The following is a 62,900-nucleotide window of genomic DNA, read 5'->3' as shown; positions in this document are numbered from 1 at the left end:
TGGTTCGTTCAGAAATTATACTTTAGCGTGAGCTGTGTTTTTAAATCCCTAACTGTGACCGGAACGCTCATTCTCACGTTAAGTTTAATAATAGCTCCACTGGTCTGGCCCGTGCATTAGCCGCTTATGATAAAGATATTTCTGCCACGTGTCGCTATGTCGCCTCTGTGTTCATCGGCAGCGGTGAGGCTATCCAGATCTTAATTAAATCACTCACTGCTGGGTGTTCATCTCTCAACCTGCAGATTAACATACGCCCATAAGTCTGTGGTGCGTCATTAAGTTATTACATTTTGTTTATATATAGAAAACAATACAGCATTCCGCTTCGGCTGTGATGTACTCTGAAATGTTGGCAACCTCCTAAAGCCATCACTGTTTCTGTAAACCTTATTTAAATATACTTTATGTAACACAATGATAAGGAGCGTGTATTTTAAAATGCAATTACCAAAGCCTGCTGGACACCGTTAAAAGCTAGATAATCCATCTGAAGGGATGATTCAGTAACAATATTCAAATAAGTAAATTTCACTAGAAAAACCTTGTTTTAAATTGCAGAGTGAACTTTAAAACCCAAGTTACATAATTGGCAAGAGTAAGATGTCAGCATGTGCTGGTTTTATATGCCAAAAAATACATCTCATTATCTTATCTGCAAATAATTTGCTGAGATTAAACATATTTGTTTCATTAACAGCACCCGTGCATCGACTGTTGCAACGAGAAGTAGCGAACATTCATGGCCCCCTCATCATGGAAATGCCAATCATGAATGCAGGATGAGGTGCTAGGGCTAGTGATGAGGGTTCAGGGGCAATTACTTGCGTGCGTTTCCATGCTAAAAATGGGAGGTTTACATCTGGCCTAAGAGCTACGGTTTACAAAAAGATAGATTTCTCCATGAGAACGAGTGTAAGCGTTAGGCGTCAATGCAGAAATACAATTACACCTGGGATGTTATTAAGGGGTTGGAGATGGTGAGGCAGGGTGCTTTGTGATATGCTGCAAGCATAACCTGCGGGTTTGGCGAATAATACAGAGTATAGTACCTGCCAACAAAAACAAACATCCACCTTATAGCCATAACAGAATTTTGGGGCAAGTGCTGTTAGCAAGCAACTATGAAGGCCGGGCGATACACGAAGTAGGTGGGTAGACAGCACCACTCACGACCGCCTTTGTCTCCCGCGTAACGATGTTTATACACCTCACCAGGTACTCACTTAAGGCCGAGTCGACCTAGGGGAGGCCAAGTACCGGTTCAAACAATCGCCACTGGTGTTGGCCGTGAGCGGGAGTCGAACTGGGGCCGCCGGGTTCATAGCGCAGCGAAGCGCTAACAACGACACTACCGCTCCCCCCCAGCGCTAACACAGACACACTCGCAAACACGTACGTCCACATTCATCACGACGTAAGGATATATCGATTCAACTAATAGCAATTCTTCAGCTCACATTAGATGTATAAAATCGTGCGTATGACGAATTTACAATTTAAACAAATTCTACGCTGATGCATGATGGGACACTCTGCGGTGGAGTGGTTTGCATGCTGGACTCGCATTTCAGAGGTTGCTGGTTCTATGAGAGACGGACGCTTCTTAAATCCCACACCTCTGTCCACTCAGCAGTATAAATGGGTAGACCACAATTACTAAATCCGTAGATCATGCGTGGCGGGGTAAGGTGTGAGAACTCCTCCCTGTTCCGAGGTGTGTGGAAGATTCGACCAAATGCCCTCTCCAGGGCTCTCGATCTTCCACCGTGAGAGCCCCCCCCCACCTGCAGTTTTGAGTGGGCCTCGATGTCATGAACTCGATTTTTCAAATTCACTCTTTCGCAGCTCGTCCCATCTACTCTCGGGTGAATTTGATATTCCACTTGACCAAATGTATTCAAATCTGTAAGCGATGAGAAGAGGATTATGACCGTGCAGGCTGGAAACCAAACGCATGCTTAGTTTGAGAGCCACACAGACGATACGTGATGTGTCTGCTGCCATCTTGTGGCACATTTTTGAAAATAAAAAAATATTTCACAGCACCAGGGTAATTTCTGAAACTTTGAACCAAAAATCAAGCTGGCCAAGTTTACACAATTAATAAAAAAATAAAGTGGCTAGCTGCAAGGGCATGTACTGTTGAAAAACACCTGGCTGTGAAAGGGCTAGAGGCGTATCTGATACTCAGTAGACGCTTGTAGATTAACGTGCTTATAATCCAAACCGACAACTGTAACGAGACATTGATTAATGGATTCAAGTACATTTCACACACGCGCAACAATAAAACAGCGTGTGAGTCCAGGCACGTGCTGTGGGTGGATGACTTTTGAACTCTCACAGCTTGCATGTTCTCAACTGTACATCACCCTGCATGCAGCAAGACACCATTTTATTTGTTAATTTTGTAAACTTGATCAGTTTTATTTTCTGTAAAAATAAACCCGAATACGTGTCTCTAATATTTTTATTTTCTACATTTTGCCACGAGATAGCACTAAACACCAGCAGACATATCACGTGTATGGCCTGCAATGGCCACTGTGTGTGTAACTATTCAATGCCTATTTAAGCTGATCTTCAGAGATAAAAGAAAACTTAATTCCCATCAGGCCGCGTTGTCTAAAGACCCGAAAGAGTGGTTTACAGTCCTCTTTAATTAGTCAGCAAGACATCAAAGCAGGTGTGCTAATTACATAACAGTGACGCAACGGCCTCGTGACGTCACAAAGTAAAGACGTGCCCCGTGAGGACATGACGTAACAATCCAGACGGACGGAGCTTGATGCCGCTCGATGACGTCACCGCGCACGCCTCGCGCGCCGCTCCGCTGCACAAGACGCAAACACTCGCCGATGACGTCATCGCGCACGCGCGGCCGTAAATGCGAGTGGATGCAAAATGTGTCGGTGGGGAGCGGTAGCGCCACGAACCTGGCCACCCGAGTTCGATTCCCGCTCACAGGCCCACACCAGTGACCGTTATCTGAACCGGTCACATGGGCCTCCCAATATCAATACAACCGTCATTAGCCACCGAGTGACGGTGACGTCACCACGTCGCCAGTGCCAGGCCAGGTGGACTTGAGGCCTCAAACGAGCACCTGGCGCGCGGTGCGTGAACATCCTCACTGGGGGGGGAGGGGGGGACAAAGGCGGCCGGGCGTGGTGTTGCTCACCCACCCCTCGTGTGCCGTGCCGGCATTCACAGGCGCTGCTCTCTGTCACAGGCGACACGGGGGTGGGGGGGGGGCATCTTTGTTGTGTCGCTATGCAAATGCGGCGTGCCGGTGACGTCAGCACGCGATGACGTCACCACGCGATGACGTGGCGCCGCGGGGCTTGTTTACGCCATGTTGTTTTGCCGTGCCCCAACTCACGAGCAGCAGCAGCAGCAGGAGGCGGCGCCGCCTCGCGACCCCAGCCACGACACTCGCCCGTTGTGCCACAACGACGACGACGACGACAGCCGCAGCAGCAGCAGCCGCAGCCGCAGCAGCAGCAGTTTGTCAATGCCATTGCCCCCCCGCCCCCGGCTGGAGTAACGAGGTGGGTTCGCATTGGCCGAGGCCTAGCGGTTTATAATGAACTCTTTGCCCACGTCCATCAAGTTTCAATTCCATTTACAGTTTCCTGTAGTCATGTCGGTGTGTGTTGACAGTTTTGTTCGGTTTGTAAATCATCATCATCATCGTCGTCGTCATTATTTCAGCCGTTTGAGTCCGTGTAGGCCGGCCCGCTCCTGCGCGCCCACTGCGTGCCGTGACCCGGGGCCCGGCTCCTCACGGCGGCGGCAGCCAAACAGACAGCGAATGGCGATACTGATTAAGAGACTGACTGCCTGTACATGTTGAGCCAAATCCTGCTGATAAGATTCGCTCCCCAGCAGTGACGTGTGGGCGGTGTGGCTGATGGAATGTGTACACGATATTGTTATTACGTGGATATACAACTATGTGAAATATGCATTATGCCTGCATTTATAGCGTTATTGTAGTTACATATAGGAATTCCTTGCAGAGTTAAGGAGCATAACGCGAGTTTTCCGGCTTTATTCTCTGGCAGTGACGAGCTGTTGTCTGCTACACAGTGCATCACTGTGCCGACTGGGTCACGTGATGTGTATTATAACACCTCGCTGATTACGCAATGTGATTACGGGGACGATGTAAAGGCGCAGCCCTGCAAGGGCTCGCTCGCCTCTCGTGGTGGAAGGGCTCCACAAGAGGGGGGGCTCTAGGCGGTGGTTTGGCCGACTCTCACGCTGACCAAACGTCTTGCAGCAAAGGTGATTTTGATTAAATGACATCAACGTTACTGCAATTAACTTATTCTAATCAATTGTTTATGGTGTTATTTGTTCTAAACATTCTTGCAGTTCACTGTTATTACAGTGTTATGGTTATTAAATAGTGTAGTTCACTTGTACCAAATTGCAATTCTATTTAGTCAAAGTTTTCACTTATTGGTGATATTACTGGGTTAAATATTACAATTCACTGTAGGGTAATCTAACGAGTTATTTAGTTATTAAATTTTGGTTGAAGTTAGATGGTACTTTAGGAGACACGCTATTGTTGAGTGTTTACGCTATGGTTCATCACGTGATGAACCACAGGATGTAGAATCTTTTTAAACGGCAAAGGTTTGATTTTAAATGCATTGTTTCAAACTTATAAACCACAAGTATATAATTAAACGTTGCTGCAACCGGATTGAGTTATTTCTATTTTACGATACTTCACCACACTGAGCAGTTTGGGTTAGTTAAGCAGGGGAGCATAGAAGTGGGAGCATAGGAGGTCGGTACAACATTGACATTTTGCTGCACTACCCTCTGCTGCTAATCGCGTCAACATCCAGTGTATACAATTATGACGGCAGTATTAGTCATTGCCCTATGTGTGTGTACGTTTTCCAGCAGCAACTGTCAAAGCAGGACAACTACGGGCCGGTTTTAACTTTCAGATCCTCATCAGCAATCACGTGTGCCTTTCAAGGAGGTTTTTTTGTCTCATAATATTGACTCCGTGGTAAACGCTCTACACGTTAACCTTCGGTAGGTGTTTCTCTACATGAGTGTTTTGACAACGCACCGTCGTTAAAAATGTAAGTTGGTACCCTTAAAAATGACAGTCTGTCCCTTTAACGGTGCTAAATGGAGGTCATTTAAAAAGCTCTCTGCCTGGGTGATTTAAACGGATTACTTGTGGGTCTTAACTGAGTTGTAGCATTTAAAGAGGACATGCATTAGGCGTTTAAGGTAACTGCTTGGCGTTTAGACGGGGTATGTTTTGTTCACTTTAATCTCCGAATTTATGGTCATTTAGCATGTGTGTCCATTTAAACAAAACTCATGTCATTTGAAAGAAAGGCATTCCAAGTAATCGTGACAAGTCTAGGTAAGATATGTGTTGTGTTTGTGGTTTATAACTGGAGTTTCTTCACGTGCTGGGAACATCTTTCGCACGTGGAGTGAGCCGTCAGACACCATGCCGACCAATACGTGGTACAACCTAAAAACACATTGGAGGGCCATATGCACAACCGCAAAAACACCTATGCACCGGTGCTTGTTATTGTTGATCACAGGCACTGGATAAAGTACAACACATAAGATTTACCAGCCGTCGCGGACGGGCACGGCAATAACATCGCTCTCCGCTTTCCCGTTACGTGCAGGGCGCCGGCGGGGCACGCAGGCGCTTAACTCGCAGCCCGCCGGAGCGTGAAGTGTCGCCGCTGCGGTTTTGATGTGCGTGGCGTGGTGCTCGAGGCCGGCAGTGCACACCGGTTTGGAGGCGTTTATCGTCGTCCCAACGCCGCCACCGCGAGCCGGAACACGATCCGGTGCCCTTGCGCCGGGCGTGCCACCGCGACTAGTGCCGGTCGCCCGGGACACCGGCCCATGCTCCCGGGCGGCGCATGGCGGCGTAGAGCGCGATGTGCCGGGGGGGGGCGGCGCCGGGGGCCATGTCGGGCACGGGGAGCACGCGCAGGGAAGTGCTGCTGGAGCCCTTCGTGCACCAGGTGGGCGGCCACTCAAGCATGATGAAGTTTGACGACGACACCATCTGCAAGCCGCTGATCGCGCGCGAGCAACGCTTCTACGAGTCGCTGCCGCAGGAGATGAATGAGTTCACGCCGCTATACAAAGGTAACGGGGCTCCTCGTCATCGCAGATGTGGGAAGCTCAGCGGGTTTGAGCCTGTGGATAGTGCTTGGACGGTGCGGCCGCCATGCAGCTGTTACGGGTTGCGGGGCTACGTGGTGAATGGCTGAGGGTAGTGCAGCGCAATCCACTGTTGTGCTGTACTTTGCTCCCCCGCCTATATTCCACGTACACTACCTTCTGGATCAAATTTTGTATCTAAAGGAATGCTCACATTTTATAGATCACCAGTCCCACATTTACAATATACTTATCAATTGTGGGGAAACACCGTAATTTAGTTTACCACATGGGGTTTCGCGACCAATATTATTCATAATGAAGGTTTTTGGGTTAGATCACGTAATTATCAATGTCATTAAGGTGGATTTACTCTCCAACACACTGGTGGGCTGAAGTAGTAACTAACTTGCACGTTTTGTTTACGTGACGAACCTGACTGGCTGTGTGGGGTGGTGGAGGGTTACGACTGAATCATTTACTTCGCTGCACCGGCTGCTCATGCTGTGAACCGTGAAGAGAACCAGGCAGTGAAATGTTTCTCTTCGTACAATGGTCGACTGAGCCATTGTTAAATTCACCGTCATTCTGCGTGTATATATGTTTATAAGTATACTTGTATGTTTGCTATGCTTAATTATCATCCTATGTGATGCACATTGCCAAGTTGTTTGATTAAAAAACTACTTTGGCTTGAATAAAAATGGCTTTGCTGACTGTGTTGCATTTCAGGTCACAGGCTAACAAATCAGCACACTTTTAAACATCATCTGTTTATTGAAGAGAATCACAGATTTCGTTTAACCAGGATTAAGCTATGCTTTGTGTAATGCAGTTACAGTGTGGCATATTTTTAGAAACGTTAATCTTTTCATTTGCTGAGGGCCAGCAATTCCCAGTTAGTGCCATAGCACGCAATCCAGTGGAGACTCGCTAATCCAGATAAATTGCGGTGGGACACTTTGTAAAAAAAAATCATATCGGCGAGAACTTCGATTCACTCCCTTTATGAATACCCAGCAATCATTACTGTACACAACATGAAAAAATAAATCTAAATTGCTTTGTATAAAATATTTAGTACCAAAACAAAACTTCAACATTTGACAGGTATGTGCAGTATGTGCTTTTCCATAAGCTAATTGGGGGAAAAAATAAATGTTTTTAATTTATCGTAAGATTTATTATGCGTTTGAATGCTACTCCGATTAAAGTGAAATTTGATGCAGTAAATTCTACTGCATTTGATTTCCAGCTGTATGCAATATGGTATTAGGCCGCGAATAATGTGTCCTATGTGCATTTTGTATGTTTACTATTAAAATGACATGCCGTGTTTGTGGGAATATTTGTGGGGTAATATAACCTGCCGTTCGTAAATGTTTGATACAGTTACTCTTGGAGGAGGACTTGAATGTCAACATGAATATTTGAAATTCACGTTGAGTTATGTTCTCTCGAGGTTGATTTCTGTTAAATGATGCTTGTGATTTCACTGAGACGCCAGGCCATGGTGCTTGTCTACAGCACCAAATAATGGGGGGGGGGGGACCAATCCATTTAGCAAAATACCGCATGGTTAGTGTATTTTGCTCCATCAATTGTTACGAGTGGAATGCGGTTCATTAACGGGGCTTTGTAAAATCGTTGCCGACTCAAAAAACACATTTTGTAGTTTAAATGGTCCCCGATTTCCTCTCAATGGTTACACGAGCTGAGAACAACAGAATCGCAAGCTTTTCATTTTCTTCGGTTTTTAAATACAGTGTATAGGCTTTTGGTACATACCTGAGATGGACACTTGAGCTGCTGTGTCTTGTGATTTATTTTCTATGCGCATTGCAAAATATGTGCTACCAACGAGTGAAACATGCTCTGGATGCGCGAACCAAACTTTGAATTTGTTCCCAATTATTTCTTTGAACTACAGGAAACAGAAGGTTTTTCGTTTTTCAAATTCAGTTCTGAATGTTCAGGTAATAGTTGTCTTTTAAATACAACACCTACTGCCCCCAGGGAACAGTGTCGAAAGGGTGAAGCTGAACAGCATGTACGTGATTAAATCGCACATAGCACTGCGCGTACTGATTAAGAGCGAGTCAAATTATTTTACGAGCTCAGTGTGGCTTGTGCACTAAGCGTGTTGGACAGACTTTTGAGGGGAGCAGTTATAAGAATGTGAAGGTGGTCCTTATTTTAAGTGATGCCTTCAACAGTTTTGGTCATTGGTTGATAACCTGAGGTCCTTTATTTAACAAATGGAGTCCTGCTGGAATGTGGTTAGTCCTTCGAAGGCTGTGTTCCTTCACGCAAGAAACGCAAAACCAAAAATAAAAATCTCGAACATACTTTGGCTGGATTTGTTAATGGAAAAAAATGACTTTTAATTTAGAGTTTAGAGTGTCATTATGGCACTTGTGTCACACATTGCAAGCTTTTAATTCTCTTCAGTTTACATGAATTGTTGCGCACATGAATGATGTCACCGATGAGTCTAAATACATCGTGAATGCAGAGGCTTCGCCAGAGCGATATAGCACTGAACTTGACCCTGATATTCATGTCCTTTGTCTCATGAAGTTTGAAGCTTGTGTTTGTCTGGGACACACAGCCTCGGGATTCATCAATCACCACTGTTTGCTTTCGGGTTGCGTCTTCCATTATGCAGGTAGAAATATAGTGCCTCAGTCATCGGGCATTGTCCTTCACAGGTCATTCGCTTTCAAGACTTTTATTCTGTAAATATTTGGCATTTTGACAATTGTTCTGGTGACGTTGAAGGAACAAGAAGTCTCTTGAACGATTGTTATTTTTCAGAGCGAGTGGATATTGACTGTCACAGTACAGAATACTTCATAAAGTATGTATCAGCAATGTTACTCCCTACCTGCTTGGATAGTCATTCAAATACATTTGTGAGCAAGAGGAGAGGCTGATGAATCATTCTTTGTTTTCCACACATCTTGCAATTTCAATGTTCATTATAAACGTGAGAATGAAGCACACGAATGCAGCTGTTTTGCCTGATATCTACTCCTGCACTTTAAATGTTAAAATGTTTGCCTCTGATGTGCACGAGACACTTAGTCAATTCCATGGATTGTACCCTTATGTTCTAATGAGGGAATATTAGATGGAGTAATGAACTTTCAATGGGATAATTGAGGTGTTGGGTTTTAGTATTATTGAGATTGGCAGTGCAGAGAAAGCATCAAAGGAAGTAAAATAATGCAAATAACACAAACTAATAATTTTAATATGCAAGTCACCATTACAGTTCTGCAAGCCAAAAAAGTAAAACAAATTAACATTCATAACGCCTGTCCACGATGCCTTACTCCTGAGAAATAGGAGCGATGCAGGTGGGACCCAAATTGCCAAACCTAAGCAGGTTGCCGACCCGTTTGCTCAGCACCGCTAAACATCTCCTCCCCCCGCCATCTCGCGTTCCCGCAGGCGTGGTGTCGGTGCACTTTGAGGAGGACAGCGACGGCTACTTCACGCTCGTCGCCCACCTGTGTGCCGAGTCGGAGCCCGCGGGCGAGGCCGACGCCGGCGCCACCAGCGAGCAGCCGCGCCGCAAGCACTCGCGCCGTAGCTTGCGGCGCTCGACCAGCGGCAGCGAGCACGGCTCCGACAGGGCCTCGTCGGCGCCCGACGGCAGCGACACGAGCGAATGCTCCGTGTTCACCACTAGCGGGTGAGTCTTCTTCTTGTCGTACGGCTGATGTCGATGCAGAGCAAACAACTACAATTTCACATTCAGGCAGTAGGACGACCGCGTCGAGAGCAGCGGGAGGAGTGTGTCGCTGTGATGTCTCCTTCGAACCTTGCGCCGTTATACGTTGTGTGGTCTCTTCTGGATCACCACAGGCGCGCACTACTGGAGAGTTTTACATTTTTGGGCAGGCGAGTGCACCGGGATCTTATCCCTCGCGTGTCAGATTCAACCCTGTAACTTTATTTCGAAATGGTCTACAAACGATATCTGTTTTTGCAAGCTTCTTCTTGGACAACATTTTATTTTGATTGGGCAATGCAATGCTTTGTCTGTGGGGTCCTTAAGCCCTCTGGATTACACACAGATGTTCTTATTAAGCAGAACGTAACTTGCAAATCCCTTGTTTTTTTATTGAACAGTTCCGATATTGTGGTAGTTAGATTTTGGTTATTATATTCCATTGTGTGTCTATATATAAGTATAGATATATAAAAACAGTTATGGTGAATTGAGCAACCTGTTGACGCTTAAACAAATACATTCAATGCACCGTTTCACGTCCATGGAGCTCTATTGGAATTCCACTTTCGAGCTGTGTGCCTTCACAAATACATTTACATGTTCAGCGATGAAGGAAATACTGCTTACAAGTGTGCCCCTGTATCTCATTGGTATTCATGGCATGTGTTTGTGTGCGTTTAATTTGTGTTCACGTACGGTTTTACATATTTAAGGATTAAAATTAGTGCTGTGGCAATATTTACTCAGTCTTTGTAATGCCTTGTCGAGATATTTATAAAAATAGGCTGCTATTATTTCCCCAGGAGTTGCACTGTTGGTTAAAGGTGGCTTCTTCACTATGCATTTCAGTGTGAGATGTCACTTAATGGGATATCAGCTACTTTTGTAGCAAATCTACTGTAGCAAGTTACTGTGCATAGATTTGTTCTTTAAAACGAATACAGTAAAACCTTGGATTGCGAGCATAATTCGTTCCAGAAACGTGCTTGTAATCCAAAGCACTCGTATATCAAAGCGAATTTCCCCGTAAGAAATAGTGGAAATTCAGATTATTCGTTCCACAACCCAAAAATATTCATGTAAAAATGTTTAATACAAAATACCTTTTTATATTTTTATTATTTCAATTTAATATAAAGTAATCAAATTTATAAATACATTTAATCGTGGCTGATGTGAGGGAGACGAGAGAGAGGAGAGGAGGAGGGGGCCATTGTTCCAGTACAGTTACTAAAGAACAGTCACTCCACTTGGACACAAAATAAAAACAATGCTTTACGCACACACACGTGGTCACAACACTATAGTAAACAGTCTACGCTCGCACGGATGTTGACTATACGAGCGAGGCACGCCGACTGAGATTGAGCATGGGGGACGATTACCCACAATCCCGCAGCGAGAGAGAGAGAAGAACAATCGGCTCAGTTGTGATCACGTGACGCTCGGCAGACAAAGCGTATACTGTACGTACTACTCGTAATTCAAGACCTCGCTCGTTTATCAAGTAAAAATGTATTAAAAAAATTAGCTCGTCTTGCAAAACACTCGCAGACCAAGTTACGTGCAATCCAAGGTTTTACTGTACTTTTGTTTGCAATACATGCATTGACTCATTTATGTATAAAATGTATATTCAAATGATATGCTAATGTGTTAATTACCACCGTGCAAATATAAAACAAATGAGCCGGACATTACAAATCAGACGCAGTGCAAGCTGTTTAGATATCACAAGTGAGCCTAAACATGACAGACATTCACTGCAAGCAAGACCCGACAATGGAGATTGACAATTTAAACAAGGCAAGCAATGTAAAATAGACAACGCAAGGGAGACAGACAAAACAAATGAGACCGAACAAATGAGCCAGCATCAGATGAGAAACAACAAACTTTACAGATGAAAGAGACGGCAAAAATTAGATGGAACGAATTAAATAAAACTAGTTTTTACCATTACCCTGGACCATGATAACAATTGAATCGCTGGGATGTGAATCGTTTCCCACCGAGTCCCGCAGGTACACCACCCACATTTGTAGGCTTCAGAACATTCAAGAAAATTCTTGCCAATGAATCAAATGAAACGGAGGGGGTGCCATTCCACACATCGCGAGCATGCCAACTTGTTTCCAGAATACTTGCATCATTTCAGCAGCCCTGTAAGTTAAACCAGTCGACTGAGTTTATTTTAAGCGTCGTTTATTGTTAACATTGTTTTGACCTTCCTGAGAATGTGTTATTAATAGGGTCCACGTCTCTCCTGTACAATATCTTGCTTCGTCAGCCACGCTGTGTGTGGGTGGCTTGCGTTGATCCAGTGCATAGTTGTCTCATGGAAACGTAACCCGATTTTTTTGTATCGCCCTTTTCCTGCCATATCTAATGTGCATTGTGGAGTTCTTTACCATATCCAGGTGATGGCATTGCCTTTATATTTAATACTAATGCAGCAATTCGTTTTTTTACCAATTCAATAAATTTTGCTGCATTGGAAAAGTAACTGCGTTGCTCTGCATTTTCTAAGTTTTAGATTGTTTTGGCTCAATACTGAGTTGGCTGCAAATTAATTGCAGTTTTTTTACTTGGCCATATTAACGTTGATCAGCAGTCCCCTTCTGTTATCGTTCCCAAAAAATTGGACCCTAGTGCGATTGAATTAGGGAGCCAAGTTTGTGGTGGCAGTATACATATTGCAGTTTGCAGCAGCAATACTGCATGCATCATTACTGGCATTTTTATCCGAGTTTGAGTCAGAAATTGTCAACAATTACTAATTATTACCAATAGGATTCTTGTAGGGCTTCATGTGCGTAATAACTATGGTGCTTTGTCACTCCACTGCTGGATGAAGGCCTCTTCATGGCTATCAGCCGTCTGTTTTTTTTACGATACTTCATCATGCTGGCGAGTGCAGGGTTGTGGAGGCCCTAGGAGCTGTTCACACATCACTCATCACTGATATCAGCCATGGCTGAGAATTGAACTCAGTTCACCGGGTTTAGAATGCAGTACACTAACCACTGTGTCAGTTCCCTTTCTTCCTGCCACTTACAAATGAATTGAAATAAATGATCCCAAGTTCATGCCGTGTTTGTATATGCGCGTATATACAGAATGCAAGACCTCAAGAGCCCAAAGGTTGAGCTGCACATCCAGTCGGAGGCTCCCTTCCAAATGCTCGATGGAGGGTGCAGCTCCTCTTCCGAGAAGATCAGCTTCAACCCGTGGAGCCTGCGCTGCCACAAGAAGCAGCTGAACCGCATGCGCTCCGAGTCCAAGGACCGCAAGATGTTCAGTATCCTCCCCTATGCAGCCGTGCAGAATGTGTCATCGGTGTTCATTTTATGAACGTCCCAATTGGATCCCCGTTATGCTTTCATGAGACGGAGTATCCATTGGGGGGTCTCTCTCGTAGAGCAGTGCAAACCTGAGCATTCGCGAATGGCTTATGGACGCGGATATTGCAGAGTTACCTCTTAAGTTCTCCTCAAGTGACCTATGAACCGTATAGTAGGGGCAGCACTTTCTCCGCTGCTCGGCCATATGAGATCATTTTCATCGTAGGGCAGTCAAACTGATATTTTCATTATCAGAGCTGGAATTTAGCCAAATGAGTCCGGAACAAAATGTTAGGTGATGTTTTTCTTGTGCAGATCCCAGTTAAATCACAAGCAGCTATCTATGGGACCTCCTTTGCCAGTACTAACATATGAGAATAGATTTTCCCCTTTTTTTCTGTCAACAACACAGGTGTTAAGATGTTAAAACACCAAACTTAAACCTTTTTACAAGGAATCATGTCTGCATTAACCACAATACTTGCGGTCAGAATGCAAATAAAAAACTTATTCTGATAATATATGCATTGTATTTGGTTCTTTCGGTAAAGTCACATATTTATAAAATAAAATAAATCGCAACACAATCGGTCGTCCTTGGGTAGACGCTTGTGCTGCTCCCGAAACGTCGTGATTTATTTTATTTTCTACCCACGTGACTTTACCGGAAGAACCAAAGAGTACGCATTCCTGCAGTCACGAAAGCTTCAAAGCAATATATGCATTGGCTTTGAAACTGATTGGTCCACACCAGAGACAGCTTTCTTTTGAGCCTGGTGTGATTTTTTAAGTCGTTTTGATTCAGTGGATGTAGAGGTTTAAGGTTTTAAAGGTATTGCAATAAGCAAACAAATATAAAAAGCACTTAATATTGGAATGAAACTTACGAATGAAACCCTTGTTTCCTAAAAAGCGATTGGCACAGTGACTTAAAAATTGGGCGCAAACGGTTTTTCCACCAACATGAGACTTGAGACGGTGCGAGGAATAACCGTCCCGTGTAAATTGCGCTGAAGGCGGCTGGTTCCTTTGACGGCGGCACTCGCAGAGTTCCTGCTGCTGGAGAACGTCGTGTCCCAGTTCAAGCTGCCCTGCATCCTGGACCTCAAGATGGGCACGCGGCAGCACGGCGATGACGCGTCCGAGGAGAAGGCGGCCCGGCAGACACGCAAGTGCCAGCAGAGCACGTCCGCCCAGCTGGGCGTGCGTGTGTGCGGCATGCAGGCAGGTGGTCTCACGTGCGCTCCCGCCGCAGAGGCAGAAGCAACGGTGCCTGTAGAATCGTCACGTCGTTTGTACATTTGAACCTTATGGCGGGGGAGACCCCGGGGTCCCATAAGCCACCAGCACTCGCATAAACATATTATAATGTGAACAAAAACTTAGCTCTTTTTCACCAACGGGTTTGAATGATGGTGGCAAGTGTTGTCTTGTTAAACTATGCCTTTAAAACTGAAAACTACTTACCTGTAGTACATGTATTTAAATCCACTATCGAAAAAATTATTTACACCCCTCTGTTAATCATCGTGTTTCTTATAGTGTGGATTTGTGAACACACTTTGTAAACAGTACATAAAATAGTATGCGTTTTCAATGCGCTGTTTTTATTGCAACAAGCGTTTATACCAAGGTTACATGACAGAGTAGTCGGTCGCCGCTGCTCTTATCCACATTGATACGAGCGGTATGTGGGGACTATGGCTTAACCGCAAAAAAAGCCTATCTACACAGATGCATACGGACAAGAGAAGTATTATCAAACAGGAGGAATTAGCGGTGCAACGCATCTCATCTCTTAAATATCTGCAGGTAATAGGATTGTCATCGATTGATCCTGGCTGCAGACATTGGTAGGTCACAATAATGAAGATAAGAGCAGTTTCACTGCATTGTGCATACTGTTATGACAAATTAAGGACTTAAGTCATGTAGGCAGGTTGAGCAGCTTTGGATAAGACTTATGATCCTGCCCATATCCGGACATGGAGTGCATTCGCTTGTTGAGCTCTTCTGCTCATTCGTCCTCGCTGCGCTTGAACGACATGACAACAGAATGATCCGCGCCAGGTGGATCGTGGCGTTTATGTGCGCGGTGGGACAGAGTCGCCAAAAATAATGTACATGATGCACTATTTAAAGTTGAATTTTTTGATAACGGATTTTTTTATGCTGATTTTTGGTGTTTCAACATCGCGGAGTAGCACTGATTTCGGATTGATTGGTACCCCAGTCGCGGAATGAAGTACACTCCTGGAAAAAATAGTGTTCCAGAAATAAAGTATTTAATTGCCTCAGCCATTTTGTATTATTTGGTACCCCGGGGTAACACTATAAGGATCATATGCCACGATTTGTGTGATTAATAATTGCCCTCATGCCAAATGTCCTCTTGATATGCTCATGCAATATTTAGGAAAATGGAGTGAACAAGAATGTACTATTCAGACAAAAAACAAGTCACGAGACAAGAATTGTGACACTGAATCGTGGCGATTCAACAAATCATTTGGCCAGTGGCTGTCTACGTTTGTACATGTCAATGAATTATCCTGTAGGCATTATTTGCCTTTCAGCTGCACGTGTCACGCAATTCTCATCAGTAGATGAGCCACTAGCAGCACCTCCAAGTAGCTGGATTGCAGTTGTGCGTCACGTCGCTTGGCATTAAACTGTTAGTGGCAACGTCCTTCTCGTTGGCTTTGTTTAAGTTCATCCTCTGGTGGTGGCCAATGTGCAGAATAAACATAAGCTATTGGTGTGTCATTTTTGTCTTGCAGTAGTCAATTGTGAAATTGATCAAATAAGGAGAATCTGAAACCTCATATCGTCATTCTTCCAGGGTCAGCTATTTGGTGTCACAATTGTATATAGATATGTTTAATGACTCAAACTTGTGAGCCTAACCTTGTTTGAAAAACTACAGAGGGTGATTGTTGTAGGGATGATGTGTTACACTGGCAGGGCTTCTGGATCGTCATTTGCACATTGCTTTGGTGGTTTGCGAGTGGAACGATTCAGACTTCTTACGTCCCCACTGCTGAATTTTGTAATTCTGGTCCATGGTTTGAGAATAGATTATTTTTTATTAACATTGTGGTGATTGTATCGGTGGGGGTGACCTGAACCCATTACATACACCGTCTACATATACCAATTGAAAAACATGACTTATTACACTCAACACATGTATCATGAGCCTGAGGGTTCAAGATTAATCGATGAGCAGACGCATTGGTAGCAGTTGTTACACTAGTGTGTGATTTCAGAGGTCTTGGTTTTGATATCAACAGCATAACAGCGTTGTAACTCGTGGCACATTCAGGGCTAGTGTTATGAGAGCCAGATTTTGATACTTTAGTTACAATTATTTTTAAATATATATTTAAAGTGAAATGATTATTTTGTACAAAGTTGTAAACATTTTATAATAGAATTGAAGGTGATATTTATCATGCAGTAGAAATGCACTTATGACTCTATTTTATAATGGCATCAGCGAGTCACTCGCATTATCCTTGGAGAACACTTTCACGCTGGGCACCTTCAGGAATCAAATCGCTGCGTGCGGACTGGCTGTGTTGCGAACGCAGGAACAGTTTGGTCTTTGCGTGAATCTCTCCCGCTGCGTACGCTGCAGGTGTACCACACGGACACGGGGCACTTTCTGTGCCGGAACAAGTACTACGGACGGGGGCTGTCCGAGGAGGGCTTCCGCGAAACCCTCTTCCAGTTCCTGTTTAACGGGCGCCACCTCCGTCGCGACCTCCTTGATCCCATAATCGGCAAGCTGCGCACGCTCAAGGCCGTGCTGGAGCGGCAGGTGTCCTACCGCTTCTACTCCAGTTCGCTGCTCATCATCTACGACGGAAAGGAGCGCAAGGTCGAGTTGCGGCGCCAGCTTTTGGAGGCGACAGGGCAGGGCAACCAGCAGGACGTCGCCGTCGCGACCACCGCCGCGGGCGGAGGCGGCGCCGGCGGGAACGGAGGCGGCCTCAACACCAAGGTGGACGTTCGCATGATCGACTTTGCGCACTCCACCTTCAAGGGTTTCCGCGACGACCAGACCATCCACGACGGGCACGACCGCGGCTACGTGTTTGGCCTGGAGAGCCTGCTCAAGATCCTGACGGAGATCCGGGATGAGAACGCCTGATGGGCCGAGAACCTCGACTCCCCCCCTCCCCTTGTCCGCTGGGGCGGGGGACAGCGCTTCGTCTGTCGTCTTGGCAGAGCCAACGGCAGTCGTCTTGAGCACGCGAAGCAATTGTACGTTTTGTCAGTCTGCGCCACGGCCCTGTCTGCCGAACGCTGTCTTTGTCAAGCAGGCGGGCGCACAGTAGCTCTGTAATCGTCACCCTCGACCACCCTGAGTGAGTGTTTGCACGTTGAGCACTTGTGCGATGGCAGCGTAAGGACTCCCGTGGGGGATGGTTATTTTCTTTCCGCAAGATGTCTTCAGTTGAAATTTTAGCACGTTGAGTTTGTCATTAGGTATCAACAGGGTTTCAATAGCTACAGACAGGTGACTAAAAAAGAGAAAAATGAAACAAAATGTTAAAATATTAAAAATATTCCATCTATTCACGTCATAAAAAAATATCTTTGATTTGCTGTTTGTAATGCCTAGATGTTTATTGTGATGCCCACATCTTTGATTTTATGTGTGCCCAGACACTTGAAATGCTGGCATTTATGGATTCCAAGTTGACAATTTTTTCACTTTGTCTCACTGAAGCAAATGTGTTTCAGGAAATTTTCACTCAGGACCTCCGATTAGCACGGTTGGCTACGTACGGTGCGAAAGAAGTTCAACATACATATATAGCTGAATGCGTGTGAAAGTATTTTTGACATGTTTGAAAGGCCAGAAACAATGTGTGTTAGAAGGCTGTAACAATCCTTGCAGGCCAGCAAGCAGGGGACTTCATCACCAACTTTATTACCCAATTAATTGTGTAATAGAAATTGGCAGAATTACAATACCAACTTTGTTTTTTTAAAGTTAGGTTTGGATATAAAATGTTAATTCACTTGGTCATTTTTCAATGTGGAACATCCTTGGATATATGCTGCAAGAATGCTGGATAGGTACGAACTACTATTTTGGAGACAGGAACAAATCACTTCACTAGCCATGCATTTTAATACTACAACATTTTGCTAAAGATTATTTGCCAGCGTACCAATATTAAACGGCAAGTACAAGGGTAAGGACTGGTGGAGCTTTCTGGAATTGACTGGAATCGTTACCAAGAGAACTTACATCATCAAAAGCCCCAATGGGTTTTCTGAAAAGAATTAGGAGGCAAAATATAACGACATAATAACTATAACATTGGCACAGCAAAGTGTTAATATTGTAAAATTGGTCGGTCTGCAATAAAAATACCTTTAAATTGCCAAATGTTTTCAAAATTATTGCGTACCTAGACATGATTACAAGGAATTTAATAACAAGCCTATTTTAATCAAGTCATTCACAGGACCTTTTATTGATCTGTGTACATGTTTGTGTAATTTACAAGAAAGTATGAACCATCCAAAAATGTCCTCAATACAAGGCTAAGTATAAACAAAATTCATGCATTTGTGATCTCTGAAGATACACACATTCAATGCTGTGAGAATTGTGAACCGTACAAAATGGAAATTACAACACAGTCCTAATTGGATACAATAGGGCAAAGTATTGCTATGCAGCTATTGGTCTGTGCTTTGTTCCCACAAAGGTCAGCGCTGCAGTATTGCTTGTGATTCGTGCTGCCCCCCCGCTGTCCTTTGCATGTAATGATTCTCGTGGACCCACTCGTTTTTGTGATCTGCCTGTTCTTGGTTATTTTGTTATCCTAAAATTATATGAGCATTAGATTTGCATACATATCAATCTTGATTTTACATTCATTATTGAAATCATTAGTATAAGATGTATTTCATTATTTTTGATGTCGAGTCTGCACAACTTTGGCTGAAATGCTACACGATATTTGGGTAAGCAGGCAACAGGATTTTCTGTAGTTCTTGACCAGCTTTCCCATTGAATTACATTTTTGTGAACATGCCGGCCATATGCATTCGGGATGCGTTTAGGATATAAATGTCTGGATTTTTAAGGACATTCTCTGATCTCTTTGGCTTTTCTGGATCATATACCTTGTTTTGTATGTGTATCTTCACAGCCACACAAAGTGATTTCACTCAACGCTGGTGGCAGTTGGCAGAAGTGGCACCTTGGTGTCATCACTTTACGTTTTGGAATCAGAATAAAAACTCAATCACCTGACATTTGCTATGTATGCCCCTAAAAATCTCGGGTTTTTTCATATTCTAAAATGGTAAGCACATCCTCAATATGCATATCCATAATAACTACCATGGACAACACTCGCAAAAATGTTTTTCCATGTGAGTACCTTTCCACTTGGCATAAAAACAATATTTGTTGCATTTCCCCCCAATATTTGCAGCACGGATGGGAATGACCTTCGAATTCTCGGTTGTGTTATCTGCCAAGCAATTTAAAGTAATAAACTTTACTTTAAATTAACTGAAGAGTTTCAGTAACCTTTACCCAAAAGGTTATTTCTATTTGAAGGCATGTCTTCTTTTTTACTGCCAAATAATTATTCAGCTGCAAAAATGGCAGTGTTTTAGCCCTGGCCAATTTCATAAAATACATCTTATAAACTATTCTTTGGGTCTTTCGGTAAAGCCACGTAGATATAATCTTTTTTCTAAATAATAACAATATCACTACGTTTCGTTCGCAACACAAGCAAACTGTATTGAAACTCATCTGTAAACATTTACCTCCCTGTTATCAATCAAAGCACTAGAAGAAGGTGTCTGATGTCAAAACGTGTTGATCGTCACTACAGATGAGGTTTACCAAACATTGTTTCCTTTGTACCAGCTATGGACATAACAGAAGTTTTTATACATTGGGATTGACGAGCTTTGCGCACTGGTTAAGTCACATTGTGAAGATGGGCTGTGTGGCTCAAAACGTATTTAGCTGACATATCTGGCTTGTGTAAATGTAATGGTTCCCAAAAGAACATCTGCTTTGGCAATGCATGACTTCTCCAAGACATTTTTTATAGCAGTTGTCAACCGCAGCCCAAGTGTTATTCTGGCAGATTGCTTCAAACATTAGTTTCGCTTTACAGATTAGAACGTTGATAGGCGTTTAAAACAATTAATCTCACCATTGTCATAAACACTGCTTTTTAATTGTAAAGTTTCTGGCATTGTTCCTTCTTGAGGGCTGTTGCCCGAATTATGAGCTGTGTGTTTTTACTTTCAGTTGCAAGGCAGTGTTAATTGTGTGTGCTCTCTGCGTGTACGTATACACCACTGCCATCATAGTCAAGTTTATTTTAATGCAATTATTGACACCGTTTCTAAATGTATGCAGCCAACCCCTCATTAACTGTTTCGCATATTTGTTTTAGGCAACAGATGCTCTTTTCTGATTGTTATGGAAGTCTCAACCCACTGGTAAAAGTGTTGAGCATCTTCACGGAGCGTCATGTCACCGCACACATTTTGCGTTGTCTAGTACTGTACTTGGCAAGTATAAGAGTATGCACCGGTGTGGGTGATGTGGTTATTGTAAGCAATATCATATTAGCTGTTCTTGTGAACTAGCAGTGCAACACAATTGTCATGCTCAGGAATAACAAGTCATAATAAGTGTATCTGAATGACAGCTTTAAGCACCTGCCCATTGGTGGTAGGTAGATGGAGGTTCAGGTATTAATTTACTTTTTATGACATTGCTGGACCTTAGTTAAAATCTGAAGGTACCTTGATCATTGTCCACCTTGATCATTGCAAATTCACAATTTCACTCTGGATGGGTGTTGTTTGAATAAAAAATAGGCATCTGTATAAATACAGATTGTGCTATGGCCATATGTTGTAAATGTTCTGGTTCATATGCACTTTTTCACTGAAATGCTAATATGCAGATGTTGGAGTGGCTGTACAATGTGTGGGGTAGTTCATATTGAAGTGGTTTATTTTGATGTAGGAATGATGCAAGCATTTGAATACCCAGTCTGTTATTCGAAGTGAGGAGTGATTAGTTCCTGTGTGTGTTCAGAACTGCGATGCTTGAGAGTATTTGCAAGGCACTTTGCACGTGCCAATGCACAAGCTCTCGTTCACCTGCACTCGTATAGTATTTCACAATTGTTTAAACGTTTTACTTTGATCATGCACCTATTAGAAAAGCATTTAGACAATCGGAATACAAATGAGAATGTCTGCATGACAATGTTAATGTTTAAGTGTGCAGTGTTTGTGAAAAGCAAGTGCATAGCTGTTTTTTTATACTTCAAGCTCACCTGTAGGGAGTGCATTTCATGATGACATCACGGGTTTAGTGTGTAGGGTCGTTATGTTCTCTAAACCATTGAGTTCTAAATGATCCAGTGGCACACGGATTGTGTCTGACGGTTCACCCAGAGACTGGCACACAAACAATTATTGCTTTGGAGCCACCAATAAGATGACACACGTTCTTTGAAATGCCTAAATAATGGCATTAGAACGTGGTGCCTGGGTTAGCCCATTCTGCTTCCCTTTAACAGAGATATTACCGTATATAGATCTCAATTAACCCTGAGTGTAAAGTTCAATAGCTGAGTTGCAAGCATCTCACACTTCAACCTAGAACGGAATGTCCTTGGTGTACTACACCCCCCTCTTATGGTTTGACTGCCACTCCCGGCCAAAAATTTACAATTTTTTCGGTCAATGAATAAGCTGATTTGAAATTTGGCTGTTAACTTTTCCTCTTGGGGACTTTTCCACGTCATGCTGTATGCCACAATGTGTTGATTAATGAAACATCACGATTGTAGTCAAGATTCCCCTGCATTCTCATTAACCCAGTTAGTTTGTGCGATTATTAAACTATATTATTGGCACGTACTCTACTGTAATTGACCCAACATGTATTGCGCCTGGTAAATATGAAATGTATTATCTCCGATTTGCTCGGTTGCCTACGTACGGTGCGAAATAAGTTCAACATCCATACATCCTAACTGGCCATAAGGATAACGCGTCCATTGTGTTTAGAATATCTTCTGCGGTGCTGACGAATCTAAAACGCGTATAAGTCAATTTCAGCTCGCATTGAAGGCGTTTGTGTAAGTCGGCGAATGGTTGACACAATGGTGACCTGGTAATTTGATTGGCAAAGTTTTCGTGGAGTGCATTGTACATGTGGCCAATAGCAGGTGGGCCACGTGTCCTCTTGCAGGCTTGTTAATTGATTGACTAGTTTCGTTCAAGTGCTTCACTGGATTATTTTCTTATAACACGCACTGTCATGTAGTTTTGCTTTAGCTACGTGTGACATCACTTGTAAGTTTCTAAAAATAATTATGTATTAAGATTAAGCTGAACTTTTTGCTAAAAAAATTCCCCGTTTACAAGGGATTTTTTTCTTTACGGTCCAAAGTATGGAAATGTTTTGTGTGCCACATTTCCTGGTAAATCAATCATTTTTATATCATCGTTGAAAAGGTGAAATGTTCATTGGATTAAATATATAAACTGCTAAGCGTTAACTGTTGGGTTTTATTAAGAGGTCTTTTAAGTAGTTTTTATGCTTTTTTTCCAGGCCAATATGTGCTGTTGAGCTTTACGTTAAAATGTTATGCACTATTAAATGCCTACTCTTGAGTTTCAAAATATTCAAGAACATCAGTGTAGAAGGAACCTGTTTATCCTGTAATGGGTAATTTATATATTTTGATCATAATTCAAAGGGCATTTGAATCATTGTACTGCCAGACACCATTGAGTTGATTTAATTTTAAAACGCGAGAAGAATGACGACAATGCTTTGAATATTTTTTTGGCGGACGTCTTCAACTGAAGTGAAACGTATGCAGTGTTGCAACTTAAGAATACAGTAACTGTAAGTGTTTAGTGGTTATGTATATTTCCAACGCGCTTCTTGGCACCACTCAGAGCCTACATCATCGTACGGAATGCGCAATATTTATATCACTCAGAGGACAAGTTGGGTGGGGAAAAATGTAATGGACCAAGGAAACTACATCCGTATATATATCTAACGTGTTCTACAATGGTGCAGCTTTCTTCACGACCTGGAGAAAACGCTCAAAGTCTGTCGGGAGACTAAGGAGAGTACACTTATTCATATTCTACATTTTATTGAATGACTTGAGAATGCTGGAAGATGAGCGTCTGTCTCATGGGCGTGTCAACATGGAGGCACAGCATTCATTTCACCAAACGGTCCTGTCTCTTGAGTCTGAGTTGTTACGCTTACATTTTGCAATTGATTACTTTTGTGCGTGTAATTTCTTCACTCTCCCTTTCGAAATAGATGCGTTCACTTGAATTCGTGGCTTCGTTGGACATTTCATTCTCTAGAAATAGCCCCGAAAGTCGAAACGGATCTGTCGCATTCAAAGTATCAGCAGACGTGGATGTTGTCTTAGCTGCTGGGGTGTACTATACAAATGCAATTCATTCTAAGGAGCATTTCTCGAATGATTATTGAATGACGGAAATTAAGAAAGTATATACGTGTTTTTTTATGCTTTTGGTAAAAACAATTTTAGATGTGTATGATTTATGAAATAGTGTTACTTTGATATGTTTCGCTCGATGTATATTGGTTGTAGAAATTGATTGTCAATTACTGTTGAAGCGATTGTGAATCGTAAATCGAGGCCAATCCAGCCGGACGTCACGTGGCGTAGTGTCCGAGCCCTCCGTGTTGAGACTCTTCTCGTGAGCGTGCCGCGTCGTCTTGGCTTCATGTCAGAGCCCCTCAGAGGGGGGCCACGCAAGGACCAATCTACAAATATCGAGCTGTGGAATGCTTTTATTCTCTTCTCTTCCCGTTGACTCGTTACTCTTAATGGCTCTCGTTTTGACTGGTGTGGTTTATATACATGATCATTTTGCACTCGTGTTACGAAACAAGTGTTGCCTACAACATACTTTACGATCTAAAAACATTAAGTGCATTGTTACATATTGTTACACTTCCTGTAAGACGAAAGCAAATTATCAGCATTTTCAACCCTAAGAAGTGTATCACATTATTGGGGTTAACCTTGCAATTAATTGTAACACTTGTAAAATATCTGCATAGTTTAAAACATGCAGTAGCTAATTTCACTTCCTTTAGCTATAGGTACATACAGCATATGTAGCCCTTGATTAATCTGATAATAAATCTTCCTTAATTTCTCTCGTCTATTTACACACTGATGGTAAACCCCAGAATATTTTACTGCACATTTGTGGCCTATACAAGCGTGTTGTTTATGCAGAACATATCTTGTGTATTTCAGTGTGCTGGCATTGATTTGAATATATAAAATATGTAATCGCTGATGTGTGTGTTTTGTGTTTTATATGTATATGTGTGTATATACATATAAATATATTTGCAGTAATGTATTTTTATCCCACTGAACCATTGCTGGTCTATGGATGTGTGCTTAGATATCAGACATGCCACTGACAACAACAATGCACAAAGTTTCTTGGAATTTTGCACTGCAGTCAGCTCTGGTGACAACAACATTGTCACATGCAGCCACTAACTACCGGATCCCAAAGTTCAAATCCACTAGTTCACTTCAAGCTTTGTGCACTTAAAACACAAGTTATCACGTTTGTTATTTATTAAATACAATTTATCAAGTGTTTTATCGGTTGGTGTAGTGAGCACTGAACACAGTTTAAAAGCTTAAAAAATCACAAGTCTTGTGTTGTAAGTTTGCAATATTTAAGCAATTGGTTCCTCAACCGCAAGCCATTAACAAGTGTTGGACTCTACGGAGGGATTTAAGGAATGGACATCGAGTAACTGGTTGGAGTATCAATTACGATCTGTATAATGCACAAATGATTGCCTGTTTACTTCCTGCCTTGTCACTCGAGATTGTGAATGTGGGAAACTGGCATGCAAGCTAATTTTCCAGTGAAAACATCACTTACATAAATAGTATAACTCGTGTTATACACTGGAGTTAAAATTCAAATGTGTCACCATTTCAACAAATTCAGCAAACTTGTGAACATTTCAATTTGTTGATAAATTAGACGGCCCCATTTAAATATAGTTCAAAATATCCGTCACCATTGTACATATTGAGAAAAACAATAATCGTATACTGTGATGGAGTAGCATTTAAATTCCCAAAGGCACCGAGCTGAATGGGCAAGTCTGATGTGATTGTATCATATGTAAAAATGCAGATTCTAATGTATACTTTTGAACGTGTATGTAGAAAAAGAAAACATGGTATTTTATGAATTTCATTAGCACAAAGTGGTCATCAATTCCATTTGCAATGCATTTGATGGGACAAAGTTTAAAAATAATGCAATGTATTGTCTATTGCAGTATAATTAATGCAATGTATTGTCTATTTTTAGAAGTTTTATTTCACATGTACGTTGCTGTGTTTGCTGTAGCCATTACTGTTTGCCTATTATCTAACACATTTAGCACTAGCGCTGGTGATGTTCTGTAAGCATATCCAAATCCATTAATAAATGCATTTAATTCAGACTGTATATCGTGATTTTTAAACTGCGTGACATAGCACCAGGGGTCTTTTAAATGTGCATTTTGTATATTCTATTAAGCTACGGTTACTTTGTACTGCAGCTCAAGTTATGTTCATTGAAGTTTTAAATTACTCTCTGGTGCTGGAAAATATAACATCGGTGGTAATATAACATGGTTGACGATTTAATCGCTGGCTTTCAGGTAAAGTTTCAAAGAAAACACTGCAGTGGATGCACCATGAACATTTATTTCAGCTCAAACATGCTTACGTGTTACATTGTAAAAGCTAGGTAAAGGTGGAGCCTTGCAATTGCTTGCTCACGCCACTGCTGGCAGAAGGGCCTCCACTGTATGTTGACTTTCTTTCGCACCGTACGTAGCCAAGCGTGTAATCGGATGTGCAAAGGGATCTGTAGAGAGTTGCTCTATCGGGTACGTTGCCCTACCTCACACTGGCCTGGTGTCTCAGAAGAGATGAGTGGACCCAACATACAACCACTGGACTCATGGGCCTATTTATAGTGCTCGGTGGATCGAGGCGGGAGGATTTAAGAAACGTATTCATTGTTTTAAATGCTCTGCCAGGATATTGAAGGAGCAACCTCTGTAATGCAATTCAGCGTGCTAACCATTACATTGTGGCAGCATCCCATGTATTTATATAGTTACCATGTATATTTTAGGCACCTAACGATGCGTCAATTATGGGATTAATATCGATTCTTGTCCATAATTCATCGTATATAAGTACTTTGTAAACTTATTTATGGTTGGTGTGTTAAGCTTGTCGAAGCATTTCGTATTTAAATTTGTTATAGAATCGTCTTAACCGTTTGCCTGTTGCTAAAAGGGAACACGTGCCACTATTAGCGTGCCGGTCTCGTCGACAGTAATCACCATGGGTGGAGACGTGGGTGCGTGGGTGAGTGAAGGTCGTGGGAACACAAACCACGGCATTGCCTTGGGGAGCTCGTTTTGGAACGCAAAGAGGTTGGTGTAGCCCACTGGGTTGGTGTGTGGAGACATCATCAGCTCGACATGCAGCCTGAGGCAGGCACTGGGGGTCGGCATGCTTTGCACTGCCCATGGAAAGCAGGCAACAGTCATGAACGTGAAATCGGCAAATGACAACATGTATGATGCTTGACACATCCAACCGATATGTCAGGACAAGTTCGCAAATGTGAAAAGGCGACGTCGACTAATGATGCCAGTGTTCTTGGTTTAAATATTTGTCTCTTAAAACCCCAAAATAGGTTTCAAGTTCTAGCGGAAGGCAAACATGTAAAAATGCAACATTGAGCACGATATTTACACAGATGATACAATCTACAGGGAGTGTGCACATATCGAGTGGTGTATAATATCAAATGATAAAATTCCCAATGTACCAGTAAGAGCACAGTGCTGCATTCTTTTTGGTTTCGTTGAAATCCCCAGCAGGAGCCACTTTCACACTCCGAATATTGCGCAAATAGAATCGCAAGTTCAGAGGTCGCCGGTTCTGTTCAGGGCCATGGAAACGTTTTCTGAGAATGATCGGAAAGCTCCTTGTCCACACAGCATCGTGAACGGCGTGTAACTCCACCTTCGATCGGCAGGTGGCGTGTGTGGTGGGGGTAGAGCGCGGCTTCAAGCCATCTGGCCCGCGTGCGAGAAGAGTCAACGCGTCCTCTAGGAGTCTGGGGGGTCTCCAGAGCGCCCTCCAGTGGTGGCCCTTCCGCCAGCAGTGGTGGGAGCAACACATTGCATGGCCGCGCCTTTGGCCGCCTTTCGCCCAGCAGGGCTCACGTTTCACACTGTTGTGGCACCAATACAATGATTTACTGTCCTGTATTCTCAACCCCAAGCCAGCAACCGAGGGTTCAAACCCTTTGTTGATAGAGAGGGTAGCCGTGCCATCTCTGTAAACTGCAGAGACCCTCAATGAGTAATACATTATCCATGATTAAAAGTGCTTTCTATGTGCAAAGCGATAAAGCAAATAGCACCATGAACCGGGGCGACCTCAGTTCGATTTCTGGTTCACCATTAACCCAACTGAAAAAAAAATAAAAAAAATTGAGTTCCCTGACCGGGAATCGAACCCGGGCCGCGGCGGTGAGAGCGCCGAATCCTAACCACTAGACCACCAGGGAGCCACGTGCGCAGTCGCCACACAACAGCTGCTATCGTCGACGCTGATGATGGTGAAGTATGGTGAAATATGGGGAAGTATGGTGAAATATGGTGAAGTATGGTGAAGTATGGTCAAAGGGCTTCCGTGACGGGCATGATGTGGGGAAGCCTCCGTCAGCAGAACGAGTGGACGTGCTTCATTCATACTGTCAACGTACACACATTAATCGTGGAGCTAAACATGTTTGCACATCTGTGATAAAGCAACTTGGCAGAGGTGTTGGTTGGGTATCAGATCACGCAAGAGAATCACCTCCACACGCAGGGCCAGCAGAGGGCTGCCCGCATGGAGGCAGTACAGCAAGAAGGTGGCTGTTCTATTTAAAAGTTTGATTTTTGTCCCCCTCTTCTTTGGTTCGCTACTTTTCTCCTGGAAGTGGAAATACTGAACTCTGAGTAAAGATGATGAACAGGTCTAGTTCATAAAACATCTTCCTTATGAACTATAGACACAATCTACCGTCTAACAATGCTTCGGTGAGGAGACGGCAGGGCCTCGTTTTAACCGGAAAATATTCAATGGAAAACGAAGCCATCTGCGTCACGAGTCACCCAATCTTCCCGCAAGTTCACAAATGTCAAGTTTTTATTAAAATGTTACAAAAAACGACTACAGTATAGTACTGTCAATACAATATCGTAAAAATAGCGGCCTCTAATGCCTGCAATTATCATTACGAAGCTAAACCCCCAGTGAAATGAAAATAAACTAATCGCATTCATCAATAAGACTGTCCCTTAAATGAAAACAGTATATGCAATAGGCGACGTTTCGTTCAAGTGGACCTTCTTCATAACACTTGGGTAAAAAAAATGAATAACCCAACTAAAACGAACACGCGAGCAATAACATCAAAGCACGTTTTCCCTCAATGAGTAATACATTACCATGCATACAAAGTGGTTTCTATGCGCCAAAGCGATTACGCAAATAGCACCATGAACCGGGGCAACCTCAGTGCGACTCCTGGTTCATCTAGTAGTAGGTTTTTACCCTTTTAAACTGGTACAAAACTGATAGTGTAAATGCTTACCCTGAGCTCTCAATACTCTGATATTGCACTGTGTTTGAGTTGTACGCCTTCTGGTGTCATCTGGTCCAACACCAATGGGGACTAGGCTCTAAAGAAAGCCGTCTCGGGTGTGGACCAATCAACTTCAAGGACAGTGCATATTATTATCATTATCAGAGTTGCTTCTTTTTGTTTGCTTTTTTGACTACTTGTGTTGTGGTTATTGCAAACATGATGCCTTGAATAAAGGTGTCAGTTTTGTCCTGGTTCATCATTATCCAAACTGAAATTTATAAAAAAAAAAACCGAGTTCCCTGACCGGGAATCGAACCCGGGCCGCGGCGGTGAGAGCGCCGAATCCTAACCACTAGACCACCAGGGAGCCACGTGCGCGCTCGCCACACCGCGGCTGATATCGTCTCCGCTGTAAATGCAGCGGTAGCAGCAGCAGCGGCACGTCTCGTGAAGCCCAGGGGAGCCACATTCACCAAAGAGCCCTCTTCTTCTTCGCATGACGAGGGACGCGAGCTCTGCACGGGGCGACGGTCACACGAATTATGAGCTGTCCATAGCAAACGCACGTGTTGTGTGTGTACATAGTGTGTGTGTTGTGTGTGTACATAGTGTGTGTGTTGTGTGTGTACATAGTGTGTGTGTTGTGTGTGTACATAGTGTGTGTGTTGTGTGTGTACATAGTGAGTGTGTACATAGTGTATGGTGTGTGTGTTGTGTGTACATAGTGAGTGTGTGCATAGTGTGTGGTGTGTGTGTGTGGTTTGTGTGTACATAGTGTGTGGTGTGTGTGTGTGTACATAGTGTGTGTGTGTGGTGTGTGTGTGGTGTGTGTTGTGTGTGTGTGTGTACATAGTGTGTGTGTGGTTTGTGGTGTGTGTTTGTGGTGTGTGTGTGGTGTGTGTTGTGTGTGTGTGCGTGTCCAGAAGAGTTTGTGTGGGCAGTGCGAGGGGGCTGGGCGTGAGCTGGCAGCCCGCCCCTGCCGTGACCACCACCACCATGTTTTCCACCACCACACACGGTGACCACCATCACCACCACCACACGCCGCCCGTGCCGAGTGGAGGAGTCGCGAGGAGCGCGGCAAGGAGGAGTACTAGTAGTAGTAGGAGTAGTAGGGGCAGTAGTAGTATTGGTGTAGTAGTAGTGTAGTAGTAGTAGTGTAGTAGTAGTAGTGTAGTAGTAGGAGTAGTAGTGTAGTAGTAGTAGTGTAGTAGTAGGGGTAGTAGTAGTCTAGTAGGAGTAGTGTAGTAGTAGGAGTAGTAGTGTAGTAGTAGTCTAGTAGGAGTAGTGTAGTAGTAGGAGTAGTAGTGTAGTAGTAGTAGTGTAGTAGTAGTGTAGTAGTAGGAGAAGGAGGTCTCCTGCTCTCTCGTGCTGCGTCAACTGAGCCTCATTGGCATCGAGCAGTAGTAGCGTGTGAGTACACGTGTGTGTGTGAGTACACGTGTGTGTGTGTACACGTGTGTGTGAGTGTGTACACGTGTGTGTGTGTGAGTACACGTGTGTGTGAGTACACGTGTGTGTGAGTGTGTACACGTGTGTGTGTGTGTACACGTGTGTGTGTGTGAGTACACGTGTGTGTGTGTGTGAGTACACGTGTGTGTGAGTACACGTGTGTGTGAGTACACGTGTGTGTGAGTACACGTGTGTGTGAGTACACGTGTGTGTGAGTGTGTACACGTGTGTGTGAGTGTGTACACGTGTGTGTGAGTGTGTACACGTGTGTGTGTGTGAGTACACGTGTGTGTGTGTGTGAGTACACGTGTGTGTGTGTACACGTGTGTGTGAGTGTGTACACGTGTGTGTGTGTGAGTACACGTGTGTGTGTGTGAGTACACGTGTGTGTGTGTGAGTACACGTGTGTGTGAGTGTGTACACGTGTGTGTGAGTGTGTACACGTGTGTGTGTGTGAGTACACGTGTGTGTGTGTGTGAGTACACGTGTGTGTGTGTACACGTGTGTGTGAGTGTGTACACGTGTGTGTGTGTGAGTACACGTGTGTGTGTGTGTGCGCTACGAACCTGGGTTCGATTCCCGTTGCCGACCACGCAGCTCCACGATGTTTTAGTCGTCGTCCGCTTCAGAGATGAAATGTGCTGATTGCTACTGTTCCTAAGATAGTGAAGTTTTTACAGTCCACGTCTGTGCATATTGCGTGGATAGTTTTACTCACAGATTGTAAACCGAGGTCTTGTGTTTGTGGTTGCTTTACATGTTAACACCTGTCCTGTTGATGTAACACTTTACAAGTCAGCAAAAGGGTTGTATAAATAACACTTATTATGAAACAAAAGGCAAAACACGACGATGTTTGTATGAGTACAGAGTTTAGTGCTTCTTGGCTGTCTCTCGCGTGCATCGTGTCGCTGTCCCGACAGAGTCTGCGAGCACGGCAGGCAGGGCTCCGTCTACCCCTAGGTCGACTCGGCCTCAATTGAGTACCCGGTGCAGTGTAAACATCGCCACTGGGGAGACAAAGGCGGCCGGGCGTGGTGCTGACCACCCACTCCCTCGTGTGCCGTGTCGGCTCGCCAACAGCACTTGCCCCAGCAGCAGCAGCAACACTGCCGCATGCCACGGGGGTGTCGGTGGTTGTCTGCCCGCCACGGTTTAGACTGTAAGAGCAGCAGCAGGAAGGTTCACGCGGCTGCTGCAGAGTCTCCAACTCGCCAGGCCTCGCCTCAACTCGTCACGTGGGTTAATGATCGTATTGTCGCGTGTTCCGTGTCGCTGGACACTCGAGTTACGGCGCCGTGCAGAGTCCAACATCCTGCAGCGTCTGACCTCACGCGGTGCCTCACCCCCAAGGGCCCCAACACAACACAGCACAGCCAACAACGCCTATAGCACCTGTTCACTCGTTATCCAGACACCTATCCAGGCCGAAGCCGGCTTAGCTTTTCAAGTCAGAGACGATAGTCCAGCCAGTGCGTTGGCCATGTAGACTGTATGCCGCATGCGGTGATGCAGCATGACTGCATGATGATGATGATGAGCAGCACTGCATTAGGTGGTGGTGGTGATGCGCCGTCTCGTATTCACCACGCAGTGCATTGGGGCTCTTGAAGAAGACTCGTTTTTCACGTATTTCGAGAAGAAAAACGTCTCTTGTGGTTTTGGCTGTCGACCCGTGCCCTAGGGGGAACTCCATCGTTGTCTGCACTGCCATGGCTGCACAGGACGAGGGATGGGTGCTCTACTACTGGCCCAAGCTGGCGGGCCGTGCCGAGTTCGTTCGCCTTGTGCTGGAGGAGGCCGGTGAACCTTACACCGAGGTCAACGATGGCATTGAGGCCATGTTCTTTCAGGGCAAGCACCAAGAATACCCCGCGCTTGCGCCCCCGCTCATCCGCAAAGGTCCGGTGGTCATCAAACCCGCAGCGCTCACCTCCCCGACCCTTCGAGTGGACGCAGTACAGCGCTGTGCGCACGGCGCATTGCCAACCCGCTGTTAAGTGAAGGCCTCCCCTTGCCGTGACGGCGATGGAGGTTGTTTGACCTACGGTACAGGTCAGTGCAGGTTGATCAAGATGCGATGGGAACCAAGATCGGTACAGATTTCAGTGACACTGCCACGTTAGCTGTGGCCAAGAATTGAACTTTGGAAACTGGGTTTAGTTTAAATGGTTTATCCATAATGGAGGTTTTTTTTGGTTAGATCGCGTAAATATATAAATGTGTCGTTAAACCCGCCACCACCCGACACAGCCAACTAGTAAGGGTTGTCACGTAAACAGAACGTGGCCAATTCGTCACTAGTACAGCACACCGGTTGTGTGTTGGAGGGTAAAGCCACAACATTTACCATCTGAGTACGACGTTCACCAGTAATTACAACTAGCTTCATCAGGCGATAGCCAGATTTTTGAAGAAATCCTCCTGTATCGTTCCTTATATTAGAGGGATAGATGTGATGACATCACTTGTGAGCCCTTCTTACGCGATCTAAAGTAGATATGAACGCAGTACTGTATCTTGTCAATGGGTGTCCTCGCACCTGCTGTCCCACAGGATCGTTCACGCTGTCGCAGACGCCCGTCATCTGCCGCTACCTGGGCCGACGCCTGGGCCTGTGGCCGCAGAGCGAGGAGGACGAGTGGCACGCGGATCAGGTCAACGCCACGATCCACGACTTCATCGCAGAGGGTGCGTCCTCCCGCAACACCACCAACGCTGGCACCGGCAGCGTCGCCACGGCCGTCTCTGTCTTCACGAGAGCCGTGCCTCGGTGGGGCTGCGGGGATCGTGTGACGATGTGACAATCGTTACACTTAGCGTGGAGGTTCACGGCCAATATGATTTGTTAAAGATTTCTTGGGGTGAGGCCACGTAATGATGTCGCGAGATGTGTGCCGTGGGATATAATCGTTACATTTTTCCAGTGATTGTCCGTTAAAATTCGACGATAAGAAACCGATGCAGTTTTGTGATTGCAAAATAAAAAAAACCCAACTGATGCGCAAGCAAGAGAAACTGCACGGCTTGGTCTAATTAAATAGCCAGAAGGTAACCGATTAAAGACTCTCTAGAGTGTGCCCCACTCATTACGCCAGGTTACAATGTACCTAAACATGCACGCTGTGCAAGTATTTTTTTAAGGTCAACCCATAATTTGCAGGTGTCATTTGAAGGCTTTTTTCTCGTTTAATTTTTTACCCCTCCGTGTCTCACACAGGGCGTCTGGCTTTCCACGGAAAGGACTTCCATGCGTCGTACTTCACGCAGCAGGAGGAGACGAAGCCGTACATCGAGAAATTCGTGAAGGAACGGCTGCTCCGCTTTCTCGGACACTTTGAGGCCACCCTCAAGGCCAACGATGGAGGCCAAGGGTGTGTATTTGACTTGTCACTGTCAACGTGTGCGTGCCGGAGGAGGACACCTCCCCACGCCCGGCAAGCCGTGGCGGGTATTTGACCATACTTCACCACGCTGGTTCGCGCAGGTTGGCGAAGCGGGGATAAGGGCGGAAGAACGGATTTTGCGGCACTGCCCGCTGCATGCTGCACCGTCTTTTGTGCATGGTGGTCACCCATCCCAGCACTGTGCAAGTTGAAATCTGCTCAACTTCTGAGATGTGGTGAGATTGGGCACATTCCTGGTCATATGTGTACACAGAGACAAGCCGTTCTGTGCTACAGACTGCCTATGCAAGCGCAGTTCGTGACCATTTATTAAGTACGTCCCGAGGAACATGACGGTGGGATGGCAAGGATAGAATTATGCTCGACCTGGTCACCTTTTGTCTCGCCAGATTGTCAACGAGTACTCGTTGACAATCTGCGACAATAATAGGGGCGTGTGATTTAGCCGTTAGGCATGTCACGGTATATTGTTGCATTGATTGAAATTGAGCCTTCTGCTCGATGTGCATTCATCAAGTGGTGCAAGAATTATTTTTTTGTGTTCACATATGGTGAATGGCGGTGCAGCGATTAGCGCACTGCACAGTGGTGCAGCGATTAGCGCACTGCACTGTGAGTGCACCTCGTGAGGTGTGGGAAGCTAAGCAGGCTTAAACCTGGGCGACCACGGCCTAGACCGTGAGGTGTTGTATGGGTGGGGCGACGTCGTGGCCGGGAGATGGCAGCGCTGATTGTCACCCTCTTCGTGTGCGAGCGTTTTCTCCGGGTACTTTGGTTTCCTGCCATTGGTGGAACTGGCAAAGCATCCCAATGCAGGCCCCTCATGAGAACGAATCTTGAGACTCGGTAGCCGTATTGACGCTACCCGCTGGATTCCAGCGTGGCCAAACCAGGTGGGTAAGCTAGACTGACCTGTCCAGCACACGATGAAAGTGCCAGGCGTTGCACCTCGGCTGTGCACAGGTTGTACAAATGAGGCTGTGCGACTGTTGGCATTTTCAAAAATAATTTGGAATGCTGCCATGGCTTAAGGTTAGCACACTAGACTTTCAATCCCGAGGTCGACACTTGAAACAATGGTGCAAGTGTTTTTTAGAATCTCCTTCACCTCTGTCCACCTCGCGGTGTAAATGTGTACACCCCAGGTAGTCGGTGGGCACGTCTCGTGTGGGCTACTCCCACCTCGTCAAAGATGTCTAGCCAGCATGAAAGAGGAGGTCAAATACCCTCCACAGGGGCTCTTTGGAGCTCCCCCAAGTGGAGTTCCTTGCGCCAGCAGCCGTGCGATCAAGTGATGGCGACACCTTCACCCGCCATCGTTGTCGTTGTCGCGCTGCAGGTTCCTGGTGGGCGACTCGCTGACGTACGTGGACCTGGCGCTGCTGCACGCCCTGCGTGCCACCGCGGCGCAGTTCCCCGAGGAGTGGGCGGCGGCGGCGGAGGTCACGGCGCTGCTGCGAGCGTTCCAGGCGCGCGTGTCGGCGCGCCCTCGCCTCGCCGCCTACTTTCGCTCCGAGCGCTGCAAGCCCTTTGAGGGCAACAGCATGATGTAGGCGGGGCGGCGGGGCCGGCGGGGCGGCGGGGCCGGCGCTCGTGGGGCGTGTGGCCGGTTGGCACGCGCTCTGGCGCAGTGGCAATTCAGAGGGGGTCAATTTTTTCAGAAGCCCGTAAATTTCGGTGGTGGCGTATCAATTTTAAAATTTCCGAGAAGGCGATTTAAAAATTTGGGAAGAGAAATTGATGGCGTAAGCATTTTTAAAATGTTGTACAAAATGCATCTAAAATTAAATGCACGTGAAGAATTATTCATTGTGTCTTTGCAATTTTCACATTTGTGAATTGTCTTAAAAATGGCCTATTGCATAACAACGGCCTTCTCAAGACGTATGGAGGGGGCCAAAGGCTTCCCTCCTCTCCCCCGAGTGCACCTCTTGAGAACATCGGTAGGGGATTGGGCAAGATGTGTGAAAGTGAACAGCAATATAATGCGGCGAAGCGCAACAAACGTGGGAAGATGTCGTCACTTCCACGTCTCTCCCGCGTGTCCGTGCGATGGCTCGGATAATTAGGAATGTAATGTACGGATAATAGGAAGGTCTGTGGATTGCTTAGTGTGCGTGACTAACAACTTGTTTGTAACATGATGTACAGATCATGACAGAGATGAGTTTCACAACAACATCAACCGCCGTTCACCACTAAGTGGCGGTGACGTCACCGCTGGTGGGAAGTCGTGCTTTTTATGACATTCAAGACAGATTATTTGGTCAACAATAAAACTTTTTTTCTGGCCTGGACTTTTGCAGCTGTTTTAGACTAATTTAATGGTGCTGATTCCAAATCTGATCTCAGATTTGCTCTATCACATCTCATTTTTATGCTATCGGCATACCACATTTTCATTGATTTTACCCGAAATTAACTCTGTCACTTATGATTGCAAGTTGTTGCGAGTCAGTGACTTCTTTAGTGTTAAAATATGGTGCTGTATTTTTAGGATAGTGTGTTTATAATATCATTTTATGTAGATATCCACATTTATTTAATATTTTTCTTCTGCAGTTATTGAAAATGCAATATTTGATATCTCAAAAACCTAATGTGATAGACAAAAATTGATGCCAGATTTGGAATCAGTACCCCAAAATTACCTTAAAACCGTTGGAATACCTTATGCCAGAAAAAGTGTGTTGACCAGTGAATTATTCTCATCATAGAGCATGACAGCACCCCGGGTGTTGCATTGCGCGTTTAACTTCCACGTTGCTCCGCTCGCGATAGGCAGGTGGCAGCAGCAGAGAGCTGCTGTTCGCCTCTGGGTCTCAAGTCGCTTGATTTCGTTTGTGCAACAGATGAGCAAATGCTGCCAATTCACGTGCAAAGCTAACTTCAGGTTTGTACAAATAATAATAAACATAAATAATGATATTTGAATTACTCAGTCGATTTTACGGATAAACCAGTGAGGGATGTGAACACTAAGCTCCCTTGATAGTTTCACAGTGCAAATTGCAACACCTTATGTAGCGAGATTTCGGAGGCGTTAATATTTAGGGAGAATTCCACCGTCTCCGCAGTCGACATCCCTCCCAGGCACTTAGCTTCTCTTGGCTTTCGCATGAACGTCTCTACTGCTGGATGGCGTGCTGGGGATTTACAACTTGGAAGATGTGAACTCGATGAAGGTGAAGGCGCAGTCCCTGCAATAGCTGGCTCACGCCACTGCTGGTGGAAGGGCCTCCACGGGAGGGAGCTCTGGAGAGCTCCTGTAAAAGGTGCACTGTACTGTATTGGTCTACTCTTCCACGCTGGTAAGACATCTCGGAAGAACGGGAGTACGCACACTGTACCCCACCACACGCAATCGTATCTGCCCATCGGTGAGCACATCTCATATGTCACAAGGAACGAATACCAAAAGACGACCACAAGTTTTAGAACATATCGTAGAATGGAACACAAATTGATGGAAATGTGCGAGAGAGTAGACGTGAACCCCAGAGATATTTTGCATTCACTGGCGAGGAGGGGATAGTGGTGGTGGTGCGTTTGCTTGCGAGCTTCCTCTCTGTGTTTTTATAATTAGCCACCGCGAATGCCTTTCCACCCACACCCTTTCTCAAGAGGCGATTAAATGGCAGTAATCAGGTCGGATAATGATTCTAATGAGCCGTGAGTGGACGGTCTACCCTCCATCCCTCCCACCCAACATCCCACTCCATCCCCCTCCATCCATCCCTCCCACCCACTCCATCCCTCCCACCCACCATCCCCCTCCATCCCACTCCATCCCTCCCACCCACCATCCCACTCCATCCCTCCCACCCACCATCCCCCACCATCCCCCACCATCCCCCCCACCCACCATCCCACTCACGCTAGCCACGCCACGCTTGCTGTACTACGCCACTGGGATGTGAAGTCTTTCTAGGTTCATGAAATGGACGTTCCGTGCATGCTACATAGAGCACAAACATGCATGTCAGAATCAGAATGTATTTATACTGGAGGAATCAGATGAGTGATTAAGCTCTTTTTTCACATTTGATCCTCATGGCGTTACCCCGGGGTACCACATAATGCTAAATGACCGAGGCAATTAAATACTTTATTTCTGAGACACTAATTTTGTCCAGGGGTTTACTTCGCTCCGACATCGGTGCCACTCCGCGATGTCGACACGCAGCGAGGACGACGACTGCGCTGAGAGGTGGTGGTGGTGCATCGTGTACACCACGGTGGTGGTGGTGGTGCATCGTGTACACCACGTGGTGGTGGTGCATCGTGTACACCACGGTGGTGGTGGTGGTGGTGCATCGTGTACACCACGTGGTGGTGGTGGTGCAGCATCGTGGTGCACAGCTCGTCCACACGAGTCGACTGCCGCGTCGGCCACCATCAACAGGCTCGACGTGACTGCGTCACGGACATGGTCCGAGAGCCGGGCCATCAGCTTCATCTGTCCACACGTCAGCAACACGGATACAACTGATTCGAAGCTTCCGTGACTGCAGGAATTACTCTTTGGTTCTTTCGGTAATGTCACGTAGAAAGAAATTAAATAATAATAGAATACGACGTTTCGATTGCAACACAAGCAACCATCATCAGGTACAAATGAATGAGAAAACAAACCTAGTAAACTTGGCAATATAACGCAATGTAACACAGTCACCTGCTCATGAGTATTAATGAGGAGGCTGTTCGATGTGGAGTGACGTCACGAGCGTTAAGGACATTCCTGGGTGGTTATAGTGGGTATTGCCAGCCAAGGGACCGAGCGCGTGTTCCCGTTGATGAGGAATGGGAACGCGAGCGTGGCGTGATTTGTAATAACGTCTGAAATGTGCTGACAAAGTGTTGCGGTGTTTTTGCATAAGACAGCAATTTTCTTGACATATCTTGGCATGTCTAGATTACCATGAAATTAGAAACTCGTCACAACCGTATGGCGTGATGACCACGTGACGACGATATTACATAATGCATGTTTACATTCATCTTGCTGTGCACAGTATGTGTGCACACGTGCAATCAAGAGCCATCATCATCACCCGCGACTGGATGCGAACCACGCACCATCGCCGTCTCACTGCGGACTTCGTGCATCGCCTACCATCACCACTCCATGTCAATGGCAGACAATCTGTCAGACATGAGCCCTCATTGCGCTGCTATTCCGTCACCAGCCTCGTCCATCGACGATCAGCCCTCCCCGCCAGCCATCTGTCTCGCCAGCGAGCAAACTTTACTAGCAGATACCATTGCCTCTTGGTTTGTGTCCGTTCTGAAATTCATGCTTTTTCTCAACGTAAATTCTCAACACGTATCTCTCTCCACGTTGCTCTGTGTTTTTTCAGTATTTGTTCATCGTGCTGTCTGCGTTCACGTGTTTGATCCACGCCATAGCGGGTGGCCAGGTTAAAGTACGGTCAAACATATTCTCTGGGTCTTTTGGTAAAGTCACGTAGATATGTTCAAAGAAAATAACAAAACACGGCCAAACAACCACCATGACCGATGGTAGCGTGGGGAGACTGTCAAGCAGCAGGGATTGACACAATCCGTGTCGGCCTCTGGGCAGGATCGCCCGCGATGTGGTCAATCTGGTGTCACGAGGAGATCTCGCGAGTTGAGCACGACGGAGTCTGCGTGGTGCGTGGACATCTGTGAAGAAGAGCTTCGGAGCTCATCTGACTCCTCCAGCACAACTCACGCGTCTGATGGGTGACCAGAGTGCACGCCAGGCTGCCACAGGCAGCTGTGGGGCCGAGCTGTACGCACCAAGCGACGCGGTGTTCAGCAAGGGGCAGTACAGTACAACATCGGTGGCCGTCCTTCGTCCAATCGCCCTGACGAGCCGCACGGCGGAGGGACGGCCTCATCCAGCAGTGGACTAAACAAGTGGGCTGTCCATGTCTACTACACTACTACGTTGACACAGTTGTGTAAGGGGGCTGCTATCTGGACACATGATGCGTCTGCCGTCCACTGGAGAACAAACAAAATCAGAAGTGGCACAAATAGCAGCAGCAGCGGCTACCAGGCCCCAATCGCTCCGTAATTTTCACCAAAATCATCGCGACGAAGATGCCCTTCCGCCAGCAGCGGAGCGAGCAAGGCTCTTTCAGGGCTACACCTTTGCCTCGTATTGGGTCTAGAATTCAGACAAGTCTCCTTGAGCACCGCCTCATGGGGAAGTCGACAGTGGTTGGCCTATGGATTGACTTGCCCCTGCCAAAGAAATATGGAATGTCCACCACCGGCCTTGGGCTGTAAACAAGAGAGGAACGCCGCCTCAGTGTTTGCTTGAGCGGGATATAGTTTCACTTTTGTTGGTTTGAATTTTTTAAATCTTTGCTCATCGACACGTTCACACGTGCAACGTCCTTCCACGAAGAATTCGCAACAGGGTGGACGTGACCGCCATTAACCTGAAGGGCCTGTATATACCGCACCTGTATTCACGTGGAATTTAAATTAGCTCCTCCTAAAGGCAAAGGCTTATCTGACAGTGCGGGTTCAGGCCTACAATTTAACCCTGCCAGAGGCACACACACAGAATGTTGGAGAATGAAAGGAATGTTTAAAAAAATCCTTTTAATAATAGATCTTCCAGGAAAAAAAGCACATCATTCTCAAAACCCTGTTGCATGGTCTGCTTGCACAAGCAAAGTCCCTTTGTCAGTCCACGACTGAATGAGACCCTCATACTGTGCCGGTGGGCACGGGTTCTCTGGCCATACTCCCCCACACATTGGACAGTGCGGGTTGGTGAAGTGGGGGTCCCAGGACCGGTTCAGATATCGATCCCCACCGATGCCAGCTGTGGCCGGGAATCGAACTCGAGGACCAGGTTTATAGGATACGCGCGATAACCATTGTGCCACCGATGCCCCCACGCTCGAGATTTATTTCTAGGCAACGATTTTTTTGAATGGACAATTGATTGGACCAGTCATGAAAATCGATGCGGGAAATGAAACGAGTGGGATTTTGAGCAGGCAAAAGCGAAGGCAGCTGTCTCGTGCGTGATTGCTTAATCAGCTGCACGCATGCGCCGACTGCTTATTCTGCATCATGCAATTGTAGACGGTAATCGGCCAACAGATGTGGTGGAACAGAGCATCAATGCATATACATCCTTGAACCCGTGATGCGTGCATGAATTTGCGCATCATATGTGACTTTTGATGTTGGGCTTTGTAGCCGTTGCAAGGAGTTCGTGTCACCCCTGCAGCCAGCCCTCGTGGCGCTACATTCGTTTAATATAATTGTGTTATTGAATTCAATTACGAACCCTGAATCGTGGCAATGAATCGCCGATGGGACAGAGGTGGGAGGATACATTTTTCCATCCCCTAATGATCAGCAGCGTTGTTAGTCATGTTCTATCTACTTGTGAATGAAGGCCTCCCAAAAGCCATCACCATCGCTGATCGTCTCTTGATACAACCATCCTATCGTCTGCACACGAGATAATCTCATTGCCTCTCAGGCGTGTTCCCCTCCTTTGGCTGCCACTCCTTAATTAGTCTCGACCGCCGGTCATCACCTCTTCTGTACGTAAATTGAATTTCTTTTGTACCGTACGTAACCAACCCCGCTCATCGGAAGTGCGACGTTTCCCTCCCTAAGCCCACTTATGCATGTGTTAACAGGCAGGAGCGATGTCTCCATCCCCGCGGCTGTAGAGAATAAACCGCGTTGTGCAACATATTGTCACTCGGTGCAGTGCGTCATTTGTCCGTCTGGCGACACCGGCCCAAGGACGAGGTGGGAGCCCAATGGAAGGCAGCGAGTTGCAGGATGAAGAACGCGAGCACAGAGACGCGAGCACAGAGACGCGAGCACAGAGACGCGAGCACAGAGACGCGAGCACAGAGACGCGAGCACAGAGACGCGAGCACAGAGACGCGAGCACAGAGACGCGAGCACAGAGACGCGAGCACAGAGACGCGAGCACAGAGACGCGAGCACAGAGACGCGAGCACAGAGACGCGAGCACAGAGACGCGAGCACAGAGACGCGAGCACAGAGACGCGAGCACAGAGACGCGAGCACAGAGACGCGAGCACAGAGACGCGAGCACAGAGACGCGAGCACAGAGACGCGAGCACAGAGACGCGAGCACAGAGACGCGAGCACAGAGACGCGAGCACAGAGACGCGAGCACAGAGACGCGAGCACAGAGACGCGAGCACAGAGACGCGAGCACAGAGACGCGAGCACAGAGACGCGAGCACAGAGACGCGAGCACAGAGACGCGAGCACAGAGACGCGAGCACAGAGACGCGAGCACAGAGACGCGAGCACAGAGACGCGAGCACAGAGACGCGAGCACAGAGACGCGAGCACAGAGACGCGAGCACAGAGACGCGAGCACAGAGACGCGAGCACAGAGACGCGAGCACAGAGACGCGAGCACAGAGACGCGAGCACAGAGACGCGAGCACAGAGACGCGAGCACAGAGACGCGAGCACAGAGACGCGAGCACAGAGACGCGAGCACAGAGACGCGAGCACAGAGACGCGAGCACAGAGACGCGAGCACAGAGACGCGAGCACAGAGACGCGAGCACAGAGACGCGAGCACAGAGACGCGAGCACAGAGACGCGAGCACAGAGACGCGAGCACAGAGACGCGAGCACAGAGACGCGAGCACAGAGACGCGAGCACAGAGACGCGAGCACAGAGACGCGAGCACAGAGACGCGAGCACAGAGACGCGAGCACAGAGACGCGAGCACAGAGACGCGAGCAACCTTTGTTTTCACGTCGCTTCGTCTCCTGGGATCTCCGGGGTTCAACGAGCAACAGGCACCGGCTTGTTGGGGACTGTTGGTGCACGCGGTCGTTGTTTCGTGGTGCGCACACAGTCAGTTTTACTGGAACGTACTGGAACGTATTCCCACACGTTCCTTCCCCCGCATCTCCGATTAGCGCGTTTGGCTACGTACGGTGCGAAAGACGCTCAACGCACGAGCGCGGATGCCGAGAGCTTCACTGCGCGGTGTCGTGCCGCTGTGCTCGTGACGATGATCGTGGCGTTATCTCGGGGTGCGGCCCTGTGCCATTGTCATCCAAGGGGCCGGTGATCGTAAGGGTACGAACTCGTGAGTCGGCGATGTGCACACATTCTGTCAATGTTCTATAAGTGCTATTTAGCCGAGTCGTGTCCATGTTGGCAAGCTTCTAAAAGGGCCAGAGAGAGATGACATTAGCACAATATCATCGAGTTGATGGTTCTTACCAGCGAAATACATTACACAAATAATGAGGCCCTCTCAAATGGAGAGCGCAGAGATTGATTCCTCGTGGCTTGGCGTGGGGAGGGGGTCCAATGCCCCCCCGCCCCCTCCTCCTCCGTAGCTCCGCCGCTGTCGGTGTTGGTCACCGCGTTGCAGGCTCAGAGCCCCGAGGAGTGTCACCTCGAGCCCCACGCCCAGCACTTGCAAGCACAGGTCCCCCATTATTCGTGAAGGGCGTCATTTTCCTCCCGTGAAGTGTTACATTAATGCCATGAAGCAGAACAAGCCTGCTAACGGTGACGAGTTGATTTATAACAAAGATCGTTTACACAACCTTGTCAATCCACTGCTCGATTAAAGTCTTCCCCATGCGGAGTCAGTCGCGGGGGTTGTCTGACCATACTTCACCACACTGGTCAACGCGATTTAGTGCAGATGGCATGCAGAACCGGGTCAGCCGTGACCACTTGCTACTGATGTTCACCGTGGCTGGGAGTCTACGGAACTCGGTCGCCTGGTTCACAACGCAGCGCGCAAAGCAAAGCGCTGCTGCACCACGCAAAGCGCTGCTGCACCACGCAAAGCGCTGCTGCACCACGCAAAGCGCTGCTGCACCACGCAAAGCGCTGCTGCACCACGCAAAGCGCTGCTGCACCACGTGGTTCACTGCTGCACCACGCAAAGCGCTGCTGCACCACGTGGTTCACTGCTGCACCACGCAAAGCGCTGCTGCACCACGTGGTTCACTGCTGCACCACGCAAAGCGCTGTTGCACCACGTGATTCACTGCTGCACCACGTGGTTCACTGCTGCACCACCCAAAGCGCTGCTGCACCACGTGGTTCACTGCTGCACCACGCAAAGCGCTGCTGCACCACGTGGTTCACTGCTGCACCACGTGGTTCACTGCTGCACCACGCAAAGCGCTGCTGCACCACGTGATTCACTGCTGCACCACGCAAAGCGCTGCTGCACAACTCAATTCATGCGCCCGTCTGGAACGCTCTGCCTTCCGATGTTAGCAAGCTACTGGAGCTATGCACTTTTACATCTATATTGAAAGCTCATTTCTTGAGAACTGCATTTTGTGTTGAGTTGTTGTCCTTCCCCCGCACCTCCGATTAGCACGGTTGGCTACTTACGGTGCGAAAGAAGGTCAACATATATACAATCCTTCTGTTCAACACACCTAGCCTTGTTGAACATTGTAAATGATGAGCATGTGCCGTGTCATCACCGAGCTCTACGTGTTCATCGCATCTCAAAGGTACGAGTGCCGTGAATGCGTGTCCCAGAGATATCCTGAATATCGATGTTCATCAACCTGGTCCGACCGTGGAAGTCAGTAAACGAGTGTGACGTTTTTAAAAGGTTAATGTAGAGGTTTTATACGTAAATACATACACACAGATATATGTATATATGTCAGAGATAACAGATGAGCTATTTGAAACCAAGGTCTTTCAGCGTGTTTTTGGGCGGACGCCATCACTCTCAAATGCGTATCAAATGAATCAATTCTAGGCAAATGTTTCCTTTTGACGCACGAGCGATACATTTCACGTGGCATCTTATTTGAGTTGATAGCAAATGCGCGGTGACATTTTATTGCCGGACAAAACGTCCCGTGCCAGAGAGGTTATTGAAAACGGCGGCGCCCAAAGCAGCAAGATCGTCATCTTTGCGGGGCTGAATCTCCAGCTGGGGTCGTGACGCAGGCGCTCTCCCGACGCGCACTTATCACTTTCAGCAGCAATGATCCCAGCGCTGGCCTCTCGGATAATGAATTAGAGTAATTGGCGACTCCACCGATTTACCGCGCCAGTCTTCACAGCCGCCAAGCAAGTTCAAGTTCATTTATTAGGTATAGCCCTGTGAGCCATTCGGCTCTTGAATCGGGTGCAACCGCAACAAACAAAAAACAAAAACATGAACAAAATACATCTTAAAGTGAATACGTGGACTTTGTGTGCAGGCCTGCGCTGTGCCCCTGGCAGAAGGCCGCTCCTCAACACGCAGCCCAACTCGGAAGGCTCCACTTCCATTACTCGATCGATTCTAATCGGAGGGGAAAATGAAACCTCTCGTTTTATTTTAGTTTTGCTGCGTCATCGACGTGCCGCTGGATGGGCGGTCGATGGGCAGTGCTTGCTGATGTCATCGGTATCATCATCCCACGTCACGCTGGGCGTGGCTTGTAGGGGTTTCCTGCCTTCGGGAGGCGGAATGTGGGCGTGTCCAACGTTTATAAAATTAGTCCTATCGACCAAAAAAAAATCGATTAAACTATATTCTTTGGTTCTTTCGGTAAAGTCACGTAGGTAGAAAACAAAGTAATAGATCACGACGTTTCAATCGCAACACAAGCAATCTTCATCAGGTGAGACAACCACAGCAAGAACACTGCTGAAGCACACCTGAGGACGATTGCTTGTGTTGCGATCGAAACGTTGTGATCTATTATTTTGTCTACCCACGTGACTTTACCGAAAGAACCAAATAGTATGGATTCCTGCAGTCACGAAAGCTTCAAATCAAGATTGAATCGATGACATTTTTGGGTCGGTAAATCAACTCGATAGACTAATTGTCCCCAGCTCTAGAATATTCCAGTGGGAGGCGTGGCATGGAAGTCACCACACTCCTGTCACACAGCGACCCGCTGGACTCAGGGCGAGAGGTAACTCGGAGCACGTGACTCGTTGAAGCCTAAACCATCGTGAGAGTGATACTAGATGTGGTGTGCCGGTCGCGGGAATATGTTTCTGGGTCGCTGATCCAGACAAACCGGACTGAAATGAAACCCTCACGACCATGATCTTTCACCAGTAGGGGATTGGATGATGATAATGATGAGGTTTCAAGCAATAGCAGACAATGAATTTGATAATGATGGTGGTGGTGATGATGGGTGTGTGGCCTTCATTCTTTAGTGAAGAAGTGGATGCTGATGCTGTACTTTCATTTAGTAGTCCACACAGGATTTGTTATTGATGATCAAGGCAGTGATGCTGGCGATGATTCCACTGCTGTGTGGAGCGCATTACCGTTGGGTTCACTCGGGGTATATCACTGGCGAAGTAGGCTAATGCATTTTAATGGCACCGGCGTGGAATGCAACTCAATTATGTTGATGATAGCCCACACAGTGAGCATAATCATCATCATAATGACCTTCTTGGCTATGCTGGCGGTGGTGGAGAATTTTAACTAATATAAAAACCGTGCACTGCAGTACGACTGTGTGAGCGGTTGAATCGGTGATTTATTATCATTCAATCAGATGAGAGCTAATTTACACTCTATTCACTGCCACCCTCTTCACTGGCACCCTGACACCCCAGCGCGTCATGCGGAGTGCTTTGTCCGAGCGCATGCACAGCCCCTGTCCCTCCCGCAAGCTCCCACACACCGTGCCCAACGCAAGACACGCGCCACAACTCTCATCTGTTACATCTTTCAGAGTGCCGTTTGTTACTGGCGGTTTGTTTTTGTCTTTGCGCCTTTGGGAATGTGCTCCACTCCTGTTGAACTTATTTCGCCGCGCCAATTGGAGGTGCGCGGAGGAAGGACGGCGATCTCGACTCTTCAAATCGAGAAGAAACTCTCAAAGGCGACCTCGGGAAACGAGTCGCCATTCTCAAGTGAGAGCCTCTCATCCAGAGTGAGACTCTCAGCCCCCTCTCCCACGCGACACCATTGGAGTCTCACCGGCACTCACGTTGAGATGCAATTGCATTTAGACACGACACGATATAAATTACTCTCGGTGTTTTTGTTTTCTTCATCGTACTGAGACAAATATTTACGAGCAATTGGAAGCCATTTGTTGGATTAGAGCTGACCACGCGGGGAAGAAGCAGCAGCAGCAGCAGCAGCAGCCCCGTTGGGGCTGTCCATGAGAAATGAGCCAGACGCCTACCCACCAACCTTGGGTGCTCGTCCTCAGCCTGTGAATGTCTGTGAATGTCCGTGATCGCATGGCAGCAGTCAATGATGATGATGTACAGTGGAGCGGTGGTTAGTGTGCGATGCAATGGGTTACCCAGTGACCGGCTAACCGTGGCGACTGACATCTCAACCAGCCCTGCACCCCCCCAGCCCCTCCATGACCGCCCCTTTACTAACCAGCGTTAACAGCGAGGTGAAGTATGGTCACCCCCCCCCCCCGGCCACCTATGTCCACCTAAGCATGGTGAAGGTTTTATCATCCACAGATATCTGTGAATGTCATCTTGATGATTATTATGAACACGGGCGCATGCTGATAGTTGTCGTAGTGAAGGTTACTCCACCAGCACGCGGTTGTTATTTGCACCACGTGCCTGGCAAGCGCCGTGGGTAGCCGAGGAGGTGTGGGTAGCAAGAGGAGTGCGGCTCTGGGTGTCGTGATGGGGGCGCCTCGCTGTGGAAGAGAGAGGCGTGGATGGCGGAGAGGGGCGGACGGCTGCAACTTGTTGCAGCCTGGCATCGGGTTTTGATCTCAAGTCAAGGAGCTTCTCCACACGTGGCGTGAATCTCCGAGAGATTTCTCCCTGGATGTTCCACTGTTTGATGTTGTTCGCCACATTCGTACCGGTGGAGTAGCGAGTGTCCTCACTCTCCAATTGTGGATCAGTCTTTTGTCGCGTCCACGTGATGTTGGTATTCGCATTACCCCGTGGTAACCACTGTGTGGCGGTCACGATGCAGATACTTGCTCGAACACACTCACGACCGTGCAATTAATGGGGCATAATTACCGATCGGATGCGACACCGCGAGTCTCGAGATGGCGAGTGAGCCCACACACCCACGCGAGCCCCACTCGTGGAGGTCCATCTGAGGATTGTTCTGTGTTCATAAAGGATGCAGCAGAGTCAAACGTGATCTCTCGCTCCAATAGAGTATTGAGACAGTGCTCATCTTCCATTTACAGCCCTGAGGCAGTGGTGGAAATTCCACATTAATATGACAGGGGAAAGTATATCCACAGGACAACCACTGTTGACTTCAACGCAAAGTGGTACTCTTGACTTTATCGACCTCGGGTGGATGATCGCCCGAGTAAACTCTCAACCAGGATTTGAACTAAATTTATTTTCTCATGCAAGTATCGGCTTTCTGTTTTCCACCAACCAACATACATTTGTTACATCTGTTGGCGACTGTCAAAAGTCAACATGAAATACCGTCTAAAGTGCGCCGTTTCACATTCCATATCTCACCCAAGTTCAACATCTGCGATTGTTTCGTACCAGTCTTCCACATCCATATGCTAATTGCATAATGTGCTCTTTGCCCATCTGTTGACTTTACAAACACACTAATTGGCTCGCAACTAGCGGCGGGGATAATATAAATAAGTAACTCGCTTGTTTATCCAGGAGAAGGGCTGGCTGCATCGCAAGACTCTGTCTGGAGGGTTCCGCATTCGGATTCTGCGGCCAATTCCATTAACGAGTGTTTGGCTTGTTGCAGGAACTCTAAATACCCAGAGAGAACCCACGCATGCAAGCTCGTATCGACACTGAGAGGCTGCGCACAGATGGATTTAGAACGTGTAAGGACGCTGGTTGTACTGCCCATCTCTGAAGATCGACAAACCCTCGTCCGCGAGACGCTGGACTACAAAGCCTCTGGCCATTGCGCCCAGCTTAACGGGGTTATTTAAGGCCGACAAAAAAATGATCTTTCTGATATCGACAAACCTAAATATGTCCTTATGAAAATGGGTAAACACGTGCACACGTAGCCAGTGCCACTACGGAATGTCGCACATTGCAAAGCAAAGACAAATGTCCCCCGCGCAGTTCGTGCAGGGCAAGTGCTGTGGGCGAGCGCCTACCTATGCAGGCCGGCATGGCACACGAGGGCTTGGTGCGACTCGCACCCTGCCCGGCCCCCTGTGTCTCTCCGCTGTTTGTTGATGTTTACAACATCGCACCGGGAACTCATCTAAGTGCACACAGAGAACGCGCGTCTGTCAGCACACTTCACTCATCGGCGGGATCTGTTTTTAATGAGCATCGCCGACTCACCGGCTCGTCTGTGCACTTGAGCACGATCAGCAGGCGCGTGTCGCCGGATTCCAGCTGAAGCCTCGTCCAGACGTCACCGCCGACTTCCAAAGCGCTGCAGGATGTTGCTAGTGATTGACCCACGGGGCCCAGCGAGTGAGTTGAGGCGCACACCGACTCGTGACGACTGCCGCCATGGGCACGTGGCTCTCGCTGCTCGACAATGGGGGTCGTCTTCTTAACCCCCCTCCGCCTCTGGTCACCCGGCAGTCCTAATGGGGTTAGTCGATTGATAGGTGCTGGTTATAGTGGGGTAAAATGTGGCGACTCCCACTTCTCCCAAGACGCCTTGGCCAACGAAGAAGAAGAATGTCCGCGAGAGAGAGAACCTCTCTGGCTCCCTCTAGCGAGGCCATTCCGCCAGCTGTGCCACAGGCGAGCAGTTGCGAGGCTGCGCCTTCACCATCAACTCGGAACACGTTCACAGACGCTGTGACGGGCTTCAAGGCCCCACGTGCGCGCTCTCTCTCTGAGTTGTCGCCACCGATGGCTTCGTGTCCCAGTGTCGCGTGAGGGAGACGCCGCTGTGTCGGCGAGGGGGAGCGAGCGTGGTGAGAAATGCGCGCCAGCTGAGAAGGCGCCACACTGTCAGGTGGCAGCAGCAGCAGTAGCACGCTCAGGTGTCACAATTATAACCGCACCTGGCCTGCAAGAGATGCCGAGCGATACGCTGGACAAACAGCATCGCCAGGTGACCCCCCGTGAGAACAGAGGAAGCCTGCAAACAGCTCGCACGGAATGCCGCCCCCACCCCCCGCCCCCGCCCCCCGCCCCCCGCCCCCCGCCACCGCCCCCCGCCCCCGCCCCCCGCCCCCCGCCCCGCCCCCCGCCCCCACCTCGGCAGCCACAGGCGGCGTGGAGGCCACCACGGGGACCCTCCCGGTGCAGTCGCCCAGCCCCACCACCACGAGCCCGCATTGACCAGCGGGGTGAAGTATGGTCAAACGACCCTCGCTGCTTACACGGCGTGGGGCGGGGTGGGGGTGGTTCTCATCTAGCAGCGGATTTGATTGACGACAAGACGTTAGCGCCACCTTAAGCATGGAATCCCCTTGGACTCACATTAAACGAATCGGGACATCATCGTAGAGCGGTAGCGCAGTGGTTAGCACATTGTGTTTGTGAGTGTGGGGAGCGGTGGTGCAGCGGTTAGCACATTGTGTGTGTGAGTGTAGGGAGCGGTGGCGCAGCGGTTAGCCACACTCCGGTGTTCGATCCCCAGGCAACGGCGATGGTCAGGGGCGAGCGGCGTGCGAGGCGGCCCGCACGGGACCCGTGTGGTGAAGAATGGCCGAGCAGTGCGCAGTGCTCACCGCCCGTCGTGGGTTAACGAGCGAGCCGCACGCGTGCCGTGAGTGGACACGGAGGTACAGACGTCAAGAGCCAAACGCGTGAGCATTGTGACTTTAATAGAAAAACGTTCAAGGCCAGACTGATGTATATCACTGATTTATTTCGTGTGGACATTGTCATTGTTACATTGTGGGTATATATTCACACATATACACAGATATGGGTGGGAGTAGTGGCGCAGTAGTTAGCGCACCGCGCTACGAACCCGGCGACCTGAGCTCGATCCCCAGCCACGACTCACATCAGTGGCGAGTGACATCTAAACCCTCGACACCGACCCGTTGCTGAACGGAATGGTGAAGAATGGTCAAACAAGCCCCGCACACGACAGGCGGCGCGTGGGGAAGCCTTCATCCAGCCACAGATCGACAACGCGCCCTAAGTCGTGATGATGATATAACCATACACAGACTGGTGCACCATGTATATGCTACCGTTGGTGTGTGCATTGTATTATTTGGCTCGGCCTGCATATTCACATCGAGGCGAGAGATGCTTCTTGACCGCACACAAACCCTGCGCGTGGATGTGGTGTGCGCTGCGCTGACTCGCGTCGCACACAAGGTGCGGACGTGCACCGATGCGCATTCGATCAATGTGCACATTGCAGCGGTGTGCTCATTACAGGATGTTGAGCACGCGGTCATCCTTCGTGCTGAATACGAAGAGCCAGTCAAAGGGGTTCAGAATACTGCCGGCAGGGCCGTCCATGGGGGAGGGGGGGCAACCCCCCACCGTGTGGGCCCCCCCGGCGCCTTCAAACTAAAACCGCGAGTCTCACATCTGACACCACCGTGACGTCGAAGCGCCGGGCCCCGCAAAACGCGGGGCCCGGGGCGGCCGCCCCGATTCGCCGTGCACTCTGGGGACGGCTCTGCATGTTGCTCTTCACTGACTGGGGTGTAAAGCAGTGGCGGAGCCTACTGTGAACCCGGAGACCTGAGTTCAATTCCCAGCCGAGGCCAACTCTGTGATATCCCCCCCCCCCCAAAAAAAAAAACATCCCGCGTTGACCAGCGTGATGAAGTATGGCGACGTCTCCGCCAGGCCATGTGCACTGTGAGGCCACGTGAAAGTGTCGAAGGCCCGCTGGCAAGAGGTCACGGGATAGACCAGGTGGTGCCATGGGTTGACTGAGATGACTGGCCACACACACACACGCAGACAGACGTGCACACACACACGCAGACAGACGTGCACACACACACACACGTGCACACACACACACACGCACACACACACATGTGCACACACACACACGCACGCAGCGCTCCGATAGGTGAGTGCAACAATGCACGCAGCTCTGACAAATAAATCCGCCCACTGGCCGCGTCCCAATTGGATTCGCTTTTTCGAGTCCTCAAACTCCAAACATTCCACGTCAACAGATCAGACAACAACCTTGCGAACAACATTCAACAGGCAGTTCGCCCACGTGTTAAAATGATTCCGTTAGCAACTGAATCGAGCCCCCTGGCTGAGCGACATGGGAATGAGAGAAATGTTGGCTCCATATGAAATATGGTTGTTGTTGTTGTTGCTCTGTGTACGCTCACGACTCGGCCAGTTTGCTTGGCAGTCTTCGGTTGGGTTCGCAAGGTCGCCCTGCACTTTCTCACGTGATGCATTTTGAAAGGCTCTTTTTCTTTTGTTGTTTCCCCATTGTATAGTGTGATTGCTTTATCGCCGTCATTTGAAGAGATTATGATTAATTTATAAGCACGTTGTGTCAGAGAATTGGTCCGAAATATGACGTTCCAAAACGACTTGTGGAGTATTCTCTTGATGTGCAATACGCCCCATCGCGGCGCCTCGTAATGTCCTGCTGAGATTGTGCATCGCAATGTCAATGGAAGCAGCGCGGTTAAGTCCCAGAGCTGCAAAAAGGCAAATTAAGTGAAAACCAAAATTGAATCTAATGGGATTTTTGTGCGGTCATTGGCTATAAGCCTGCGACGAATGGTGATGCTTCTTATAAATCGTATTCCTTCTACCTCGTCAAGGCTACACTTGTGTCAGTACATTCCACTGTAGTATGTTAGAACTGATATCACACAAAACTGAAGAGTTCATGGCATTTGTATTGCTTGGCAATTGGTATCCTGCTTATTTGCTGTACCTTCTCCTTTGTTTGGCTTTTGGATCCTGGGTCTCCCTTGAAAATGGGATTGCACCGGTCTCAATGGGATTGCACCTCTCTCAATGGGATTGCACCTCTCTCAATGGGATTGCACCCTGGTGAGAAAGGCCAGCTACTCGCTTCAGTAAATGATCAGAGTGCACTGTCAACTGTGGATTCCACGTGAAGACCCTGTGCCATTGTTATTATGAATAAAAGTGCTCTTTGGTTCTTTCGGTAAAGTCACGTAGAAAATCAAATCAAATCATAATAGAATACGACGTTTCGGTTTGTCTTGGTGTGTGTCTCGCTCTGTGTGTCTTGGTGTGTGTCTCGCTCTGTGTGTCTTTGTGTGTGTCTCTCTCTGTGTGTCTTGGTGTGTGTCTCTCTCTGTGTGTCTTTGTGTGTGTCTCTCTCTGTGTGTCTTGGTGTGTGTCTCTCTCTGTGTCTTGGTGTGTGTCTCTCTCTGTGTGTCTTTGTGTGTGTCTCTCTCTGTGTGTCTTTGTGTGTGTCTCTCTCTGTGTGTCTTGGTGTGTGTCTCTCTCTGTGTGTCTTTGTGTGTGTCTCTCTCTGTGTGTCTTGGTGTGTGTCTCTCTCTGTATGTCTTGGTGTGTGTCTCTCTCTGTGTCTTGGTGTGTGTCTCTCTCTGTGTGTCTTTGTGTGTGTCTCTCTCTGTGTCTTGGTGTGTGTCTCTCTCTGTGTGTCTTTGTGTGTGTCTCTCTCTGTGTCTTGGTGTGTGTCTCTCTCTGTGTGTCTTTGTGTGTGTCTCTCTCTGTGTGTCTTGGTGTGTGTCTCTCTCTGTGTGTCTTTGTGTGTGTCTCTCTCTGTGTGTCTTGGTGTGTGTCTCTCTCTGTATGTCTTGGTGTGTGTCTCTCTCTGTGTCTTGGTGTGTGTCTCTCTCTGTGTGTCTTTGTGTGTGTCTCTCTCTGTATGTCTTGGTGTGTGTCTCTCTCTGTGTGTCTTGGTGTGTGTCTCTCTCTGTGTCTTGGTGTGTGTCTCTCTCTGTGTGTCATGGTGTGTGTCTCGCTCGGTGTGTCTTTGTGTGTCTCTCTCTCTGCATGTTGTCTGCTTATGCTGTCCCGTGTCTGTGTTTATCATTCATTCTTACCTGATGATGGTTGCTTGTGTTGCTACCGAAACGTCGTAATCTATTATTATTTGATTTTATTTTCTACGTGACTTTACCCAAATAACCAAAGAGTAATTCCTGCAGTCGCAAAAGCTTCGAATCTAGTTTCAATAAAAGTAGTTAATAAAAGTAGTTAATAAAGTAGTTACTTTAACAAAAGTAGTTAATCTTGCGAATGTCTTGAACAGATGGCCACATTGAAAATGGATGGTGACTAAATTGTGAACTCGCTGTATTTTAATTTGCGGCCATGTGAACAATGTATCTGACGTGGCACTCTTGATAAAGAATTGTGTCAAATGTCATGAAGTGTGTTTGGTTCTCAATCCCAACGTTGTTCGGTATATACGAGCTAGAGATGCGTTTCTCGTCAATTGCTCTTCCTTACGAAATTAGCATAATCACAAACACGTGGCACATGAAAAGACAAGTAATCAATAACATTCTTCAAATGCGTGACTAATGCGTCTTGCTCAATGTCTCTGCTACGACACAACGCACATTGGCGACTACCGTACCTCGCTCACGGCCACACAACGTACAATGTTATCATTTGCACGGGAGGATATTCGCGATTTTGAGAACCTAACAGCTCGTCTCTCATCCAGCTATTCGCGTTATTTCACGTTTACCAATCGAGCATTATGCGCCGCCGATTTGCAAAGAGAACACTCGAATTGGAACGTCAGTGGTGAGATAACGGCGGTGATGTTCGACACGAGAGGGCGAGGCAGGCTCCGGACGATGCCCATCGCACCGGGATAGCGGCTCTGCCTTCTTGTGTTTGCGTCCCATGAATCCGATAATTAGATATACTGACCAAACATCCTTCATGGCTGTGCGCGCGCTACTTGACAGACGCGAGAGAATGGACTGCCAGGGTGATTCCCTGGTTTCCGACGGTGTCCCATGAATCTCCACATCGTATCTTAAGGCTCTGGACACGGTCTGTCTTCTCCAAGGCAATTGTCCTGTCTTCGCTCGTGTCAATGAATCTGTAGATCGGACCACGGCCGAACGCAGTTCACAGCGAAACGTTGCTCGACATTTCCCGTGAATCTCTCTCCCCGCGCCGTGCCTCCATGCAGTGCACGCGCCCACATAGGACATTGCTGCGTATTCATGATGCTTGTATTTAGACAGGAGAGCTAACTGCACGGGGACAACGGATAGTGACGTGATGTCATCATGAGCGAGTGTCGTACAAGAAGAGACTGGGTCGCCGTCCACTCTTGCCACTGATTCCACGGGGAGTGGAAGGGGGCAACATCAGAGGTGTTGCAGGCAGCGGACGGGCTACTTTGCAGGCAGCAGGGGGCAGTGCAGCAACATGATTGCGCGAGGACCAGCGTGGTGAAGTATGGTCAAACGACCCCCCTCCCGCCGCGACCTGCACGGTGTGGGGAAGCCCTCATCCGGCATGCACCACCATCATGATGACGATGCCCCACCTTGCGGAATGTAACATGAAGTGACTCGATTGTAATAACCCCGGGTGGCTTAGTACGCGCGCGTGCACGTTGAACGTCTTTCGCACCGTGCGTAGCCAACCATGCTCATCGGAGGTGCGGCCTCCACACATCCGGAGGGTGCGAGGTTGGTTTGGTCGCCCCGGAGAGCCGAACCGTGGCGAAGGGTGCGGGTTCAGCGAGCCCGGACGTCCGGGCGCGCGCGGTGTGCGTGTGTGTTTTGTTTGGCCATGAGATGAATATGAGATGGCAGGGAATGGTGTATTGATTGAGATGAGCTCCCCCATTACCAGACCGTCCCCGGGCGCTCTAATTGGCGGGCTGCGCTGCTACACGCTAACGGATTGTCAATGCTAACCGCGCGGTTAATGCCAGGGCTTGATTTCAGCATGAGCCCCTGTAAATGCACCCCTCCTCCTCTGTATGACGACCCGTGAGGAATGAAGCCCCGGTGAGTGCGGACTGGGAGGGGGCAGCGAGGGAGCAGGACTTGTCAGCGCTGTCCGCATCAACGCGAGTCGCAATCGAAACGTCGTATTCTATTATTTAATTAAATTTATTATTTTATCTTTAGACGTGACTTAACCGAAAGAACCAAATAATAATTCCTGCAGTCACGAAAGTTCTAAAATTAAGATTCATCGAAACCCATCGTTACGCGCTGCACGCACCTGATGATTGCAAAACACACCTCTAGTTCACACGTGTATACCATGTGTAGAGAGAGAGAGCTTACTCCGAGTTAGCGCTCTCTGATACATACACACTCGACTTGACTCGGGGCGATAGACAAACACCCAATGTCGGTATAGCCGATGTCGACTGGTGGGACCAATGCGGTGAGCAAATGCCAACTGATGAAGCTGGTTGTAATTTCTGGCGAAACGTCGTACTCAGATTGTAAATGTCGTGGCTTGGCTCTCCAACACACCGGTGATGCTGTACTGGTGACGAATTGCCACGTTCTGTTGACGTGACAACCCTTACTAGTTAGCTGTGTCGGGCGGTGTCGGGTTTAACAACGCATTTATATATTTACGCGATCTAACAAACAAAACACTCTTATGGATATTATGAATGTTGTTTGTAAACTGCGCTCACGAAGGGGAATCGCTTCCAGTGACCCGCTGCACACAGGCGGCCTCGCGAGGCCACTGGCTGTCCAGCCAGCTCCCTGTCAAGCCCCTACCCACCTCACATCCCGAGGTGATCCACCAACCCCTTGGCCTTCAAGACGCGGAATTTACAGGCACGTGTGCGCCAGCACACGTGCGCCTTCCGTAACACCCCACACACCACACATACACACCACACATACACACCACACACACCACACATACACACCACACACACACCACACACACCACACACACACCCCACACTACACACACACACCACACACTACACATACACACCACACACTCACCACACACACCACACATACACACCACACATACACACCACACATACACCACACACCACACACACACCACACACACCACACACACCACACCACACACACACTTCACACACACACCGTAAACTCGTCACATTCGTCATGAACACAGCCGTATGCCAGAAGAGGAGTTTACACGGCAGGCTGACGTTTCGAGACAGCCCCAATCAGTGGCCATTGCCCAACACGCAAGTCGATCCAGTGTACGCACTCCAGTGTACGCACTCCAGTGTACGCACTCCAGTGTACACACTCCAGTGTACGCACTCGACTGCGCATTCTCCATCACGAGGCAGCCGCTGATGAATGCGCGATGCGCGCCTCGCCGCGCCATTTACCAACGCCTTGCCACCACCACCGCCACCACCGCCACCACCACCAACGCCTTGCCACCACCACCATCATCACCACCAACGCCTTGCCACCACCACCAACGCCTTGCCGCCACCACCACCGCCATCATCACCACCACCACCAACGCCTTGCCACCACCACCACCACCAACGCCTTGCCACCACCACCAACGCCTTGCCGCCACCGCCATCATCACCACCACCGCCTTGCCACCACCACCATCATCACCACGACGACGTCACCGCGTGTTGAACGCGCGGGCCGCGTGCGCGCCAGGCGGCAGCTGGCGGCGCCCCGGGAGGATTCAGCTGTCGCGCGCGGCGGAGGCGGCGTCCGAGTGCTCGGAGCTCGCCGACTCCGAGTCGGGTTTGGTGCGCACGAGGCGCGCCGCCCCCGCGCTCCCGTTGTGCGACGACGCGGCCGCCGGCTCCCGGAAGGCCACGTGCTTGGCCCCGGTGCCGGGACACGAGCTCCCCGGCCCCAGCAACGCCGAGTGGCCGGGGGCCCGGCTCTTGGCGGCGTGCGACGGCATTCGGCCTCCACCGGCGAGCGCGCCGCCACCACCGCTGCCACCGGCGTGCATCGAGTGGCCAAATTGACAACAGTCACCGCCACCGTCACCACCGTCACCGCCGCCACCACCGTGACTGCACGGACCATAACAGCCAGCAGCAGCAGCGTCGTCATCGTTGTGACCGCAGCAGCGCAAGCAGCTGTAGCAGCTGTAGCAGCAGCAGCTGCAGCAGCAGCGTGGCCGCGGCTGTGCGTGCTCGCGCCTGCGGTGCTGCGCGTGTCGCCTGCAGCCGCAGGGCGTCAGGTAGAGGTAGAGGAGCACCATGAGCAGCGTGGCGCTGCACGCGATCAGGGTGGTGAGGCCCGTGCTGAAGCTCTCGGGCGGCGGGGTGTCCAGCACGGTGACGTTCACCGTCACCGAGTCGTTGATGCGGAGGCGCGCGTTCCACGCCCGGCACGTGTACTCGCCCGACAGCTTGTCGGGCTCCAGGGCGCGGATTTCCAGAGCTCCCCCCGGGAGAATGCGGACCGAGTCGAGGGTGCGGGAGGGCGTGAGCCACTCGTACTCGGTGCCGCTCTGGCCCACGACCAGGACGTCGCACGGGACGGTGAGCACGTCGGTGAGGTGCGCTCTGTAGGAGGCGCGGAAAACGTCGCCGCCGGTCTGGGAGCAGCCCAGCTCCTCGGGGCGCGCTCGCAGGAGGTCGACGGCGGCCGTGGCGGGCGCCGTGCCGTTGGGCCGCCTGGCGCAGCGCATCTCTCCGTCCGCGAACTCCGTGACCGAGCGGAAGCGTCTCCTGCGCCACGAGGCGAGCAGCAGGTAGAGCTGGCACTCGCACTCGAGCGGGTTGCCGTGCAGGAGCAGCCCGTCCCGCAGAGGAGCCGGCAGCGAGTTGAGCTCCTGCACGGGCACGGAGGCGACGCGGTTGAAGGAGACGTCGAAGAGCGACAGCCGCGGCATGGACGCCAGGGTGTCCGCGGGCACGCGGAGCAGCGCGTTGTGGCTCAGGTAGACGGCGCGCAGCAGCGGGCTGGGCGCGAAGGCCGCCGCGTGGAGCCGCGAGATGGAGTTGTTGTAGAGCAGCAGCACCTCCAGCGCCGGCAGCCCCTCCAGCGTGTCCGCCTCCAGCGAGCCCAGCCGGTTGGAGGAGAGGTCCAGGTGCTGCAGATGCCCCATCGCGCTGAACGCGCCCTGCGCGATGAAGTTGAGCCGGCAGTGAGCCACGCTGAGCCGGCTGAGAGCCGCCGAGCCCGAGAGCCAGCCAGGCTGCAGCTTCTGCAGCAGGTTGTGGCTCAGGTCGAGCACGCTGGCGTAGCGAGGCAAGGAGACGCTGCCCGGCCGCAAGGAGGCGATGGCTCGGCCACTGCAATCCACCACCTCCCCCGCGCACGTGCAGGGAGCCGGGCAGGAGCGAGGGGCGGCCGCGTGGCTGCCCCGGCCGGCGAGGAGAGCGACCGCGGCGGCCAGGCTGGGCAGCAGCAGCAGCAGGAGCATCGCGTCCGGCAGACAGGCAGGCGGCGGCTCGCTCGGCGGGCGTGTTCAGCGAGCGCGCAGGCGAGTGGTGGAGCGTGCTGCTCACAGACCTCGGGGCGGAGGCTACCGCGGCCGTCGGGGTAGAGACGCCCGGGAGCTCGGACAGAGCGCGCCTCCAGCGCCCGGGGTGACGCAACTCGCGGGGTCCTTGACGACGGCGGCTGAGCAATCACAAAGAGGGACAACAGCGATGCGGGTGAGACGCGTTGGCCATCCTCGACAGACGCGCTATAGCGAGTCCGCAGAGCCCACCATATGCCGCGATATCAGCTGGCATCCAGTGATGTGCATTATACCCAGTCCGGCAGCTGGCCGGCGTTATGTGTTTCTTCATATCTTACGCGCAGCTTGCTTTCAACAGGATGGGCTACGGCATGTGGTTTCGGGACTTTAGAAGAAGTGATGAAGATGCAGCCACTTTGCGGGTTGTCGAGCTTACTCGGGGACGGGGCAGGGATCAGCAGAGGGAGGCCGAGGGAGGGTGAGATGGTGGTGGTGGTGGTAGTGGTGGTGGTGGTAGTGGTGGTGGTGGTAGTGGTGGTGGTGGTGATAGGATGGTGGTAGTGGTGGTGGTAGTGGTAGTGATAGGATGGTGGTAGTGGTGGTGGTAGTGGTGGTGGGATGGTGGTGGCGTGGAAGGAGACGTGTGGACTGTGGATGTGACAAGAGGCAGAGTGGGAGACCGCGGGGGGAGCGAGATGCAGCCACGGCCCGTGCCGTTCTCAAGAAGAAGGCGATGCAGGAGACACGCAGAATAGCCCCGTGTGTGTGAGTGTGTGTGTACACACACTCACACACACAGTACACACACACACACAGTGTAACACTGTGTGTGTGTGTACACTCACAGTATAACACTGTGTGTGTGTATAACACTGTGTGTGTGTACACTCACACACAGTATAACACTGTGTGTGTGTACACACACTCACACAGTATACCACTGTGTGTGTACACTCACTGTGTGTGTGTGTACTCTCACTGTGTGTGTACACTGTGTGTGTGTGTGTACACTGTGTGTGTGTACACTCACTGTGTGTACCTATCGAGCGATCTGGCGTCTCGACGCGCCGCGTGAGTCGATCTGCACCATGAGACTCGCGCGCTGCGGAGTGCTCCGTTCCAGGAGGAGGAGGAGGATGGAGATGAGTGACGAGAGAGGGTTGTTGATGAGAGAGGGTTGTTGACGAGAGAGGGTTGTTGATGAGAGAGGGTTGTTGATGCGGTTAGAAGCGACGGACTCACTTGTAAGTGGTGAATCCAGGACTCTCATCATCATCATCATCATCGCCATTCTCGTCATCATCTTCGGCATCACCGCCAGCAGCAGCAGCAGCATCAAAGTTGCAACGACGCCGGTCTCGAAGGCAACGGTGTCACCGACACATCGCTCAGTGATGCCTCCATCCTCGGATTTCCTTGCACGGTCGTCGCGATGTCAGAGTCTGTGCATGTGTGTGCTCACGCGTGTGCGTGTGTGCTCACGCGTGTGCATGCACACAGCACAGCACTCGCGTCTAGTTCAACAGCACTGGCCGATATCTCCCCACGGCGTGCGCAGCCATCGCACCGACAGAGGCGCTGCTGGTGGTGGAGACCCACGACGCCGCTTCGAGTCCACGACGCTGCCGCTCTCTGCGCGCGCGACGGCGCTCCGCGCCGCTTAAATAGCCCCGCGTGGGGGGGGGGGGGGCGGTGGCGCAGCGGTTGGGGCGCTGCGCTGCGGACACGCGCGCGAGTCCGTGACCCGCGCCCACGGCGACGGGCGACCGGTGAGGATCATGTGAAGCGGCGCTGACTCAGCCGCGGATGGGTCTCTGGCGCGATGCGTCGTAGACGTCGCCACGGGACGAAGGCGGCCGCGGGCGGCTCTGGCCGCCCTCCAAAGGTGCTGACTAACTGCACTTGCCGTGACCGTCTGTGGCAGGCTATAGGGGGATCTTTGTATTTGTCTTTTAAGGAGCGGTGGTGCAATGGTTAGCGTGCTGCGCAACGGCGACACGAATTCGATTCCCTGAAGCGGTCCTGGGCCTCCCTTAGGTTGACTCAGCCGTAAATTAGTACCTGGTGCGGTGCGTAGTAGACATTGGCACTGGGGAGACAAATGCGGTTGGGTGGGGTCCTGTCCCCACCCGCCCCCTCGCGTGCCTTGCCGGCCTGCGCCGGTACTTGTCCTGCGTGTTGGAGGCCGTGCGGGGGAGCGTGGTCTGCGTGCTGCGCGCTGTGTGTGGACACGGTCTGGGGGGTCGTGGAGGTACCGCGAGTCGACTCGGGCAAGGGACAGGAAACCCTCGAAGCGAACCGACACGCGGACGCACGACATTTCACTGTTGCGACTTGCGGGTTGTATTGATCCGGTTTACGTGTGTGCAGAACAATAAGAGAATGCAGTTTACATTCATAGTTTTCCTTTACAGCGAGCCATGCCCACGTAAGGATTGTGTTAAGTGATGCGCGGCAGGCTGAACGTGATGACAGTGCAATGCCGCACGGGCACACACTCGAGGTCGGCTCACCATCTCGCCGCCTCGTGTGTGGCTTTCTCAAGGCTGGGAGATGTTGACTCCCTCGCCTGGTCTACAGGAGGTCGTGGATTCGATCCCGAGCCTGACGCCTGCTGCTGTATGTTTGAGGTTTCGTGTCTCTCTCTCTCACTCCCCCCGTGGTCGCGTGGATTGTTCTCCGGGTCCTACGGTTTTCCCCTCCACGTTTCGAATCAACATCACGCGTCTATGTGGACATTTCCACACGAGCCACGTCATCTGGCTGTCATTGGTGTAGCCAGGTCGCTTCTGAGAACAAGAACTATATAGCTCAGTGGGCCTTGCCTGGTAGATTAATAAAAATAATGTTTAGTTTAGTTTTTTAAACGATTGTGTTTGGCCACATCATTATTATTTTAATGAAAACTCTTCACCGTAAATCTCGCCCCAGAGTGACTGTGGTGATCAATATGCCGTTATACATTTTTGTGATTCGATTACAAATATATTTCCCGTGAGACGTCACATTCCTCCGGCTTGCTAAATAACGAGGGGACAAGCCGCGGGACAATGAGGGAGCTTCAGTTGATTGGGGGTTGTTTTGACCGCACAAAGCAATCTGTGCACGCTGCGAGGACCGACTCACAGCATATTATGAAACAAACAACATAATGCAAACTGTTTATTTGAGACTTATTTCATTTCCAGTATTGCAACACATTATACAGCTCTTGGAATTCATATTAGTAAGCTTTCACCGTCGTCTTATACAGTTAATCCTCTATTGACTTACCACCACTCTCCTACCTCTCCCCTCTCATCTCACTCCACTCCCCTCCACACACTCTCCTACCTCTCCCCTCTCATCTCACTCCACTCCCCTCCACACACTCTCCTACCTCTCCCCTCTCATCTCACTCCACTCCCCTCCACGCACTCTCCTACCTCTCCCCTCTCATCTCACTCCACTCTCCTCCACGCACTCTCCTACCTCTCCCCTCTCATCTCACTCTACTCCCCTCCACACACTCTCCTACCTCTCCCCTCTCATCTCACTCCACTCCCCTCCACACACTCTCCTACCTCTCCCCTCTCATCTCACTCCACTCCCCTCCACGCACTCTCCTACCTCTCCCCTCTCATCTCACTCCACTCCCCTCCACGCACTCTCCTGCCTCTCCCCTCTCATCTCACTCGACTCCCCTCCACGCACTCTCCTACCTCTCCCCTCTCATCTCACTTCACTCCCCTCCACGCACTCTCCTACCTCTC

At 48.8% G+C, this 62,900-nt stretch overlaps 3 protein-coding genes and 2 non-coding genes across 6 annotated transcripts; 2 read left to right on the top strand and 3 right to left on the bottom strand.

The window, feature by feature from the left end:
* Positions 1–3,355: 3,355 nt before the first annotated feature.
* Positions 3,356–25,826, top strand: IP6K1 (inositol hexakisphosphate kinase 1). Of its 2 annotated transcripts, XM_078871607.1 has the most exons (6): positions 3,356–3,554; positions 5,688–6,162; positions 9,634–9,877; positions 13,039–13,220; positions 14,312–14,487; positions 16,904–25,826. In XM_078871607.1, the coding sequence occupies exons 2-6, from the start codon at positions 5,949–5,951 to the stop codon at positions 17,417–17,419; spliced, it is 1,332 nt and encodes a 443-aa protein (XP_078727733.1). In that variant the 5' UTR covers positions 3,356–3,554; positions 5,688–5,948; the 3' UTR covers positions 17,420–25,826. The 2 variants fall into 2 exon arrangements, with proteins under 2 accessions (XP_078727733.1, XP_078727734.1); XM_078871608.1 differs by lacking the exons at positions 3,356–3,554; positions 5,688–6,162; positions 9,634–9,877 and adding an exon at positions 12,321–12,339.
* Positions 25,827–27,909: 2,083 nt separating this feature from the next.
* Positions 27,910–27,981, bottom strand: TRNAE-CUC (transfer RNA glutamic acid (anticodon CUC)). The gene has a single exon. It is a non-coding gene; the product is annotated as a tRNA-Glu (tRNA).
* A 1,363-nt stretch (positions 27,982–29,344) lies between these two features.
* Positions 29,345–29,416, bottom strand: TRNAE-CUC (transfer RNA glutamic acid (anticodon CUC)). The gene has a single exon. It is a non-coding gene; the product is annotated as a tRNA-Glu (tRNA).
* An 818-nt stretch (positions 29,417–30,234) lies between these two features.
* LOC144943841 (glutathione S-transferase P-like) lies at positions 30,235–36,774 on the top strand. Its single transcript, XM_078871689.1, has 5 exons — positions 30,235–30,462; positions 32,186–32,403; positions 33,058–33,192; positions 33,722–33,875; positions 35,248–36,774. Exons 2-5 carry the CDS (start codon positions 32,214–32,216, stop codon positions 35,459–35,461), a joined length of 693 nt encoding a protein of 230 aa, XP_078727815.1. The 5' UTR covers positions 30,235–30,462; positions 32,186–32,213; the 3' UTR covers positions 35,462–36,774.
* A 13,877-nt stretch (positions 36,775–50,651) lies between these two features.
* AMIGO1 (adhesion molecule with Ig like domain 1) lies at positions 50,652–60,811 on the bottom strand. The gene is made up of 2 exons (XM_078871606.1): positions 60,391–60,811; positions 50,652–59,306 (listed from the first exon to the last, which is right to left on the bottom strand). The coding sequence occupies exon 2, from the start codon at positions 59,104–59,106 to the stop codon at positions 57,403–57,405; it is 1,704 nt and encodes a 567-aa protein (XP_078727732.1). The 5' UTR covers positions 59,107–59,306; positions 60,391–60,811; the 3' UTR covers positions 50,652–57,402.
* Positions 60,812–62,900: the final 2,089 nt, after the last annotated feature.

Source organism: Lampetra fluviatilis, chromosome 32, assembly GCF_964198595.1.
Source record: "Lampetra fluviatilis chromosome 32, kcLamFluv1.1, whole genome shotgun sequence".
Lineage (NCBI taxonomy): Eukaryota > Metazoa > Chordata > Hyperoartia > Petromyzontiformes > Petromyzontidae > Lampetra > Lampetra fluviatilis.
Note: the sequence above shows the minus strand (reverse complement) of the source record. Positions and strands in the feature narration are given on the sequence as shown.

What these genes read in the sequence shown, in the direction of transcription:
- IP6K1 (XM_078871607.1), top strand. Translation starts at nt 5,949, where the DNA reads ATGTGCCGGGGGGGGGCGGCGCCGGGGGCCATGTCGGGCACGGGGAGC. An exon ending in GTTCACGCCGCTATACAAAG is followed by an intron (nt 6,163 to 9,633) that starts GTAACGGGGCTC and finishes GCGTTCCCGCAG; the next exon opens with GCGTGGTGTCGGTGCACTTT. An exon ending in TCCGTGTTCACCACTAGCGG is followed by an intron (nt 9,878 to 13,038) that starts GTGAGTCTTCTT and finishes GCGTATATACAG; the next exon opens with AATGCAAGACCTCAAGAGCC.
- LOC144943841 (XM_078871689.1), top strand. Translation starts at nt 32,214, where the DNA reads ATGGCTGCACAGGACGAGGGATGGGTGCTCTACTACTGGCCCAAGCTG. An exon ending in CCACGACTTCATCGCAGAGG is followed by an intron (nt 33,193 to 33,721) that starts GTGCGTCCTCCC and finishes TGTCTCACACAG; the next exon opens with GGCGTCTGGCTTTCCACGGA. An exon ending in GCCAACGATGGAGGCCAAGG is followed by an intron (nt 33,876 to 35,247) that starts GTGTGTATTTGA and finishes GTCGCGCTGCAG; the next exon opens with GTTCCTGGTGGGCGACTCGC.
- AMIGO1 (XM_078871606.1), bottom strand. Translation starts at nt 59,106, where the DNA reads ATGCTCCTGCTGCTGCTGCTGCCCAGCCTGGCCGCCGCGGTCGCTCTC.